This window comes from Manacus vitellinus, unplaced genomic scaffold (genome assembly GCF_001715985.3).
Source record: "Manacus vitellinus isolate BGI_N305 unplaced genomic scaffold, ASM171598v3 scaffold_0_pilon, whole genome shotgun sequence".
Taxonomy (NCBI): Eukaryota; Metazoa; Chordata; class Aves; order Passeriformes; family Pipridae; genus Manacus; species Manacus vitellinus.
This window is the reverse complement of record NW_021938789.1, coordinates 6,561,316-6,621,408: the sequence shown is the minus strand read 5'-3', so window position 1 is coordinate 6,621,408 and position 60,093 is coordinate 6,561,316. Positions and strand designations below refer to the sequence as shown.

Below are 60,093 nucleotides of genomic sequence, written 5' to 3'. Positions count from 1 at the left end.
TCCTGCCTGGCTTTGGCCTCGGCAAAGAGAGGCAGGCCGGGGGCGGGCTTTCGTTTCGCTGTGAGGGATGCAAGTTCCCAAAAACTAGGAGGGTTTTTTTTTAAAGCAGGAGGGGTGGAGAGTGTGTAACCCTCAGGTCTCTGCACAGCCCACTTCAGAAAGTCCGTATTTACACACCTACCTGTCTAACAGTGCCCAAGGAGATCATCGACCGAAATCACAAGTCCTTGGACACTCCTCTCCTGCACATGCAGCCAATCTCAGGCAATTGTCACAGCCTTAGACTACCCCAGGAGTTACATAAGGGACATTTTCTGTTGCTCTGAAATAATATATTGGAAGAAACTGTTCTGAGATTAATTACATGACAAAGCAAATTTGAAGCTTAGTGGATCAATCACAAGGCCTATTTACTGCTCATGTACAACATGCTTATGCTGTTTGAATACAAGCCGAGCCACACAGGACTGTTGTCTGTGTACCTGGTGGTCCTTGCACAATAAAAATCGCAAGCTACAAATCAGGAAAAGTGGGAGGTAAAGACAGAGGTCCCTGGGATTTCATCAGAAGTGAGTCCACATAACCATCTTTCTCATTAACAAGTACCCATGGACCCAGACCATGTGAAAAAGCAGTAATGTGAGATAGCTGAGCATTGAAAAAATGCATCAAAGGAAAACATCTTTCTTTTCTGCATTTGTTATAACGCAGAGGTACATGCTGTCTTGAATGCTCTGTGTGTGCATTTAACACTGTGGGTGTTGTTCACATGAGGGGAGTTAGGAAATCAGTAAAAATTTCACTTATTATTGGTTATTAACACACTGATTTTAATCATGACTGACATTTCTGAGAATATATTGCCCAAGATTCCACAGCTCACTTAATAAACCATAATTCCACATTAACACATTAATATCATATGGAGGTTTCACTGGTGTGTGAAAAAATAAGTCTAGCTTGTAGGATATTGCATTGTTACTTCCTTAAAGTCTTTTCTTGTATGTGGGCAAATATTGATTTTTTTTTTTTTTGTTCCTGATGGTAACATTGAGATTTATTGATCATTTTGGAAAAAAAAAGAAAGTCAATTTGTTCCTCCACAGTACACCAAACCCTGACAGTTAGTGAAATATGCAGGTGGCACATGGACTGTGATGTGTGACCTGCCTGTCTTCACAAATATTGGAAAAATTATTTATTTTATGAGTTACTTCTTTGCAATCAAGAGATTACTTTCAACCTCCAGAATAAAAACCTCTGATGGTCCTACAGTAGGTCCCATATGTTGCACATAGTACATGTGTCTGCTAAATAAAGAGTATTTGTTATTTAACACCCATAAAGCTAAGAAAGATGGACTCTGTTTACACTTGGGATCTATTTAGATAACATTGTTCAGGTTTCTAAAGCTGCTCAAGTTTTTCTGAATAAAAAAGAATAAAGCTATTTTTGCAGTATTAAGTTAGGACAGTCATCTTAATGCTGATACAGAGACCACAAGACTCGGAGAGCATGTCAAATCAATGCTTAAGAAAACAGCATTAAACTTTCTAGTTACAAGGAAGCATAAAATCGTACCAGTGTCTTTCTTTACTTTTAAACGGTTGTGTTGTTTTGTTTTGTTTGGCATTTTTGTCTGGTTTTTTTTTCATACTTTAGCCCTTAGTTTATTAAAAACTAAGTATTCTAAGACAGCGGATACATACTGTCCTTAAGTTTAGTAAAATTGCAGTTTTAGGTACTATGGAAGCAGACCCAGTTACAACCTGATACCCTGTCACCCTGTGAGTTTACCTAAAAAAAAGTATGCAACTTTGGAGGAATACATTGCTTTGGAATATTCTCTTGCAGACAGTGCATCCCATCCTGTCTTGACCTTGCTTGATGAAAAGAGAACTGAACCTGATTGAAAGTGCACCCTCTTCCTAAAGGACCTTTATTCCAAATAGCCTAGATGAGAGAGAGCAAAAAAGATAGAGATATGCTTGCTTCACACAACAAAAGATCTCACATACTGGCTTGGCTTTAGTTGTATCTGGAGCTCTTCTTGCAACAGTGTGAACATCACGAGCTAGAACAGGACTTGCCCGGTGCGGGAGCTCAGAGAATATGCAATGTACATTTTGCATCTGTTTTTGCTATTCTGCATTTTGCAACAATCAGCAGACAAAAAAAGCCATGAACAGTTCAAAGGGAGTGAGTGTGACAGAGACAAAAGTTTTCTTTCTCCCAGAAGAGTGACTTGAGCAGGCAAGTCACTGAGTCTCCCTCTCTCCTCTGCGTGACTGGTGTATCTCTGCCAGCAGTGTTGCCCTCCCCCACAAAACCCTGTCCCATGGATTGGTGATTTGGACTGTCTCCTGGCATGTAGGAACTGTGGATACAAAACACTACAAGCTGGGGAAGGCTCTGGTTACCCACTTTTTGAGCAGTGATCCAGTTTATAGTATTCTGCTAATTCATGTTCATTCCATGAAATCAGCTGAAGTTGAATGGCAGCTCATGCACCAAGTGGAGCAAGACCCAGGTGTTGCAGTTTTCTTACTCTGTTAGAAGACCAGCTGACCCCTTTCTCAAAACTGAGAATTCATGGGTTGCTATCCATGGATACAGTTATATTTACAGCTGTCTCTCAGAAGTTCTTGTCACCATTTTAAAATAATAAAATAATAAAATTATGAAGTTTTTAATTTAAAATATGCATACATTTAATATACAAAATTGTACAAATTGTACATTTGACTAACATAGAAAAATACATCTTGTTAACAAGATAAAATGTCAACGTATCTTACATAATTTAAGTGAGAGTTACAAATCTGTGATAATCATCAAGTAGACTTTGTGACTTCATTACAATTCTGTATTGTCCCTACTTACAATTAAAATGAATACATATGTACAGTTGATATTAATGACAAAAGTCTTAGAGTGGAAAACTGCTGAAAAGTTACCCAGAAGATTTTAATGGAACAGTTAAAATATGAGTGGCCTCTCTCATACTATTGAAGCTTCTCACTTAGCTGAAATTAATTTGACACCCAGTTACAGAGTGGTCATGGGTCAGAGTTTAAACCTTTTTGCATTTATTTACAAATATCCCTCCCTCCCCAGCCTAGCTGGTACACCTGCTTAATAAGTATCACACCATAAACATCAGCCTTTTTGTGCATTCTTTGGTATCTCGTTATATGAATTTGTGGCCCTAAAAACTGATCTTCATGACTTCTGGTTACCATCCCTCTGTTGGCTTTGCAGAGTTAAATCGCTGTACAGCACTAGAGCTCAAAAGCCAAGAACTTCATACATTATTCATCCCAAATTACTCCTTAATACCTCAGGAGGTGGGGAAATATTTTTGTTTCAGTCAACAAATATGTGCAGTAAGTCTTCACTTCTTGATTTACACTGTTTTCTTTTCCAAGTTCCAAACAAAAGGTAGAAGTGTAATTTATAAATAAGCTATAAAAATCTGTTCCATGCTGGGCCTTGTCTCACATACTGCGAGCCATGTGATGATTTTCTTTAAACTATTTACATATTCTTTAATACTTCCTTGTCATCCCAGGGAGCAAAACAGAAGACCACCACCAGTCTGATTTTCGGGCCTTCATTTTTTTTAGTTGTTTTTTTTTTTTTTTTAGCAAATTGCTCTTATTTCCTAGAAGATAAAATTCACTCATGAGCTAAAAGCTTATTCAATTTTTCCTAAGAGCTGCTTAGAACCATCAGGGAGTACATGAATTGCCTCATGCAAGCTTTTTTGGCACAGGAGTTGTTTTCATCTGTTAGCTACATTTTCCCTCTTTTTCAAAAAGACCAAGGTTCAGAGAGTAGAAAAATGTAGTTGTTTGGCATTGGTTAGTGCACACTGCACAGTAACCTCTCACACTGGAATTTACATTTGAATATTCATATGCCCATAGCAAATAGTCTGTGTTACACAGAGAAACAACAGTGAACAGAGATTTATACCATAGATCCAAACAACTCCAAATCAAGGCAGGTCTCCACAACTACTAATCTCTCTTTTCTTCCCTTATGTGCATAAACAATGTTAAAGAGAGCATGATGCCCATGTGTCTATCACTTGTGAGAATTTATTAAGACAAGTAGAAGCAAGCATGAAATATTGGTCCCAGGGAAGCAAGTGGAAATTTGCCAGTCACTTCAGTGGTACAAGCATTTCATCTAGTATATTTAAACTTTCTCCATTTTTTTTTCTTTTTTTTTCTGGCTTTAACTGCAACTTACAACTTTCTTAGTATTCATGGATCTCAACAGTAGAATTTAAGTTAGCTACATTTTTAATTCACATCCTATATAAGAAACAATATGCTCTCTTTTCTAACATTTGTACAGGGGCAAAAAGTCCTGTCCATAATCCCATGGCTACTGATTTATAATGCAAATATATTTGGAGCCAAAGGCACAATATATTTTGAAGCAATTCTGCTAAAGCCAGAAAGAGGTTTGAACAAGTTTCTGTAATCCTAAGGTCTGTTCCCCCTCTGCCTCCTTAAGGCACTAAAGGATTTCCAAAGGATTAGTGGCAAACCCAGCATGCACATGTCCCTCCCTCCACCCCACAACAACAGTAAATTCAAATACTAAAAACCTTCATCTGCATGTGAGAAATACAGGCAGATTTATTAAATACAAATCAGACTTTCCACTATTCAAAAGGCCACAAGGACAAACATCAGCCATGCCTTAGCAGGAGGTTTATCCTAGGAACTCTGCTGTGTATATGAAATATTTCCCAGCAACTGTATTATTCTGAATGTAACATGATTATTATGCTGGAGGCAATCATTTTACTTTCAGCATTTGCCATCCACAGAGGTGTGAAGAACAGAATTTGGGATTTAAAGGTTGTGTAAGGAGCAACCTGTAAGCTATATTTTCAATATCCTCCAATGGTCTATACAGTACAGTATACGTAAATAAGTGAACTGCCAAAGAAATAATATTTTCCGTGTAACACTGCCCATTTTGTCTATTTAAGGTGACAGAAGAAGATCATATTTACTTACAAAGAACTTTGCAGCATCTTAATTTTGACTAAAGAATTTGGTCAAAGCAGTATTGTGCATATAAAGCCATCAGAACAAAGTGCCCAATTTTGCATTCTGTGAAAGTTTAACACAAAATGACAACACGTTTAAAGCATATCCTGGCACCTTTATCATAGATAGCATATTAAACAAGTTAACTTCTGCCTAGTGAAAGAAAGTCAGAATCTATAACAAGTAGACAACACTTTTCACTGTAAGGCAACTAGAAACTAATAGCTAGGCTCTCCATCTTAGCTAGCAATCTCACATTGAAAGTTTACTCCTCTCTTACAGTGATTTGAGGTAAAGTTGGGATTTTAATTCCCAACCCTCAGCCACATGAATTGCACCCACTAGTCTATCAACTTAATTAATAAACAGACTTTTCCAATATCAGTGAGACAATTTTCGTATTAGGAGGTGGTAGAATTTCAAGGACATGAATGTGGTACAAACCGCAAAGAATAAAGTGTGTTCTACATTCCTTATGCTAATTGTTCTAAAATGAAACCAAAAGGCAGAAAGCCTAAGATGTTACAAAATGGACAGCTTCTTCATCAACATTTATAATTTATGGTGGGAGATTATGCATAAATACTAGGAAAGAGGCATGATATTTTAGTTCAACACTTAATTCAGAAGGAAAAAGTAGGGTTTAATTGCTTGAGTGTTGTAAAAATGATGTATGTTTTCAGGTGGATAGTATGCAAATGGATAGAAACTTATACATATGTCATTGCTTTATTTTAGGAACTTGTGGTTAAGTTTCAAGTGTTACCATGACACCATGTTATCTTGTTACTAATCGTGATCTAGAAATGCACATTACATTAATCTGATTTGGGATTCCACGGTTTATTATTCTTCTGCTTCCTTTTGAAGTATATCTGTAATTGCTGGGCAACTAAGCATTGCGAAGACAGCACATCCTAGCAGTTAGCTCAACATTAAAAAAAATAAAAATGAAAATACAAGTCATAAAACAGTTATCAAAACTGAAAGTGCATCACAACATAAGAGGCAGTTTGAGAGCAGTACCCACGGCTGCTGCCGTTCAGGTCAGGACGAGTATTGCCGCTGACTTAACAGTGCTGTGTGCCTTTAGTTACAGAATGGATGGATGTACACATACAACCCCTGATCCACAAGTCTTGCGCCTGTATCCGCATCTCCCTGCCTTCAAAAATGATACTCGGAGATGAGCAGTAAGGGGTTATGGGTGAGTAATCTGTAATGTGCAGTGTGATTGCAAAATGTGTTTGCACCATGTGTGCTATTACCAGCCAGTGTGCACAAACACACCTATTTCAGGAAAAGCATGTATGCCCGCAAATGACTTTTCTGAAAGTTAAATTCAGTGTGGCCTATTCATGCGGTTGAAATACTCAGAGTATTAGGACACAGCACTCTGATGTTCCAAGTGCCTCTCAGCACACGTGAAGTACATTCCCAATTCCTACTTACCCTTGTAAAAATGCCATTCTGTCTCATTTGCTAAACAGTTTGTACCCTCAAGTATGTGCCCTCAGAAATACTAAACATCCCAACCCAGATCAAAGGCTCTTTCAGAAATTCTCAAAACCATACGAGGCTGAAGATACCTACATGCCCATGCAGGCAGACCCATGAACACAGAGATTGTGCTTAACTTGGTAATTGCTTTAAAATGCAAATGCTGAGATCCCAAGAAAGCAAAACGACACTCAGTCTCAAACCACACAGAGGGTTGGCCCACATGACCAGCTTCCACTACAGGAGGTGGCTAAAACGTCGCAGATGGTAATTTAGGGCAACTTCTCATTTTTTTCACATGACGTAGCAGCTGCAGTCACCACCAGGGCAAAGCACATTTCATCAGTCCTTGGGAGCTCTACTGCTTCTTCTGTGTGACTGATATGTTCTTTCCTGGACAAGAGGAGGGAGGGAAAAAGAAAAAAAATGAAGGGAAAAAAAGACAAAAGCATAAGATAAGTATCTGGATTTTCACAATTTAAGGATTTGTTTGTTATTCATTCAAGGTCAAAATGAAGCATTTGGGAAGCTCTGTGCCTAGGTGCTTCCATACAAACATATCATGTTGGCAGCACATTTTAGAAACTGAACTGTTCAAAACCTATTGAGACATTCTCCCATGATTTACTAAGATGAAAAGTACACGCCATACTTTTCCCTTTTGCTACTCCTTCTTGTACACAAGACAAACATGCATTTGTCAATATGGAAATAAACACTCCCTGCCATCTTCCCAACACTATTCCATAACTCCCTTGGCAGGGATCTACAAAAGTAGTCTCTTGGATAAAAATCAATCCAGGAATGAAAGCCATCATAAATCCAACCTTCCAAGTAAGTCCTATTTCTATGACTTTTCTCAGAGAAGTATATATCATTTGAATCCTTCCTCAGATACTAGGTTTCAAGGCCTGCAAAATATTGTCAGGCTGTCATTATTACTGTTAAATATCACCAGTGATGCACTGCATGCATACTTAACTCTGGCTGAAACTTGATGTCTACTGGAGAAACATACCTCTTAGTACATGAGGAGTGTGGAAAATGGTAATAACATACGGAATTTAGAAAACTTGTATTGTGTATCATCATGGCTGGGCTTCGCGAACAAAGATTTGGGAAGGCTCTATCCACATTTGTTACAGGCACGTTGGTGACTTATGAGGCCAATACGAGACAGACATGTCCGATTGCAAAAGGCACAGCAGAAAGACTCCTTAGATGGTATATTCTGCAAAACACGGTTCTTTCTGCGTTGCCTTTTCTCCTCGAGAGTGATCCTGCGTGTGTTCTCAAAGGAGACAGCAGCGTTATAGATGGTGTGTCTCCAGACCTCCTGATTGGAGGTCAGAGTAGACCAGTTATGTTGATCAATATGGCCAAGGCTGAGATGTTGTTTCAGGGAGTCCTTGTATCTTTTCTTTGGGGCTCCTCTCTTGCGGCAGCCGGTGGCAAGTTCACCATAGAGCAGGATCTTAGGGAGGTGGTGGTCCTTCATCCTGGAGACATGCCCTGCCCAACACAGCTGTGTTCTCATCAACATGGCCTCTATACTTGTGACTGCTGCTTGTTCTAGAACAGATGTATTGGTCACATAATCTGACCAGTGGATGTTTAAGATTGAACGGAGGCAGCGTTGATGGAAGCGTTCTAGGAGATGCAGGTGGTGGCAGTAAATGACCCATGATACAGATCTGTATAAGAGAATAGACAGCACTATGGCTCTGTAAACACTGATCTTTGTACTTTTCTTCAAGTGTTTATTACACCATACTCTTTTGTGGAGCTTTCCAAAGGCACTATATGCCTTTGCCAACCTGTTGTCTATCTCCCCGTCAATCTTACCATCCGAGGAGATGAGGCTGCCTAGGTAATTAAACTGCTGGACTGATTTGAGTTTTGATTGGCCAATGGTGATGTGAGGATGATGGGGGACTTCCTGAGGTGCAGGTTGATGGAGAACCTCTGTCTTCTTTAAGCTGACTTCCAGCCCAAAGAGCTCAGCAGCATCTGCAAAGCAGGATGCTAAACGCTGCAGAGCTGCTTCTGTGTGGGCGACAAGGGCGGCGTCATCAGCATAAAGCAGCTCCCGGACAAGATGGTTTAAGGTCTTGGTGTGGGCCTTCAGTCGCCTTAGATTGAATAGACTTCCATCAGTATGGTATCGAATGTAAAACTTGTATTGTAATTATTATTATAATAACCAACTGGTGGTAGTAATTAACTGTCATTACTAAAACATGTCCCATTCACCAACATGCTCCTCAAAACAGAAAAATTAAAAACTGCAAAAGAAGAGAAACTTTATGGCTTGTACTTTAGGATGGAAAGGTTTTTTCCAAGTACGAAGAAAAGAAATTAAAAGAAGTCCTGCAGAGTGGGGCAAGGTAATAAAGGGGAGGTCCTTATTTTTGGAGAAGCAGCTAGATGGGCTATTGTAGGACACAAAACCAGTGAGATATGCAAAAGTCAGTCACTGAGCAAAAAGAGTGCCAACTGGGCAGGAGCACATCAAGGAGTCCTAGTGATGAGAGGCATTTAGAGCCCTTACATATCTCCTAGTTCAAATCTCTGTCTTGGATTAGAAGGTGGAAAATGTTCAGACTTGCTTCTGAACAACACCAGAAGCTTTCTGCAACCTTCATAAGACATTATACATTATTTCTGCCTCTGCTGTAGGTGGATTCAAACAAAACTGGTTTTGCAATTTCTTTGCATTTCTTCTTTGCATTTTCTAATAAAGCTCCAGGATGTACTGCAAACAAAGAAAGTCCATGGCAGTTCACTCTTATCTCCGGGTAGAGAAAGGGAACGCTACTAGAGCCTCCATAGATCATCTTCTTTTTAATTAATGTCTTTGTAGTCCAAGTGCAATCAAAACAACAACCAACAGAACACACTTTCAACCTTTGCTATCCACATCTTCCAAGGATTTTTCAGGACATCAGATACTTCTGCATTCATAATTAATATTACAAAAAGAAATATGTAACAGCAGAGCTGGTTTTGTATTTTGGGATAGTCTGAAATACATTCCTGTCTTTCCTTCTAGTCATACATGAAGCCTGTTGTCTGTGATCCCATCACTGTACATAGGCACTGGAGAAGATCAGAAGGGTGAGTCTCTATGTCCTCCTAAAATGTAGCCTTATTTTGGAAGACAGAGAGGTTGGAATTTTAGTTCCTCAATTGCTTGCACAGAAGATACTCATTGTTGTCAGTTGTCTGTTTACTGACTTGTTCAAATGCCAGAATGTCCCTAAAGTATCAGGTGCAAAAACTAGTGTGGCCAGAATAATGGAAATCTGATTCAAATTGCATTAATTCGATGATCTTATGGTTTTTTGTGCACTTTATTGATCACGTCTTTTATTAATCACCAATTTAAATTTAAACTAAATTCTCTAATTTTCCAAAATTTAGGATAAAGAATATGTGCCAAACATGCACTGCTAGACTAAGAAACATTTACAAATGTAAAAGTCAAAATTTGCATAATATTTCCTTCAATTTTCATTATTTTTTTCTTGAAATGTTAGCTGCCAATTATGTTTCCCTTCTTGTTTCATCAGACTCTTTGCTTTCACATTCTTTTCATCCTCTTTGCCTGTCCTTGCTCCTTCCTGTGAGATGTTATTCATCCCTCCTTTTATTCTCCACCTGAAGTCTTTATGAAACCTTGTGCTCCTTGCAGTCTTATTTCCCTGACATATTTATCCTCCACCCTTTTCTTATTCTTTTTCTTCATAACACTTATCTATCTAAGCAGTATGGTAACATAAACATAAACCACTAGTGAATTGTTTTGTAATTACTCTGGTCAGAGGAAGACTGTGTTGTGAAATGCTTGAAGAAAATAAGAAAGATCTTCGTGATGTCACTTTACAAAAGAAAAATATCAACAAAACATTTCCAGGGCTTAAACACAAAGCTGCAGTTTCCAACCATGCAACTCAGTGATTAAAAACCAGCTGAGTCTTTATCAATAATGGACCTAAAAATTTCAACATGGGTATTTCTGATGCTCAGAAATTTGTTGTCCTATTCTTTGGTAGGGCTAAAGCACACGGTTGAGCAATGATGCAGAGGCTGGGCTTGTGCTCCTTCACATCACAAGCAAAATCAATTTCAGTCACCAGTACAAAGAACTGCTAATGTAGAAGGTCATTAAATAAAACTGACTTGTCTGTGACATTGGAGCCTTAAAGGAAACCTTGTACATAAAAGTGATGACTATGCACTGCTCTCTAAGCCAGGACCGAATCATTTCCAGCATAACAAAGATCAGTGATCCATATTCATGCACTCACTTGATGTTCTCCAATCTTTTACCACCCCTCTGAGCCACCAGCATTTATCTTTTCTAGCTGCTCCCAGTCCTTCACCTCTGTACTTGTTCATCCTGTGCTAAGTATCAGGAAACTGTAAGATCAGAGGAAAGAATCTCAGATCAACCTATTCAGAGCAGAGTCAGTTTCAATGTTAGAATTTACTTAGCCAAATCTTGAAAACCTTCTTGGAGAATGCACAGCCTCACTGGGCAGCCTCCCACTGCTCGGCTGTTCTCATGAGGTAAATACTTTTCCTATATCCAGTCTGAACTTCTCTTGTTTCCTCTTATGCCCACTGTGTCTCACCCTCTCACTGTGCCCCACTATGAGGAGCCTGGCTCCATCTTCTCTGTGATTCTGTGATTCTCAATTGCTTCCTTACAGACTCAGAAAGGCTGCTGCGAGGTCCCCCCAAAGCCGACTCTTCTCCAGGGTGAACCAGCATAGATGCCTTGGCCTCTCCTCACAGGGCAAGAGCTCTACTCCCTCAAGTATCTAAACTACCACTTTTAACGAAGCTCAGCTTGTTCAGAGATAGATGATACAAGGAATACAAAGTTAAAAATAGTACTGACTGCTCTGCATAAGCTCATCCACCTCAGTTCATTCTGGTGGAACAGAACTAGTGCTGACCATGCACCTCCTCCTAAAGACGGCTGTCCTGTTTGAATCCTTGACTCCAGTTAATTCCCTGTAGAGCAGGAGTCTGTGCCTACTGCTAGGGTCCATGGTCTTCATCCCTTGCAAAGTATAGGGTGGATGGAAGCCATGTTCCTTCCTTTAAGAACAGAAGTAAAAGCTTTTCAAAAATTTTCAGAGCATCCACCAAAGTTGGAAAGGAATGAGTCAATATAGAGACTTTTAAGACAAACAATACTGGGGCTGGAAGGACAAAAACTAAGAGCTGCAGGATGGTACACACATTCCCAGAATTTCTATGGCATCTTCAGAGAGTGCCTATGCTCATTTTTAGAATCATTTAGATTGGAAAAAACTTTTCAAGTCATTGAGTCCAACTGGAATGAATGAACACACAGGATCATTTGAAAGAAGATATGAAATATGATGATACCACTGTAAAAACATATTTAAATAATATATGAAATCTGGGATGAGTTTAGGTGGTGGACCATCATGCACTACCAACTGATCCAGTCTGACAGCAGAATAATATCAGTCGATGCCTACTGGAAACATTTCCTCAGTACGTAACGCAGCATTAAAGATCTGAAGTCACCAGTACACAGTGGCTGCTTAGCGTCTCAGCTCTAATGTGCAGGGCTAGAAACACCATATTTCCATTGGTTTCTGTCACTAGAGGTATTTAAAATAAAGAAATTGAAAAATTTCAGGGATGAATAAAATTTCTTTATATCCAGCAAAGAAATACATATTTTTGCTATTGTGAACAAATATTGAAAAAGATACTATACAACACCAGTTGTTGCTGTAAAATACAAAGGAAGTACTCTGCTGTGTCTCTGCCCTTATCAAGGGTAACAGATTATAATTTTTTTAGTACCACTGAATCACCACTGGTTTCTATCACTGTTCTAGAGCTACAGTAGCACAAATGAGTGAAAATGCCAGGCATGAGGGCTTGTGCTGTTCTTTCATAGTTTACAATGACATTACAGGTATTTTACTTGGTCTAACCTATATAATCATGAGTATCCAGTCATTTTATCATTTCTATTAATTACAAAAAATCAATGTGTCTGTGGCACACACACACTTTAATAGAAAATTATCTACCATAAATTGTTTAATGTGTGCTTTAAAGTGCCTTATTTTAAAATATAAACATCTTAATTTAGAAAACTTTTTATTACCTGGGAATAGAAAAACTGGCAAAAAAGCAAGTGATTACAAGAAAGGAAATGTTGCAAAGCTGAATTGTGCCACAATACACATGGGATCCCTCTGCTGTTTGGTAAAGAAGTGGTATATAACTGAGACCATACTGATCTTTGCAAAAACATTTGATTCCTGTGTTTAGGGAAAAAAAAAGAAAATCAAATAGTATTCAATGTAGTCTTCTCATTCACAAATTGCCACTTCTAAAATTCATTTCTATTTGATGGATTCACACTACAGCTCAAGAGGTGTGAATCTCATTAAACTCTGAATAAAAACCTATCGATCCCATTTATAACCAAAGGCCAACAGAGCTTGCCTATAACTCAGAGGAAAAGAATTGCATCCAAGGAAAAAAAAAAACAACCACCAACTAACCAACCACAAGAGCTGAAAGCCACAAATAAATTATATTCTTTTAGAATGTTAGAAAATGAAAGTATGTATTTTTACATTTTTGTCCTTCATACAGGTATTCAATACTAAACTGTGTTACATTTATGGATCTGTTTCAACATGATTTCAACTGGCTTTGTACCAGTTTCTTTCTTATAAAACTGATGGTGTAAGTAATGGTGTAACTCCGGAAAAATTAATTCACGAATGAGAAATGAGGCTTGTCTTACTCAAACTTTATACAAAACACATTATTTTCAGTAACAGTAGAATACGGTCAATGTACAACATACAAGCAGTGCTGCTATTTAATGTTACAAAGCTCTTCAGAAAAATGGCAGACACACACAGAGACACTCATTTTCACACTGCTTAGAAAAGAACAACTTAGGGTTGGGTAACCACAGTGAAGAGGAGTCGAAATGTGACTCTTATAAATGTGCATGGACAGTTGAACTTGCTGCCATGCTGAATATCATTCTGGAAGTTAATTTCTTCTGGTAATGGCCTATCAATGTATATACAATATATTTACTTTCAAAAATGTCTTCTAGAACAATATCCTTGCAATCCTTTGCAGCTCTGAGATGCAAATGCTTACAGAGGAATCCCGATGTCTAACCTCCTGCTCATCAAATATCCCACAACTTTGCAGACAGGCAGCAGTAACATACACACTTATGAGATCAGTTGCTAACCCAAAATCTTGAACAAGCAGCCAAAGCTAGCCAGCTTGCCAAGAGGCTTAGATGCTAATACGAGGCAGTTCAAGAATTTAAAACGACAAACTAGGAAACCTTGAAGACTGATCACAGATTGTTGGAACACACACACACACACAAAGGAAAAACCAGCTGGACTTTTTTTTTTTTTTTACGATAGAGTTCACCCAGTGCTAGTCCTAATTAAAGAGTGGCCCTATTCCAATTTAAAATAAGAAACAATTAAAACACCCTTGTATTCAAAGGATCTTCCACAAGACTCCATTTACTTTGACGATTTGATTTTCATGTAATGGCACTTCCTCTTTTATATACCCCAGAGCTTTTATTAGCCTTGAAAATCTAACAGCACTTATTAAATACAGGCTTGGTTTTTTTTTTTTTGTAGTAAATTATGCACATGAACTTAGTGTTATTTACATTTCTCCCATTAAGACAATCATAATGGATTTAAAGGCTAATGCAAATGAGTTAACATCATACTGTAGAGACAGTAACAGCATGACATGTCCAAATACAATGGCAGAGTGATACCTTCTATATAGCAGGCACATTGATTTTGAGAAACATCTCAAAACAATAATGCAATGCAGCTCAATGAAAAAGAAAATTCCAGAAGGATTATCTGGTCAAGTAAAAAATGGAGACAATCCCCATCATGTGCATGTTTCACTGAGGTGAGTTAAAGAAATTGCCGTTATCAAAAAATTACCAACAGTAAGAGATGGTAAAAACAACCCACAACAAATACTTCATATCTAGTGTCATTCCCTTAGTGCTTTAGCACCATAGTGCATCCAGTTACAACTGGGACATACAGTGTTTCTTCCAGTGCTGAATATGCAACAGACATAACCCCCCCCCAAAAAAGACCTCAAGCAATAGAAGCACACTCAACTTCATTATTTCCAAATCCTTTCCCTTATGGTTTCTCAGAGAAGCACCCTTAACATAGAAATCTTCATGATTAGATTCTACTGGTACTGTGTAATATCTTTTTCACAGAGCAGTTGTAGAGCACCCCTGGAACAGATACATTTGCAATTGGTAACAGCCGATTGCAAATCTTGTAAAAACATGCTTCACGCCAAGGTAGTAAGTACAACCACGAAAATCCAAAAGACCTGCTGGGATTGAAGAGCACAACTTGTGAGCAGGACAAAACAAGGCCCCTGGAAGTAGAGGCCATTTGAGCCCTTCAGTTTCTGGAGCATGCTGTCTCTTTACTAGATGGCCTTCCCAGGCAGTCCTGTTCACATCTGCATGGATAACAGAAGCCCAGAAGACTGAGGGTTGTACTCATCTAGGGCATGACAACCTTTGGGCCAGAGGGGCTTTGTCCTGGGGACAGCAGTGATGCCTGCAAATGAAGACCTGCCCACTGTCCTTCAGGGATTTTAATGATCTGAAAAGCATTACAAATGTCCTACAGAAAACCATTCGTTTAAATTATTTGACTGGGGGAAAGTCACAGGCATTTTTTTTTTTTTTAAATCAAGGTCCTTAAGGATGGCTCACTTGATACGAGACAAAATTTTATGACTCACAGGAGACTGGAAAAATCAGCAGCAACGCTGCATATTTAGAGTTTAATGTTTAGTCATCAAAGACACTTTCAGAGTTATTGCCTCCTCCTTAGACACATTTTTTTTCTAATTGCTACAACAGAGCTGCAGCAGTAACAAAGAAAAATCTTCCCCTAAAATGCACAGTCATACAAGTAACTGATCAGCAGGTTTGCCTTGCTGCTGTCAGCCTAAGAAAACTGGGCAAGGGAATTCACATTTCAGCAAAGCATTTTTTATCCTACTACCTCTCCAACCTTGCAGGAAAAAATGATGCATCCACATCCAATGCAGATAAAGCAGCATCCCATGGCAAAAGCTTAGGAAGGTAGGAGGACACAAATATTTGAGCATTTCTGTTTTGCTTTGTTTTCCCTGCCTGATCTTTACAAAGTTCTGTTAAATGCCAGAATAACTGTTAGAGTAGGTCAGGTTTTATTTTTTTTAAAGTAGTAATCAAAGCAGTATCTTTACAAGTCTATGAGCAAATCATAGGCTTTCTGTTCCCAGATCAACCCACTGCAGATTTGTGTATCAGCCTGCACAGCCCTGTATGCAGAGACAGCGAATGGACAGCTGTGGTCGCAGGAGCACCAGGGTGATGGTACCTCTGAACACCCCACGGTGGAGCCAGGCAGACAGCTTGTCACCTGTAAAACCTCCAGACCAACAGTGAATCTTGCTCAGCCACAGCAACCTAAAGCCTGTAGAGCTTAATAACTGCAACACATTGTTACTGCAACATATTTTAATGAACCACCAACAGTTAAAACCTAAATGGTTTTACCACAAATCAAACTACTTGAAAATTATTTAATAAAAGAAAAAATTTGTTATTCCCATTGACATTTACAGAAGCAAAGCAAATTTCCCTGCTATAGTTTTACCCCTGTGATGGAGGATTCAGCATAAAGCATATGACCTACATAGCAGGAAGTCAAACTTTGTTATAATCCTGTCCCCCTGAGCACTGAAAAATTTGGAAATCAGACAAGATGAACACAGTGGCCCAGATTCTCTCTGTCATTTGGGCAATTTTGCATTGCATCATTAGTCCTAGTTCACCCTGCAGGGGCCACAGTCATGACAGTGAGCCGCAAGGCCCATTGTATTATCATCCTCCAACTCTCTGGATAGGGAAAGCAAGAGGATGTTCACCTTCTAGGGATCCAGAGCTGCTAAAATGTCACTCTGTAGCTGCAGATTATAAATACAAATTACAGCAACCTTTAGGCTGCTATAACAGATTGGTAATATCTGTATTGAATTTTAGTACATGCTTGGGACACACATGTGCCTGGACAACTCTCCTGTCCACCCCATTCGGACCAATATCTCTACTCAGATGCAGACCTCAGGGTCAATCATAAAGCAAGCATGGGAAAAAGCACAGGGAACCAACATGTATTTCATTTGCTTTTCCAGTACTATCATATTAGCCACTATGTCAGTCAAGAGCCGTCCTGGAATAACCGTGTCCTCCAATACCTTTAGGACAACTGGGATTTGTAGGCCACCTGACTCCAGGCAGACTAGCGCTGTGTGAAGAGCTGCAGGTGACCCACATCTCAACTACAAAGATACTGGGATAGTGTAAATATTTCTGTGTCCTCTCTTCTGCCTCATTGATCTTTGCACCCATGATATCTAAAGCAAAGAGATGCAGGACCTCCAGGATCAGGTACTGACCTGTTACAGTTTCTCTGTGGGGTTACTGAAAGTGGGTAGAAACATTTTTAATGGCACATTTGACTTTGATGACACTGCAGAAATCACGCCTCATTTCCTGCCAGGTCCTCTTCCCTGTTCTTCAGCTGTACTCCTGACAGGCTGACAGAGAGTGGGAGTTAAAAAGAAGTTTCTGCTCCAGGATTGTCTCAGAGATTGCAGAGCTCCTAAGCTGCTGGCTCCTCTACAGATCTCATTAGGCAGGATGCCAAGAAACTCAGAGCAGAGTATCCCTGCTCATAAACTCCAAGGCTGCCAACTCTCTGTTAGCCCACCAGGCAGAAAGAAAAGAAGCAAGAGTCTGGAAGCTCTGGAAATGTGCAACTCCTTGGCACCCTAAGCAGCCAGAGGATCCTGACAGGATTCCTCAAGCTGGGAACCCCGGAGCTTCTGATATCTCTAGTTCTAGATGTCATTAACTTTGGACTAGATGATCACTGTAGGCCCCTTCCAACTGAAAATATTCTATTTTATTCATTTTCATTTCAAATCAGAACAATATAAAGTTAAACAAACCTATCAAAATCCTCTGCAAATTGGTATGATCTTTTTTCATGCTGAATAATGAGCTGTTATGGCTGGTGTGGTCCCATTCCCTAATATACAGATTGTACCATTAGTCAGCAGACTGAGCTTGCATCACATTAATTGTCTTTTTACCCATCCTCTTTTTCCCAGGTATTCATGCTCTCCCAATTTAAATTTCAAAAACAAGCCCTTTAGGGAAGAATGTGTTTTGTGGGATTTTGTATCTTCATGTAAGCTAAATTGAACAGGATTTATTTTCTGAAACGGCTGTTACCACAAAGCTCTATATGCAGGTCAGCAGGCTTATGTAACAGTGATGCATCTGGCTTTCTGTCCCAAATAAGACAGAATATGCTGTGACTCCTATATAACCTTGTGTGCTGCTCATCAAAGGCTCATATCCATCTTTTTTTTCCTGTTAAAGGAGACCCACTGAAATCTCAGTCTTCACTTTTCCAAAGACCTGTAATTGTTCTCCGCCTGGTCCTTACAGTCAGACACAATAGATCCTTTTCATTAGGCTTTTTAGTAATTCACTAGTGCCCATTCATTCAAGTTAGGGGTTTTTTTTTCTTTTTTTTTGAAAGAAAATATTTTGAGTTAATTCATGTTAGTTGTATTCTACGAAAATGTTTTAAGCTCAGTTGTTAACTGAGTTGTTCCCTCCAGCACGTTTTCTTGCAGCTGCTTCTTGCTCTGCCTTTTCCTTAGACCTTGTCCATTTTGTCACACATTCACCAGTCACCACAGTGAAATGCTCATGGCCATAAGCAGGGATCATATGCGTCCACAGGGCACAGCACAGAGAAGACTATCCAGTCTTGGATGTTGTAAAAATCTTTTCTCTATTAAAACTAGGTCAAGGTATCTTGAAGGGAATGGTACACAAATCGACAGCAGGTGCCCAGCTCTCACACTGAAATGAAGTATCCATAGGTCCATGGCATGCACTTATCCATACTTAAGAACACCAGATTTGACCTACTACAGCAGGCACAATGATGTGTTTTATTCAGATGTCAAATACATGTAGTCATCTATGCAAATCCCAGTTCTAGATCAAGCACATAGCTCTAACTTGTAACTCTATCCTCCAGTTAGTGTGGAAATGAAATCACTGACTTTCTATAAATATGCAAATATGGTTAAATGCAAGGTGATGTACCAGGAACAAGGTGTGCAGCTCACACCTGCAGAATGGTAGACCATGTCTAGAACAGCAGCAAAGAAAGGTCAGAGGCTCTTCTAGCAGACAAGTCAGCGTGTCCAACAAGCACAAATCAGAAAGACTAAACAGGACCTGGCAGGTGAAGTAGCAGACTGATTGACAGACAAGCCTTTGACACCTCTCAGGGTACCAACGCCGAGTAGCATATGTGAAGGAGGATTTCCCTAGCATTACTCCCAAGTCTGAGACTTTTCAAAAGAAAAGTAGGTAGGCTGTACTGTAGGTAGACTGTAGGTATGGCTTTACATATTTTTTTGTGCATTTAATTCCATTTTTACTACTAAAAAAATATTGACACTAGGCCAGGGCAATAACTCAATACCAAGTTCACGAAAACCAGTGGTTTTATCCATAGAAGAGTAACTCCAAAACTTCCTGAATTCACATCTGTAATAACATTCAGAGCATGGCCTGTAAAGTTCATGCACAGAGCAGGCTCATCCCCTGAGCAATTTGATGCTCAGTTAATATATGCAGTGCTATACTAAGCCCAGTTAATCAAGACTATCTATTCTGAAAGCAGGAAAAAAACCCTCTGTATGTCTATCACACTCCATCAGCTTTCCCCACTCACTTTAAGCAATTAGTTTCAAAGACTTCCTGACTAAATTTACATAAAATGCATCCTTCCCTCATACACTTTGCTAAAGCATTAGACAATAATTTTATCAGGATTTCTTGGAGATCAACAGTGATAGAGAGGTATGAGAGATTACCCTATGCCTCCAGCACAGTCCCAGGAATTTTTGAGGACAGCAATTTCCTGGATCACCTCATCACCTTCAATCGACTTACATGCATATGGAGCAAGAATGCTATTTACTGTCAGAGATCTTCTGTGTCTGTCTGCAGAGAGATGTCTATGGATACAGATAGAACAGGCTGACAAGAAGAGAACAGCTATCAGTGGACATGTACTCTGCACTGGTGGGGCCTCACCTTGAATATTGTGTGCAGTTCTGGGCACTGCAATATAAGAAAGATATTAAGCTGTTAGACAGTGTCCAAAGGAGGCAACGAAGATGGTGAGGAGCCTTGAGGCAAAGCTGTGTGAGGAGCAGCTGAGGGCACTTGGTCTGTTCAGCCTGGAGAAGAGGAGATGGAAGGGAGACCTCATTGCAGTTACAACTTCCTTGTGAGGGGAAGAGGACGGGTAGACACTGATCTTTTCAGAGGAGTTTTAGGTTGGATATTAGAAAGAGGTTCTTCAGCCAGAGAGTGGTTGGGCACTGGAACAGGATCCCCAGGGAAGTGGTCACAGCACCAAACCTGACAGAGTTCAAGAAGCGTTTGAATGATACTCTTGGGCACATGATGTGACTCTTGGGGATTGTCCTGTGCAGGGCCAGAAACTGGACTCTGTGATCCTTGTGGGTCCCTTCCAACTCAGCATATTCTGTGATTCTGTGACATAAAGCTGCAGTTGAAAGATCAACAAGACTCATTGGAAAACCTCTGGAAGAAGAAACTTCAAATCATTTGCAAGGGGAGAAGCAGGTGAAATGATCTGTCTGGATAAGATTTGAAGTCCAGGCTTCTGATGGTCAAAATGTTTGGTTACTAGGGTTTTGGTTTTTAGTGAGGACTCCAGCTGGCATAACTTCATGAGCTAACTCAGTTATAGACTAATGACTTAAGCAACTGGTGATATATTTGTGGCTTTCAGTTAACGACTTGGGCTTGCAAAACCTCCTCACACAGATCTGTTCAAGAGTGTTGGAATGCGAACAGCATATTCAGAAGACTTATAAGATGAAGCCCAAAGTACGAGGACACAACAGTTGTGTTGGCAGCAAGCTACTGCAAACAGTTGCATAAGCTGAAGAGAAGCAAGAGCAATAGTTCCAAGCGTCTGCTTTTAGCATTATATTTACAGCTTCTCCCTGACTGTGCATATATTAAGCAGATTGCAAACTTGTAGTGAGTGGAGGGAACAATCTGGCTATTTATAAGGCAGTTAACCTTTAGGAATGACCTTTGTTTTAACATTAAACAGGTCTGCTTCACGTTCAGAGTACCAGCATTTTCATCATTTGGAAAAATCAGAAAATATCTCAAACCTGTGAAGATTGCCAGAAAGAAGATTTCATTCTTGCACTCTGAAAGATCTTGGCTGATATAGCCCGTATAAAGATGGAGTCAATGCAACAAAGCCCAGACAGTGGCAGAGAGAAGCAACTCCAGCGCACGTGGCAGGCTGAGGGAGACTCTTCATTGTGGAATATTTCCATTGACTTTCTTCTAATCAAAACAAACATGCCACACCTATCTTTGTTCAGAAGCTACTTGCCAGCATCAGCTATCAGCTGGCCTCCTCAGCCATATAATTTATCTAGTATTAAGCTGGAACCAAAGAAACAGAAACAACAGTGGTTGGCATGACACCATTTTCTGACCTAACTTCAGTGTTTTCTTGTTTCCCAGGCAACTCACAAAATCAATGTAAGAAAATCCCTGTCATGATTTGAAAAAAAAGATTTTATTTTTAGATTTGGTAAATCCATCCATTAAGAAAAGGAAATGAAATCAAATGAAATTGAGAGCTGCAGTAACGCTGCCATAGGATAAACACAATGTTGTCATTGACTACATCTGTGGAAACAATTAACCGAAAGAACAAGACACTGCTGTTTACAGAAGTCCAGGGCCGATTTACTCAGGTTATTTCTATCTTAGCAAGTGATTTCATAAAAATATTTCAAATATACTGTGATACCATATCCTTATTATGTCTACTTTAACTTGATTGGATGATTTTAAATTGATTTTCTAACAGAGGACCATAGAAGCCAGAACCTGCCTTCCATTTGCCTTCAAAGACACAAAAACAGTGAATCAGCCTTTGGTTTGCTCAAGGGTTATGATGGTCCCAAATTGCATACTAATATCATGAATTATTCAAAATCACAGCAGGTAACAACAAACATTCTGTTAGGTGTAACGAAACAACTTAAACATGAAAAAACATACAAGAAGTATAATTAACTACTGGAAAAGTAGAGTTCAACTAAATAGCAATTCCACTGTTGCTTATGCACTTCATTGGTGGATGGTTCATGCCACTAACTTCAGCAGTGCAGAACTGCTCTAGCCCCAGAAGACACAAAGCTTCAAAGGTTCACTCTTGCTGCATGGGAAAAAAACCCAGGAGGTTTGCAAGACGACTCACTACAACCATTCCCACTTCAGCAAACAGAACAGAAAAGTCTCCACCTACTTTAAGTTTCCTTGTTCTCACTGGGAATATTTGGAGAGTAATTTGAGGCAGGCCATACTCCTCTCCCTCCAGCACATTTGTCCAGTAAAATCTTGCCCCAACTGACTAGGATTCACTACATTATACACTTTTAGCATCAGTAATTCCAGCCCCATTTTCTAAATGTGAAAAATGAGGGCTCAAGTTTAAGAAACATGCCCTCTGCCATTCAGCAAAGTACAAGGGATATTTCATGGGACTAATTAGTACCTCTTCTACACTGCTGTCTGACTCAGTGTAATGTAAGGTAAGTTGTAATGACATATCTAGAAAAAAAAATCAATTCCAATTCAGGAACATAGAAGTGAGGCTTAAAATTTTCATGCTCTGAATTGTTCACATGGCAATTGTACAAAGTGAGATTTTTCAGAAAAGAATGCAAAGGGAAAAATCACACATTTCCAGAAAACTAGTGAAGATCAGTCATTCAGCAAAGTACAGATCCTCTGCAACCTCTATCTAATAAACTGTACAAAACAATATCATTTAGGCCATCTAGGAAGAAGTCATGACACGTTTCCTCAGAAAAGTGTTTCACTGCTTATGAGGAGAAAATTCAAACTAAAAAAGAGGAAAAATTAAAATATAAATAGCTGCTGCAGTGCTCTTTAACTGTTACAGATGACCTTATCTTTTGACTGAAGGCCTCATGTTGGAGATAATGCATCTAACATATTACCAGCTATACCTCATTCATTTTCAATTTGCATTTCGTATCTCCCCAGGTAATCATTATTTAGCGATACAGAAAAGACAATTCAAATCTTCCTTACACCCAGAAGTCATTTAATTCTAAGTGATGTGCATTAGGGGATGCTGGCAAGCTCACAGGCCAAACTAGACCTTCACTAATGGTATGAATGAATTTTTAAATAAAATGGTTCGTTCACCCTTTATTCCTTTCCACCCTTCCTCACTCCATTACAAATAGAGCTTTATGTGATGCCTTTTGAAGATTCAGCAGCAGCCCTGGGATGAACCAGTCCAACTGGTGTGCTCCTCTGATGGAAAGCAGCTCCACAGACCACAGCTTCTTCCATGTCTCACATCTGTGCACAGGCAGTGAAAAGGAAGAGAATGACTTGGCTTTCTCTCCACTCAACCCCCAAGCCAGCATTTAACTTGCAGGATCAGACATCAGGTTCAAAGGTCAGTTGTCTAAGCCACTTTTAGCCAAAAAACTAGAAGGAGATTGTCACAGCCCGGTATACAGACATTTTGTATCCCATACCTTTGCTTGAACATACCAAGCTGTTGGGACTATGTGGCGGATTATCCTGCAAATTCCATAGGCTTGAGCCTGAGAAAGGGCACCAAGTCCATAAGGAATGACATCAGGCAACTCACCTCACTAACATTCTTCATGGAGGCATTATACGTTCTGTCTTCACTTCGAAATATGTAAACCACCGTCTTTTGTGGAAGCTTCCTCCATCATTGCCCAAAGGATATAAGCACAGAGTTGGACATTCAGTAACCCATCTGATTTTTGTGCCCAGCTGTCTGGGGAATAGGGACCATTCCTATCTGCCTATCCTTGAAGCCCAGACCTTGAAATGTGCTCAGCAATGCTTTGTTCCTGGCTACATTTTCATAAGACTAATAAACACAAAAACCTCCCTCATCTCTGACAGGAAGAAGAACAATGAGGATACTTGTCTGATCCTGCAAATCCTTGGTTACACAAGCAACAAGCAACATGGATAAGAGCTTTTCAGGAGCAGAATCTATTTTATCAGCAGAGATTGATGCACTATACACGGTATGAGTGTACACTGGTGTGTACGCCAGTGGGAACCACTGGGAGAATTTTTATTTCAATGAGTCCAATGTTATTTAGTCTGCTGAAGTAATGAACATCTTGAGAAGTGCTCTTCCTCTCTCCCACATTTGACAACACTGAAGATTCTGAATTGAAACAAATAATAATGTGAGCAAATTACAAATACCCAACCATTCCCTGTGTCCCACCAACAAGGGAGAAACACTTCTTTCAAGTTCTCTCCTATCTAATTACATCACAAAATTAGAACAGAATATTCCAGTTTACTAAATTACTTCTATCAAGGATTCAAATCACCAACTCCTATCTCATGAGCTGTGTGAAACAACACAACAACCAGTTAAAGCAATAGCCATCTCTAGTCTGCGACCTGGAGGAGGGAGTGGGTACAAGTTTGTGTCTAAAGTTGTACGCTACATCTTCTACCCCTTTCCCTTTCTCCAGAGGAGAGCTCATTTCACAGCCAAACTTTTTAGTTGGTTCTTGAGCACAAACAAAACCACCTCTGTGCTGGGAAGGAGGCAAGGAAAGCAATATGAGTGGAATTGCTGATGCAGAATCTTTCTTTCCCTTGTTCCCCCTGCAGAAAGCTGCCAGGACAGCAGCAGCCCCTTGGCGGGAGCAGGCTGACAGTCTCAACAAAGCAAGTCGCAAAACTGATCTGGCTTTTCAGGGCCAGACAAAAAGGAAAAGTTCGGGACCCTTCTAAAGCAATAAGAGGTTTCCTTTGTAGGACTGAAGGCTGAATGAAGGCTCACAGGAGACTACAACTTTAACTCTTTATTTATTTCACTGATTTAGACTCAAGTGGTATTTCACAGGCTTGGCCAGCAACTTCAATTGGTAGCACAGATGAGCTGTGGCTACAGAAGTATTTTGAGGTTTGGCTTCCAATGGAAATGGAGTTTTCATTGTTACTCCATGATGCCTACACTCACTACTGCCTGTCTTTTACCTGCATTCCTTCATTACTTTTGAACACAGTGGCCATATTTAACTAAAACCAACTTAGAGGAAAAGCCTCAAACTTCCTAAAAGAATTTCCTACAAGAAGGAAGTGCTGATAAAAGGAAACAACTCCCACGGCAAGCCTCCTCACTATAAAAAACCTGACCCAAGTTAGGATTTTTCCCCTTGCAGAGTTCATGTGGGTCCTCTACAGATCAAAATACTGCAAAGCTTCAGCTGGGCCTCAAGCCCCTGGAATAACTATCAGAAATATTCAACTCACAGGCAGATCTGATTCAGAACTTTTTTGCTTCTTCTCACTTCCAGCTTGTCATTCCTTTATCATCAAGACAGATCCCCATGGCAGACCAGCATTAGCATTCAATTATGCCTGGTACCACTCTATAATCTGATAATTTCTACTGTAAGACAAAGTGCCTATCCCCACTAGCACTGGGCTGTGTGCTTCAACAAGTGCATTCAACAACATGGACTCACCCCAGCTTCACAGAAACCACCTTTTCTTGGTTTTCAAAATATCCAAATAATGTATGCATCCCAGAGAGCAGGTTTACACACAGGACCCATACCAGAGTGTGATGGAAGACTGCAACAAATGAACATCATATGTGCCACAATGCATGGGTTTTCCCAGTGAATTGCATGTCTCTAATTACTAACCTGTTCCGCAGGAAATCGGCTTCGAGTGCCAGCCTTTCTCATACATCCCAATTCAAGGGCCTAATCCACACAGGACCAAGTGTTCATTCAATGAATCTAGGCATTACATTAATCAGGGTGCTGGTTGCAAGCACCCCTCAATTATTTTATTTATCTAGATAGCCAGATCCTTCATTGTCTTTGCATTGGTAATGCAAGGTTACTATAGCAACATCTGTGACCTGCATGATCAAGATAGCAGAGAAGAGATGATGGCTGGATTAATGTATTTAGAGCCTTGAACAGGAAACTTTAAAGATTAAAGATTAATACTCTATGAAATTCATATGTACTTTACTCATGTTGTTATATTTATCCCACTTCCTCTTCGTTTCCAAATGCTAAACTAGAGTATGTGGTACAATATATTAAGACAACACCATTTAAACTTGCTGTTTATTTTCTGTTTTCAGTTTAGCACACAATTAAACTACTACATTAAGTCCAAAAACTAATGTTCATTTTACACTATGGTTGACCAATTTATTAGCATCCTGTAGAAGCTAAAGTTCTTAACCAGATTTGCAGATTATTTAGATTTCCACAATATTTAAAATAAACAAATTCAGAACAAGTTAGCCAGTTTACACAATACTAAGCGCAGAGACCTCTTCAATTTGCTTTTTATTTTCCTGTACTTAACAGGTTCTTTTTAAGAGTCATTAACTACCATTCAACTAGAGATTTGCTTGCCAACAGTCTACCACAAGTTCATAACAGATCCACATAAGTTTAAATGTTTCCTTGACTGCTCTTCAGCTGACAAGAGAATATATTGCTCCTGAATCCAAGGCTGGATGGAAGTTGCTCGCACAACCAGGATGGTGACACGAAGGAGTTGGATGTGGAGGGAGGTACTGGGGAACTGAGGTAATTTTTTTTCTTTTGCTGGATGGTTATTGAAATACAGGCTCATCCACTGCAAAAATGTCAGGCAGCAAGCATAGTTTTAGTCTGTGCTTCCTCCACTACTACTGCACAAAGTGCCTGAGTGTGCACACATGATCATATATCAGAAAGGCATGGGTAGTTCTATTCAGCTTTTAACTGCTTCAGGTCCAGGACAGGGAAGAAATTCTCATTCTAAGTAATCAAGGAAAAGAGACAAAACAGTGGGCCTTCAAGTGAGATTTAGGTAGCATATAAGTCATATGGTGACCTTCCACACCGACACAAAATATTGCTGCCATGAGACAGTAAATAAATGTTCATTGTTCTCTCTCAGGCAAGTTCCTTCTTTATTTTTATACATGTCATGCTAATATAATTCTTCTTGGAGCCAACTTCTTCTCCCAAAGGCAGCAGGATTACTTTTCTATTTTCAGGAAGGAGAGGAATTGAGCTTCAAAATAGAGTGCCTCAAAGCCAAACACTGTATAAAAACCCCAGTAGTGTCAGTGGAAGAACTGATGGGGATGAACTAAATCCACTGTAAGAGTATTCCATCACTTGACACAAAATGCAGAGGCTGTTTTGCCCTTGGAGTCTCATAAAGCAGACAGCTTAAGGGATTCTTGGACTGAACAGCACTATCAGATGGTCAGTTGGGGTTGTTACTTTTTGTTTTGTTTTGTTGTTGCTCTGTTGGTTTTTTATCTTTGATTTCTTAGTGTTTGTGATTTAGCTAAAAAAGAGCTTTCGTATCTTCTGCATTTGGCCTTTTCTTCCTCATTGTTCCTACTGCAATCTGTGGACAGTATAGGAAGGATAGGCCCCACAAGCCCAGTGAAAAATTTTATTTTTTTAGTCCACACCCATTTTCCAACAAAAACACTTATGTCAAAGATACCCAGTTGAGAGTGTGGAGGGAAGAAGCTGATTAAATTGGGTCCATCCACCTGCTTTGCTAGTATTGATAGAGTTCTTAATTCCAATCAACTTGCATAATTGACAGTAACCCAAAAATTATTGCACAATATATCTAACTTCACATTTTTAACTTTTAGACTTATTTCCCTTTGATATTTTAAGGCTTTTGGCTAAGATTTTTAAAACTCGCCTTCCCTAGCCTCCCAGCTATAATTAAATGGCCTGCTTTTTTAAAAGTGCTGAGTATGTCACACCGTCACAGGGGCCTGAATGGTACTTAGTGTTTCTTGGTTGCAGCCTCACACGTCACAAGTTAATCTTCAGAAAGTCTTAGACTGCATTTCTTGCAACACTCATATCAACCACCAAGGAAAAATCTTCCTATGCTCCCAGCATAACAGAAAGATGAGAAGAGGTTTTTTTAGCCCATCATCATTGCACTCCCTTGTGCCTTTGAAAATGAACATTACACCTCTGCAGCTAATATGATCATACAACAGTTCTTCTCACCTCTTTGCACCCTCCTGTGTTCTAAGCCTTTTATTTTAATTGACTTAAGAAAAAGACAGCACACTGGCTAGCAATTAAAATCTATCAACATCATTTCTGCAACCTTCCTTCAAATCCTAGCCCCTCTCTCCCATCTTTCAGAAAAGGGTCAAATAACCTCTAAAAACAAGGCAAAGACAAGGAAAAATATACATAGATGTATCAAAGGGATGTCTAAAACTTCTGTAATTTATTTTTGTGTTGAAAGTTTCACTCACTTTTGTTGATAAACCTAGACTAAAATATCTTATCTAAAATATCTGTCTAAAAAGATGTCTAGCAAAAGCCCCTAATGGTGCAAAGACTGGATTTTTTTTCCATTCTACCAGGATTTGCATCAAAAATTAGCAATGCTGACACCATCTGCATTTTAAGGGTGACTTTGTAGGTCACTCTTGAGTCTAACCTGGGGTCTAAAGCACAAGAAAATTGGGTTCAGCTCCTTTCTCCTCCCCAGACTTCTTGGGAAATATTGGGGAAGTCACTCAGCCTCTCTGTCTCCTTGTAAAAACAATAATGTAACAAATACTCCAATGTTTAAATGCCTGCCTGACCCCTCAGTTTATCTCTAATGTTAGTGAAGTGTCTTTTGATATTGAAGTTCATGAAATTTCATTTTATACTTAAACATACACTTTAGCAGTTTTTCTGATAAGGCATTGCAGTGTAGTGTATTCCCATCTCTATGGTGATACTAAAAATACTTGAAGCTATATAATAATGCATATTTTAAGCTCATGAACTAAGTCAGTATTTTGTTTCTTAAATCCCAGGCAATCCCGTTCTGCCTTTGTTAAAGAATCCATGTGGTACTTGTCTGTTTGTGTCCAAATTGAAGCCATTAATCTCTCCTGTTTGTCATCTCCAGATTAAAGTGGTTTTGCTACCAGAGACAGTGTAGTGTGCTCCTGATGCTGAAACAAAGCTCTCTCTCAGGAGCCACTACTTATGTACAAAGGACAAAACTTGAATGTTTTATGAAGAGCATCACAAGGAAGAAGGAAATTGTGTATTCATTCAAGCTTTGATCCTGCCTTACTGAACTGTATTTTACTATTGACTTTAACAGGAGCTATTTTATTGCTACTAAAAGCAGACAAGTAAGTATTTAATATACCATTAACAGCAAGTTAACTTTTTGGTTCCAAGTTACAACAGCTTTTTCAAGATTGTATGATCATGAGAACAAAGACCATAGTTTGCAACTGTCTGAAAAGTATCTAATTACAAAATTTTTTTGGTTTTCTTTTTTTTAGCAAATATCTGCTTTTAAAGTCATATCCTATTTTTGTGAAACATATTTAGGAGAAAGGAAATATACATTTTTTAGACAATTTTAAAATCTTTTGGTAGAGAGCACTGAGTACACCTTTATTGTCATAGAGCCTGACCTCCTGAGATGTTCGAAGTTATCTTTAGTGATTTACAAAAACAGCTAAAACACAGTTAAAATGTAAAATTCTGATCTGATGGACTGAAAGCCATCACCAGCTGGAGAGCATTTTTCAGTTTAGACTCACTTGGAACAAATTAATTTTGCCAACTGCACTATTTTATCTATAGTGCAACAAAGAGAGAATGAACAGGAGATGAATTTCAAAAGTGCAAACTAAACAGTCAGGCCAACAAATTCAATCTGAGTGCAATTTAGGGATTTGCACCAATTAGACAACTGTCTCTGTAAATTTGTAAATTTAGCACTGCAGACATTACTTCTCATGTTACTCCTTCAGGAAATCAGTGAGGCCTAATCTGGGAAGAAGGGAATCACTAGCATATTGTGCCCTCTATAAATGGTGCTACATAAATTAATATACAACTTAAGGAGAAAAATTCACCAAAGAAAGTTACATTTCCATCTAAAAATAACACATCTACTATGGTTGAAAGCAAAAGTTACATTGTACAGTTAATGTAAATATATATTTATTAGCTAAAGCTTGAATAAAATTTTTTCCATCTCTTGCTGAGTGTAAAGCTCAAGAAAGCTGACAGACCATCCCAAGAGCCCAAGAGAAGTGGTACTTCATTACTTATGTCCTTCTCTTATTGCTCACTCTGCAACTTACCCCAGACGAGCTCTAAACAAAAGGGGAAAAGAGGATCAAAAGCATGACTTTGAGTGTCCATCTGGGAACACAGCACACAGAACCCTAGTTCTTCACCTCTGGAAAATCCCTCCACAACACTTCTTAATACCGGATCAATTCATCCCTGTTACAATGTGAGTCAAACACTTCTTATAAAAACCAGGAAATAAAAAAGTATTGTCTACCAGCACTCACAGAATTTTTGACTTTACCCAAGATGACTAGTTTCCTTCATCATTAGCTGTCTATTCTATTCACTAAAGTCTTGTATGATAATTGCCAAGACAGTTTTCCATTTTATCTGACATAGTTCAAATGACATCTATGTTAAAAAAGGGCCTTAAACTATATTAAAGATTTTTTAAAAATATTAAATCTTCATCCGTTGAATATAATCGAATATAATCAGAGACTAAAGATTTTGTGTGAAAAATTTCAACTTAAGCTTTACAAGTGTTATTTAAAAATAAACCAGCAAACATGCAGAATCTGCTGTATGGCAATAAACACACAAGAATCCCTGCTTTGTCATTTAGATGAGTAAAATTATTTTGCCTTGACTAGCACACAGCATAAACAAGGAAGACATCCCTTTCTTATTAGCCTGGATCACGATTATTTTCTTTTATTTTTTCACATTTGTCGTCAAGACTAATGCCTCCTGAAATTGCATGAAATCAATGGTTTCCCCTTTTGATTTCAAAGGTAAAAACAAAAAAATCAAAAATTAAACAAGATTCTGTTTCAAATGAGTAAATTTGTGCTGTGTTTGTAATCCAGCAGGCTGACTGATTGTATTTTTGTGCCAATATACAGCACAGCCTGTGCCCTTCCCATGACACATACTGGGCAGGGACACTTTATGTGGGAGGCATGTCCTGGAGTAAAAAATCAGAGGATCTCCTTTCTGAAGACAGAGCAATAGCAAAAAGGGAACACTACCAAGCACGTTAATGCCTGAACATTTGTCATTCTGATCTAGGTAACAAATCCACCTTCAGATCTAAGTACCTATGTTACAATATCATATATATTATTTTAAGATGCAGGGACCTGCCACAGCTCCCTGATGAAGGCTTAGCCTGTTGGCATGTCAAAAGCACTACAAAGCACTTCAAAAACTGAACCAGTAAAAGCATTTAAACAACTATCATTACTTACTGATGTCAGCCTGTGTATACAGGCACACGTAATGGCAGGCATTTATTATTTCCATTTGTGTTCTAGGATGTGTCTAACACAGAACTGCCCAGGTTAGGGGGAAATCTCTGCATAGCCAGTGCTGTGTAATGGTTCTTCCAGACAAACCCAAAGTCAAACTCAGATGTCACACCAAGCATTCTTGGTAAGGAAATATGGTCTTCTCACTCTTTTTCTTCATTCACTACAGGAACCTGACTTTTAAAGACATTTGAATTAGCATAGAAAGACCTGACTAAAATCCCTTTACCAGAGACCCTTATTCACAGGCCAGCATTTTTCTCACCTCTTACTTTCTTCAGAAAGAGAAATCATAACTTTCTTAACCAAGCTTCCAAACTTTGAACTCCATGTATTTCTAACCCATAAGTCTTTACATATCAGTTTTATTGAATCCTCAAAGCAAAATTTGCCATATCTGAGTACTCTTCCATTTTGCCCTTACTAACAATTTTTTCATGTTACAGTGAATAAAATCAGGTCCTAATCAGGTGATCTGAGGTCGCTCTTTATCTTCCCATTACCGTAATCTCCTTATCAATCTGTATGAAATCCAAATATCTCAGTGTTAACCAGGGCAGGAGGTTCAATTCTTAAAACCGAAACCAAACTCCGTTGGCTCTCACTTTCCTTAAGAAAACCAACTCCAACCCCATCTGCTGTTGCTTGGAACTTGCCTTTAATGAGGCACTGAAACTGTGTTCACTCAGACACATGATATCTGGTCAGGAATCACTAACAGATGCTTGAGTTAAAAAAAAAAAGTAGCACTAAAGTACTTTGTGCATTTATGCTGAATAACCTTAATATACTACTGACCCTTGAGAGGTCCTTTGGCGTAAAAGTGTCTCCTTATTAGAAAATATCTGTATTTAAATTAAACATGATTTTGCAAAAAAGACAATAACATGGACTTGGACAGAGATGTTCTGGGGATAAACACTGGCATTAACTTTCCCATGAAGAACACAAGTGCTACCTTACAAGAGGTCAGTGCTTTTTAGAGCAAGATTGAGCTTCAAATCGCGTGGCTTCCCTCCTGGAACTGCACTGGACACTTGTGTTCTCAGAAAGCAAGCCAGGAACACCAGCAGGCTGAACACTGATTTGAAACTGACACAGAGAGACTGAATTTTCTGAGAGAGTCTGGACAGAGATGAAATATTAAAGGCAAAATAAGTGAGTTTCCTACAGTCTTTTCAGCAATACTACTCACTAAGCAACATTTTCTGATACAATACTACACCAAGCTAATAAATGAGTACTGGATTCTTTGCCCTGAAAAGTTTTATTTGATTGCAGCAGCAAAGATTGCAGTACTTTGTATGCTATGTAGCATGTATATGTAATTCCTTACCATCTTAGGCCCTGTGCTCTTCAACATCTTCATAAATGACTTGGATGCAGGACTGGAAGGGATACAAAGCAAGTTTGCAGACAACACAAAACTGGGAGGAGCTGTTGACTCCCTTGAAGGTAGGGGCCCCCTGCAGAGAGACCTCGACAGAGTAGAGAACTGGGCAATCACCAACCATAGAATGTTCAACAAGGGAAAGTGTTGGATTCTGCACCTGGGATGGGACGACCCTGGATGTACATACAGATTGGGAATGAGATGCTGGAAAGCAGTGCCAGGAAAGGAACTGGTCAATGGCAAGTTGAACATAAGTTGGCAGTGCCCTGGCAGCCAGGAGGGCCAACCATGTCCTGGGGGCATCAGGCAAAGCATCGCCAGCCGGTCGAGGGAGGGGATTGTCCTGCTCTGCTCTGCACTGGTGGGACCTCACCTTGAATATTGTGGCAGTTTTGGGTGCTACAATATAAGAAAGATATTAAGCCATTATAGAGTGTGCAAAGGAGAGCTATAAGGATGGTGAGGGGCCTTGAGGGGAAGCCATATGAGGAGCAGCTGAGGGCACTTGGTCTGTTCAGCCTGGAGAAGAGGAGACTGAGGGGAGACCTCACTGCAGTTACAACTTCCTTGTGAGGGGAAGAGGAGGGGCAGGCACTGATCTGTTCTTCTCTGTGGTGACCAGTGACAGGACCCAAGGGAATGGCCTGAAGTTGTGTCAGGGGAGGTTTAGGTTGGATATCAGAAAGAGGAATGCTGGGCACTGGAACAGGCTCCCCAAGGAAGTGGTCACAGCATCAAGTCTGGCAGAGTTCAAGAAATATTTGGATGATACTCCTGGGCACAGTGTGACTCTTGGGGGTGATCCAGTGCTGGACTTGATGATCCTTGAGGGTCCCTTCCAACTCAGCATATTCTGTGATTCTGTGTGATTCTGCGATTCTGTAATATAGGTTATATGAAATGAGATAAAGAGGAGAAATATAATTGAGTTTTCTTTTTATCTATAACACTTAGGTTACAGAGGAGTGTCAGACCACTTGTGCGTAATACAGTTCTTCTTAAATCCTTACCATTTAAAGACTTTAGTATCTCCTTCAGAAATTCCTAAAACATATTTTTGGCAAATTACTTCATGGTTTTACTGCACTAGATTTTGGCATCTGGACTCCTGCTACAAAGAGGTCACTAAAAGTCATTAAGTTGTTTACAAATTAAATCAGTTCTTCCATGCTAAAAATTATTATGTCTTCAGGTCTGTGATCTCAATCTTTCAGGGAACTGAAAGTGTTAATCACATTGAAAAAAAAAGTTCTCTCTTTCCTGTGGGAGAGAACACTATAATATCCTGGACTTTAACAATTACCCTTGACATAAAAATGCTTGTATTTAACAGCCCTTGAGAGAATCCTACCCCCTTCACAGGACCTGCAAAGCAGCAATTAGTATCTGCGAGAATTTCACATGGCATAGAAAAGAAATTATCGTGTCTGTTGTAATTTTTAATGGCAGTTCCTATTTCAGTGTTGTGGAGACACCCCCAAAGCAGAGACCAAATGGAGAGGACAGCAAAGGGACAAGATAAAATAATCTGTCACATGGCTATATGGTTTATGGCATTTAAATATTTTTTTCTCATACTCCTATCACCCACACATACAGTCAACAGAGAAAGGAACAAGTATCTGCAGTGGAAATTATGCTACTGAATTTCCAAGGACAGATGTAGGGCATTGACATGAGAAAAAAAGGGTCAAATAGCATTTTTAGTTCACAAATTGAATCATAAAATGCAAGATGATTAACATACCTGCGAAAAAGGACATATAGGCAAAGCAGCATGAATGATGACTTCATGGAATTTGTTTTGAATAATATTAGGGTTAACTCTAGTTCAGAGAAATAAACATAATCTCAGTGTACTTAGAGTAATAACTGCAAATGATGCTCTTAAAGAGCTGCCATAACAGACTCAGAAGCCGCCTCAGCATTTAGAGCCAACAAAGCATGGATAAGGCTAAGCAGGAGTAATGCTACCAAGAGCAAACTGACCTAGTCTCATCCCAACGCTTATCACGAATAACTTGATGTCTGCTAGGGGCTCACTGGGGGAAGAACCACAAATCCCAGCAGAAGCTAATGTGTGTCTGAGAAAGTATGTCACATGTGTGCTGGTAACCAGCCTTGGTGTGCCAGTAGAGGCCTTGGACATCCAATCAGCTAAGAGAAACTGATGAGCCAAAAAAGAATTTCAGGAAAAAGGACAGGAAAATATATGTGTGATACCAAGTACTAATAACTTGTTTCACACTTTTTTCCAGAACGCAGAGCTTGATGTTTATTTTCTTACATCACTTCTAAAAAGTGAAGAAAGCATGAGAGCAGTAGAGGTGTTCAGGGAGCAGCTCACCCATCTCTATCAAATTATGCAGGTCAGTGGTTGGTCCACATTAAATATTGATAGAATAAATAATGTCTTTCAACAAAGACTTGGGTTACGTTAGCACTTGCTGAACTCATGGCAGACTTACACAATTCCTCATCTGGGTATAACCACGGCAGAAAACGAAAGTAGGTAATAAGTTGATATGAAAAGCACATGTTTATATTATTTAATACAGGACAGATAATTGCCTTTGGTGGTCATGAAGTCTAATGTGGTTATTAAAGAGTAAAGTATGTTTCATAGCATCTACTTTATCAGTGATAAAGTATGATTTGATTAGATGGACTCAAGGGCAAGTAAATCTTCTGTCAGACTTGGAGACAAGCAACATAAAAGCCTCTCAGGCCCTGGCACAGCCAGTATTCAAATGATATTCAAATGGGTGACTAGAAATTGTCCTATTAAAGCTTTCTAATATATGGTTTCAAGTTTATCCTCTGGTTCACAATCACCGATTACTGCAGAAAGGCAACAAAAGACAGCAGTATATATGTAAAAATTGAAAGCCCAGGCTAAGTATATTAGGTCAAAACCTGCAGTCATTAGTCTTCTTCCCCTCCTCCCCCCATGCATATTTAGATAACTGACTTGCTTAAGCATCTTTAAATAATTAAACATCCTTAGCATTCCAGCAACTCTCAGGCTGTTTTCAAACAAAAGATACATTTCCAGGCTTTCACAGGAAGCTAATAGCTTGGTCTGGCTGGGCCTGTGCTACAGAAAGCCATAGGAATTCCTCTGACTTGACCCAGTGTTCATTGCATAAATGAAGTGGCACATATTCATGCCAGCTCCTCTCTGACTAGGGCTGTGCAGATACCCAAATTATCTTTTAAGTCAGTGTCTACATCTTCAGTCTATTCAGTTAATTTGGATTATTTGGACTCAATTTCAGCTTTTTACGGCAAAGTGCAACTTAATCCTCAGGAAGCAATGGATTTCAAGAGGACTGCTTAGTTGATGCTGAGCAAGGGCAACAGTCATGAAACTGCAGTTTCTGCTTGCAAAAAATTCTCCTGAGTACCACCTACAGTATAAATGCTGACCAAAAGAACCAGACACAAACCTACGGCAATTATAAGCAATAATAATTCTTCAACTATTATCTTAGTATGATGAAACACAATTTAAACAGCCTAAAGAGCTGCTCCCAAATGTGCATGTCTATACAGACATCTTAAACCACAAGTTACAGAAGTTATTGTATTTTAGAAATTGTTCTTAGTAAAGAAAATGGTACTACTATTGTCTTTAACAAGGCAGGACCAAGGCCTTGATAAGAAGATGGAAACAACATTCCTCTGAAAATTCATAAGTCATTTCAGATAACATATGCATAAATCCAAATGACAGGATGACTAGAAGTGATGTTATACTCATGGGGACTATGTTTAGAGAACTGGAAAGGGCAGCAAAGACATATATTTAAAATTAATTATGCATAAGAATTGCAAAGAGTAAATAGTACAAAGAAGATAGTGTCCTAAATCTATATATTGATAATAGAATGTAAGAACTTCCTCCAGCCCAGCCGGTTGTTAGGAGCTATGAGAAATAGTTAACAGCATTGCAGGCCTTTGGAGGATGTGAAGGGGCCTAATGGCACAGACAGAGGAAACATTGGATTTACTGTGAAAGTGAGAAAACCCTCAGATCTGTGGTAGGGGAAGATGGACCAGACTCTCATAAAGAATCCAATAGTATGTTTCCTCTGTTCATAGTAATACAAGCATTCAGGCAACCAAAGGATCAAAGTACAGACTATGAACTCTCATTTTTGTAGAGAAATATAACTTTCAAGCCTACACAAGCTTTCAATAGCTATATCAATGTAAATTATCGTGTCTGTTAATGAATATAGGATTGCTGCATCTCCCAGATAATCAGTGTGGCACCTTAAGCAAGCATTAAAACTATTTAGAAACATAGAATTGTTTAGGTTGAAAACCTTTAAGATCATCAAGTTCAACCATTAACACAGCACTGCCAAGTCCACCAGTGAACCATATTTCTGAGTGCCACATCTACGCATCTTTTAAATACCTTCATACTCCACCACTTCTCTGCACAGGTTGTCCTAGCACCTGACAACCCCTTCAGTGAAAAAGTTTTTCCTAAAATCCAACCTAAGCCTCCCCTGGCACAACTTTGAGGCCATTTCCTCTTGCCCTGTCACTCTCCTGGGAGGAGACACCAACTCCCACCTCTCTACAACCTCCTTTCAGGTAGTTGCGGAGTGTGATAAGGTTTCTCTCCCCTGATCTTCTTTTCTCCAGACTAGTTAATGCCAATAAATCGATCTCCCATTAAAATTACATGTCAGCTTTTAATACATTTATTTGTATTGGGTAAAAATGTGTCAATTCTTCCTTCTTGACATAAGAGGATCTGGTGCTTAGTGCACTGGCTTTGGATTTAGAACAGACTTCGATATTTTTATTTGCTACAGACTGTGCATGACCTTGGACTTAAATCTCTCTGTACCTCAGTAAAAGATAAAGCTGCTGTATTTTAAAGGTATGGTGAAGGGAACTAGACTTAAGACTGTGTGGATCTCAAATATGATCAAAGCAAACATTACACAGCTCACAGAGGCAGATAAGTAGTTGATACATATTGGATGACTCAGCAACAGTGCACAACCTGAGTCCTGGCCAAATCCAAGTAATTGACCAGAATCAATGAGAGCGAGAAATCTAGCCTCCAAGGGGGAATTGGAAATATAAATAAACATGGTATTTCAGCTAAAAAATAATAATTACATTAAGCCCAATTTTTAAAAGCTGATTTTAAAACTATTCTGATGACATAAATTTCTATTTAGTTTGCTGCTTAATTTTTTTTTTATTATTGTTTTGTTTTTTGGTAAGGCAACAAAAGAGATTATATGTCAGTGACCATTGTGGAAAAAATGGCAGATGTGGGTTTGTCACCAGAAATGGTTCTATTGATTTTATTGAGTCTTTCAAGATCAATGGGCTGTATTTGAAATTTAACACTCCTAAAAATTAGCATAGATGGTTTTGTCTATCTAAATTAAACTCTACAAAAATAAAAGCATAAAAATTAAATTGAACTTAATGTCTTTTGAGATAAAACATTAAATGTTCCTTTTTATTGAACTTACCTTGTATTCTACATTGAAAGTCATATTGCAACATCTTAATTCATCATCATCTCTCTGAATCAAACATCAGGCTGCCTCTTCTCACTGTTAAATAATGGAGACTGATCCAACTGGCAAAGTCATCCCTGGAGAGAAAACAAAAATCAACGACAAGAATACTATTTTCATTTGCGTTTTTAATCACTGACATAGCATAAAATTAGGCACTGGAGGTTTCATCTTTTTAGTGACGAAAGTCAATTTTAGTGTCCTCAGTTCAGCACAACATTTTATCTGACTCTGTACTGTTAAGTCAATTGTTACCCCCTGGCCAATATAGCATTCAAGTTACAATGCAATTTCAGCACATGCTTTAAATGCTTTGGTTCAACAGGGACACAGATTTCCAGTATCAGCCCTTCCTTATCAACACTGTGATTTTCCCTATTAATTCTATGTTTTGGAGATTATTAAAACATTACTCATGTAATGAGTAATCTGCAGCATTAGCTAGACACTCTAATAAACTTTCATTAAAATATTGCATCACATGTGGTAGTAAAATTACATTAATAATCTCTCATTTAACAGACAAAATAGTGAATGAAAATAAGCAGGTGTAATAGAATAGGATGGAATGAAAAAGAAAATAGCTGAAACAAATAGCTGCTAAATTCACAAGGTAGGAGTTTGAGAAACACAACACTTCAACCAGAAAAGTGTGACTGTCTTTCTTAATATTCAGCAGTGGAATGAGTGGGCATTTGGGGTAGAAATGTGACCTAAAGACATAAAGGCTTTGGCTTTACAAGTCTTATCAGAACAGGTAGCAACTGAAAAAGGAAGAGGAAGCCTTGAGATACATACACAGTGTTAAAGGGTTGACAAGAGGAGACTCTCATTCTACTTTTCTTCCTTACTTTGCCCTGGCCTGTAGTAACCTGAGACAATAATTTGTGAAACTGAGGATTTCCAGGGTGTTGTACAGAGGAGACAAAACATGATAAATGTCAAGTATATCAAATGGAAGTACTTACCTGGAATAGTTAAAAAAAAAAAAAAAGGTGTTTATTTCCTAACTTAGTTATATCTCCAAAAGTGTTGTTTGTGCTCTGGAATTGACCCGGGGAGCACTTTCTCTTAATTAAAAAGTGAGAAAAAAGTAGTAAGTGACCATTTACAACAAAGTCTGCAATTTTGGAGGAGAGAGTTTTTAGAACTTTTCAAAAATGTTTATATATGACATGAAATGGCTTTGGAAATTTGAGTCCAAAAGTGAAGAATGAACAAAGATGCTGTTTGTCAGGCAGATTGTTGTGCAAACTTTACTTTCTACAGTGAAGACTGATTCTTGGGTAAGAGTACACCTAATAGAGAGGGAAACCAGGAATGACAAGAGCCAGGGTGCAATGATTCATAACAGGTTTGTTAAAAACTGGTTCTTAATGTGTAATTAAGTGGTGGGAGTCCTTTCCATGATATACTGCAAAGAGAAAAAGTTTATATGGGTTCGAGAGAGACTTGACAACTTAATAGAAGGAAAGTCCATCAAGGTTCACTGAATGAATAGAAACCAACTCTGCTACATGAAAAGTCTTTGAGCAGCAAGTGACGAAAGCCCTGAGGAGGATCAGTTTGCCCTCTTCTCTTCCCCCAGGTGTCTACCTCCAGCTGCTGGCTCATTTTTTTATTAATCTCCCTTTCTGTCAACAGGCATATTTCTATCCTATCCACAAACAAGTTTCCGTTCTCTAAGCATTAGAAACAACAGAACAATTGGACTATTTGACTTCACTAGTTGTGTTCTAGTATATGCCCGCAAAATACACGAGAAGGTAACCTTGCAAGTAAGAATAAAGTCAATTTTTAGGAAATTATGCCTTAAATGACATTCAGCAATTTGAATGCTGTAACTTAATGGCTCAAAGGATGTCCAGGCCACAGTGTCAGCATGTGTGCGGGTACCACAACTTGCACAAGCCCTGTCCTGCCATGACTCAGCAGCAGCAAAGCCCTTTTTAGCAGCAGTACCACTGCTGTTTCATAATTAAAGGATCTGAAAAAGGTACAAAATAAATTCTTAATGCTGCTGCCTACTTTAATAACTCATTAAGGGCATAGATATTAGCCAGATCCAACTGTCACACATCATCAGGATTGAAAAAGCCATGATCTGTCTGGGTAAAATCTTAGAGAGCACAAAGAGAGTTGTAAGGGCTCTGGCAAAGGAAGAAAGCTTCAACTGGCTGTTTAATTTGTGTTTGCTAACCAGATAGTACTTCTATCTCATCTAAAGATACTTTCAGAAGAAGAAAAAAGAAAATCCACTACTGCAATCTTAAGTGACTCAGTAGTAACAAACATCACCTCTCTCCATGGGAAACAAAGTGTTATATTTGTCAAAGCTAATCTTACGAAAAGACTGTGAGCTGAAAACATGTTGTCATGGGCTTTCCTTAACAGCCAGGTGACTAAACAAAATGAGTGGGAATTCCTGCCTAGACAGCATCTGTTTCTTCATTTTGACCCATTCCCTCTCCGCTCCCTGATAATGAAGCCTTCAGCACCTGGGCTCCATGCAGCTGGGCACAGGAGCTTTCCCATCTGAGTCAACCCAGCAGAAGATTTCTAATTCTGGCTGTGTGCTGTGGAGGGACAAAGACATCCACAGTGAGACCGAATTTCAAGTGAAAAATGTTTGCATTAACTATCTCAGCCATGAATTCTTAAAACTCTGGGGAACAGGACACTTCCTCCTTTTTTTTTCCCATTCTGAAGAATAGCCTAATGCATCATATGACATTTGCTTTTCTCCCTTTATAATTACTACATGAGCAACATACACATAAGGCAATCCAGAATTAGAGTTCATCCTGAATATTATTTCAGGTACCTTGCTGAAAATGTTCCATGCAAAACACCAGCTTGGAGAAAGACAAGCAATTACAGTAGTTATATTATTTGTTTCTGATATAGGCCGTTTAGCAGTATAAAAAGCCTTCCATCACTGATGGAAGCTGTTTATATCTTCACCACTAATTGTAATGTTTCTGATTTTAACCATGCTCTACTGAAGAATTAAATGTGTGCTAAAAATTAAGTATATATATGTTCTATAAAACATAATCATCAGAACTGAGAAACAAAGAATCAAGTTCAAATTGTTGGCCTGCCTGACACACATTTGCTTGTTTTCCTTTTAGTCCTTCTGTCTCAACACAACTTCATCACTTTTTCCACAGTCTCTGTTTCTGCTTCTGGACAGATTGTTGTTTCCATCATTTCTTCTCTTAAATCTTTTTCCTCTCCCTCCTCTCCTCCTTTAAAGCAAGTAGGAAAGGAACACCTTTAGCCAACTCAGCCTGCTAGCCTTAAATCCTTCATAATTTCCCTGTGGTTTGTGGACTTTGTGAATAATGAGATCCCCTGCCACCAGAAACCGGATCAACTCTCTTTTTCATCACCTCCTGTCACCATGACAGTTAGGAGCACTCCTGAAGAAGACAGATAGCCAACCCAATGTGGAATCCTCTTTTTCCAGCTAAATCTTTTGTTTCCAACAACAAGAAATCTCAGAGCTTCTCAGAAAAGAGATCCATTTCATCATACCAGGAAAATCTTGTGTTTAAGACACCAGCATGTGAGGTGTGGTGGGACCTCTCTTCCCATGTAGGAGGAACAACAGATGCAGGCTGCAAAAGAGGCAAGTGCCTTCCTACCAGCTGTCTGTGACATGGCTCTGTTCACTGGTGCAGATTGTTAAAGGTCAGAATAAGGAAAAAAGCCCACTATTTTCTGGAAGTTAGGAACTGTGCTTGTCTTTTGGATTGCACATCCCAAACACGAGAGTTATGGCCTGGACCCAATTCAAACCCACCATGTAACAAAGTCAGAGCTTGCTCTCTCTCAGATTACTTGTGTCCAGTCTGAGCACTACCAAAAAGTAGACAGGGCAATGGAAAAAACAAAAAAGCATTGAAATCCAAAAGTCATAACTCACCGATGAAATAAGTGATTGCCAAGGCACTGAAAAACCTCTGAGGACCAGACCCTAACTGAACTTTTACAGAATCAGGGTAAGCCTCTGTTGAAATTGGAGTGTAATATCCTTCAATGACTTCTTTAGCTTACAAGTACTTGCAACCTAGAGGTCTCAATTTACAGCTGTTTGATAAATATGAAAATTAATAACAATTCCAGGTGCAAAATGCTAAGGAGCAATTGCTGCTAAAATCATAGCTCTGGTGATGAATCAGTGCATTTGGAAGCTATCCATGCTTTTATGGATCTGATTAGGGGCGACAACTTCTGCTGTAGTGCAAATGATTTATCAGTGGCAGCAACAAAAGGCTGTTTGAACTCTGAACTGTTCTGTGGATGAATTTCCAATTGAGCTATCTGGACACACCTACCAAAGCAAACCAAGAAAGAGAGAATAAGCAGTGTCTATGGCCTACTAGTAAGAAGATGAAGGAGGTGCGGCCCTAAACCACCAGACACAGAGTCATATTCATTTCCTAATTTTTGCCCCTTTCCTTGGCTCCAGGCATTCGCACAATGTTCCAGTTTTACAGGACTACAGCACATGGGTTTGCCAAAGGAAAAGAAATTCCAAGCTTGCCTTTTCATAAAGAAAATAGGGTTATCCTCTTAAAGTACATCTGCTGCTTCCTACTTTTATGTGCAGGCATATTAGGAAGAGGGTTTTGTACTTTTCCAAAGGTTTGAGACACAAGCATTTCCAAAAAAAAAGTTACGAAGAGAACAGAATCAGTTTCCAAATAGAAATATTGCAGGACAAAGCACCGATGCCTGTGTGTTTGTTGCACTTGGGTAGCTTCTGATATTTTGAGCAAGAGGAACTCCTGCTGGAACAACTCTGCTCAGCGAGGGGAGCAAAGCGTAGATCCCCCCTGCCCACCCAGGGTGCCAGAGCAAAGCAGATCTGATGTTTTCCCGCTGATACACAAGTTTTTTCAAAAGCTCATTAAAAATGCTACAAATGCACAAGATCCAGTAGACTCTGGGCAAACCCACAGCATTAACCAGTGTCACCTCATTGTACTAAGAAAACAGTTTCTCTGTGGTAAAATGATTTTTTTACTGTTTAGAATGCTCCACTGTTCTAGAGGGGGAATCTTGAGGTAGAACTCGCTTAATTTATGACAGAGGTTTCATGACTTGGATTCCATGATAGCAGGGAGCCACATGTGCAGACCTGTATTCCTCCAGCATGGTCAGGCCCAGAGGAACAATGATTATTCTGGTCTTATTACAGCTAACTTTCTTTCTGCTCTGAAAAGCAAGGTTTCTTTTGGTTTAGTAAATTAACTAGTACTTATCTATACAGAAAAGTGAAGGTCTTTCTTCTCTTTTAAGGATTTATGGAAAAAACAAGAAAAGAGAATATCCAACCCACATCTCAACCCACCCAGGAATTAAGATTTCTTATAGGATCTGAAAAAAAAAAAAAAGATGAACAACATGTTTGTAAATGTAATAATGTGTGCCCATATGGAAGGAAAGGCTAAACTGCCCTTTTCTATGAAAGAAACTCAACAGATTGCCTAGAAATAGGCAGCTCCCGTTCCCTTTACTGAGGGAAGCAAATGCTATCCAGATGGAAATTATCAAATGGATCAAACAGATACATTTTATTCCCAAATGATCTTTGTTCTACTTATTACTCATTATACTAGGAAAACTTTTTTTCCTATAGCCCACATGCAGTAAAGAGAACGCTACTTATCGTACACTCGTTCAAAATATTCTGTGTTGAAGGTTTCCCCTGATGAGATATCGATCTTGACACACAAAAAGGGTGAGAAGAAAAGCATCCATCCTAATGGGAACATTCATTTACGATCTCTGGAATCTGTTAATTCCCATTAAGCCCACATGTGACTGTCCTTGAAGCGCAGCAGTCAGATCTGCAGCCGCTTCCTGATGCCCGGGGAGATGAAATGCTTCTTCAACAGTCCTGTCGCTTGCCAGCTTTTACAAAGGTGAAAGTTTCCAGGTCCCAGGGTTCTTCAGTGTTACCAGAACCCTGAGGTTCTTCAACTACTTTTATTTATACTGTCCAATGGGTAAATACTTCAATTGAAAATTTGCACCGAATAAAACCAAGATTTTAAAAATCGCGAAGAATTCCTCAACTTTGGCCCCAAGTGATTATATATGGTATGTATAATCAAATTCAATAATATAGGGGACATTTTCAAAGACACAAGAGAAGTTAATTACCACCTAAAAGAAAGGCAGTGAAATCTGGATTCCTAAAACCTTCTTGTGACTTTGAAAAATCACCATAACATTTAATTGGTAAAAATTATATTTTTTTAAGCATATCCTCCTATAAACTTCTGAATATGTGTAATTATCCTATTCTCTTATATACGCTCTGGCTATTACTCTTATTATAATAGGATCTTCTTTTAGCCTGAAAACCTACAGCAGCACGGGTACAGTCTTTTATGAGGACATAAAGTGGTTAACAGCTGTGGCTGACTGACAGGATTAGATCACGAGCATCTAATCTAACTGGGCCATGTAACACTACCTTTTATTTCACATTAATCATTGAATGCAAGTTCAACTATGTCAGAGGTCTATCAAGTGGGCCTATAAATGAGGTAATAAATTAGAAGTTGATTTTTAATGGTGTGGTCACTTACAGATAACACTGGGTTCAGCTGCAGCAACTCAAATATACCAAGGATCCCATGGCTCCATGAACTGAAGGCAGCAGTGCAGCTTCCAGGGCCTGAAGTCCGTGTGACTGATGTTTTATTTTCTTTGAGTGTCAATGGATGGGTGTCAGCCCTGTGATGGTTGAGGATGTCATGATTTTGCTGCCAAGGGAAAACACACCGGGTGCACTGACTGTGGGAGCAGTGCAAACTTTCTGCCAAGGGACAGAAGGGAGGGGAAACCCCCATGCAAAGGGGTCCCTATATAAAGCACACAGATGGAAATGCAGTTCCTTCCGCTGACAATCAAGGAGGACTTTGACAAGCTGATTCAGACATTCTGTACAACACTGTGACTTGGTAATTAGTCCCAAAACAATCATTGTGGGGCAGGAAGGAGGCCCCTGATATTAAGCTTCCAGAGTATGCAGCTGAGAGATGCAAAATAATGTATTGCTACAACCTCTGTTCAACTGAGAGCTCTAAAGTAGTAATTCATAATAGGTTTTATATCATGACATTTCAAATAAGCCTTACAGAAGACAACCTCTTCCGAGGGAAAAGCTAGGCTAGAAAATAAAATATGAATGTTTTTACATTCCAAAAGGGTCAGATTTATCCACACAGAAGTTATTAGTTCTAACAATACTGCCAAGGCAATTGTCTTATTCATATCCTATATATTTACAAAAAGCCTAATTTACAAGGTACCCTTGTACTACAGAAAAGAGTATGTTTATTTCAAAATAGAAATGAAGTGTTTGTTTTCATTCTAGAATTTAGAATTTTTTTTCCAAGGACTCCTATTAAACTGAGGCAGAGCCTTCTTCTCAAAATAGTTTATTAAACTGAAAGATGTGTCTTGACAATCACATTATTCTTTCCCCAGCATACAGTTTGCCAGTGCAAAGAGCAGCACTCATTCTTAGCAGACATTTCATCTTCTAGAGATTTGGAGTCTGAGCAATTGCTTTTAATTTAGGAGCAGCAGAAACCACTTCCCTCCTTTACACTCTGTAAAGCTCCCAGAGAAGCATATCAATAAGGAATTGTTTTAATATCACCTTACTTAGGACACAGAAATGAAGAAGAAGAACACAAAAGAGGTCAGAAGCCTTCTAAAGGAAACACATGTGCTTAGATGATTTCCCAGGAGAATGGCAGTGCTGCAGCTACTAATCCACTGAAGAGAACTCTCCACAGCTCAGGCTGAATTCATGTGTTTGAATACACTAATTTTAAGCTGTTTCCCTCTCTTCTGCATTGTCCTCTTTTTTACATTACTCAAGAGGAAGGATGCACAGGTAAAGAGGAGTGCATAGTTCACAAACAAAGAACAGTGAATCTGGCTTATTTTTATTCAAAAGCATAAGAGTATTAGCACTACACCTGGCATATGCTCAATGCCTCACTCCATGAATGCTGCCTCTCATCTCCTGGGGCCTTGGGAGAACCTGTCAGGTCAATAAGGCTTCAGATCTACATGCATGTTTAATTTCCTGTTTAATATATTTATAAACTGGTACCTAAACATTTTACAGTGAATCCAGAGTTTGTGACTATAAATTAAGACAAAACTATATAGTTAATCCAGGGTATAAGTACAAGGGAAAAGTCCTCAGGGAGAAAATTCAAAAAAGAGTTAGAACAACACAAAAGAGAGGTTTCCAAGTGTTAATGTCCATTTCTCTTTTAGAAAGAGTAGTCTGGTGTTCAGAACAGTCACCTAGGACACAGGAGGAAGATTTCAAGTCTTTTTCCTGCCAGGCACTACCAGGTCACCACAACCAAGTCCCACATGACCTTAGTCACTTTACTACTAAAGTTCCTTGGGTGGGAATCATCTCTTTTTCCTGCAGTGTAGACTTGACAGGTAGTTCCACTCCACTTATAGTCAGTGAATTGAAAAGGCACTTTGCCTATTTTAGACCTACATTATGATGAGGTGAATCCTGTCATGTCATGTCACCAGAGAAGAACCAGGAAATGTTGAGTCAATTGTATGTCCACATGTGAAAGTCAGTGCAAATCACAGTCTCAGAGAGTCGTCTACAAGGGGGACAACAGGAATGTGCTGTTCTGGGAAAGATGCAGGTGTCAGATAGAACAGAATCACAGAATCACAATACTCTGAGTTGGAAAGGACCCACTAGCATCATAAAAGTCCAACTCTTGGCCCTGCACAGGACAGCTACAAGAATCACACCATGTACCTGAGAGCATTGTCCAAATGCTTCTTGAATTCTGTCAGGCTTGGTGCTGTGACCATTTCCCTGGGGATCCTGTTCCAGTGCCCAACCACTCTATGGGTGAAGAACCTCTTTCTAATATCCATCCTCCTCTGACAAAGCCTCAGGCCATTCCCTTGTGTCCTGTCATTGGTCATCAATAGATCATCAAGAGATCAGTGCCTGTCCCTCCTCTTCCCCTCACGAGGAAGTTATGGACTACAATGAGGTCTCCCCTCAGTCTCCTCCAGGCTGAACAGACCAAGTGACCTCAGCCTCTCCTCATAAGGCTTCCCTTCAAGGCCCCTCACCATCTTTGTAGCCCTCCTTTCAATGCTAGTAGCTTTGTATCTTTCTTATGTTGTCGTGCCCAAAACGGCACATGGGACATCACCTGCTCTTGCTTTCACTGGGCATACACCTTCCTTTTTTGCCATATCTCCAAAGGAAGATTCCTCTTCAGCCAAGCTGGCCTTCTTCCTCATCTGCTTGACTTCCAACATTTTGGAATTGCCTGCCCCTATGCCCTTAGGAGGTGGTGCTTAAAAAATGACCAGAACTGATCGACCCAAGCACCTTCAAAAGCATTTTCCCAGGGGACTTTACTCACTAGAGCCCTGAGCAGCCCAAAGTCTGGTCTCCTCATGTCCAGGGTTGAAGTTTTAGTGGCACTTTTCCTCCTGTCAACAGAGATTTTAAACTCAATTACTTCATGGTTGCTGTGGGCAAGAGAGCCACCAATCTCTACTTCATTCATGAGACCCTCTTTGTTAACAAGAAGAAAATCAAGGAGGGCATTTTTCCTAGTCATCACTCTTAGTACCTGTACCATGAAGTTGTCATCCAGGTGTTTCAGGAATTTCCTGGACCTGTTAGTGCCAGCTGTGTGATGCTACCAGTTAATTTCTGGCAAGTTGAAGTTCCCCGTAAGGACAAGAGCAGTTGATTCCGTGTTTATTCAAAGAATAATTCTTTGGCATCATTGTCCTGGCTATGCAGTCTATAGTGGACTCCCATGATGACATCCACATTATTTGTTAACAAGCAGTGGTTTTTTTCTGGCTCTCCTGAGTATCATCACACAAGGTACTTTCTGTTCTGAACCCAATTCAGTCCATGTAACACACCAGGATTCTTGCCCATATCAGTTGCAGCTTCATTTCTTAGGTTTCAAAAGGCTGAAGAGATCACTGCCTCCAACACCCTCTCCAACACTCACTCAGGGCCAGCCACCTGCCACCCACCACTAATTCCCCAGAATTAGTGCAGAGCTCCTTCTGTGGTCATTTACTCTTTAGTAGGTTCATTTTGACAGAAATGGTTTCTGGAATTTATCACTCGAGCAGCCACACCGACAGGTTTGAGGAGACAGCAATTTCTGTTCATGAATAGGAGGCAATGGAGGCATATGAGCCATGAGAGGTAAATTAGGGGATGAAAGCCTCTGCAGCTATCACAAAAAAATAAATGATCAAGATCTCTACCTCCCAGCTCAGACTTAGGAATTGTCCTCCATGAAACCATGGATTAATTTAGTGTTAATAACACTGTGTGCTCTTAATGAAAGCTCTTTGGTTGGACCTTAGTTTCTCTAGACTTATACTCACCAGCTGTAAGATACAGACAGTATACCTCTGCCTTACAAAATGATGTGGTATCCAGATCATATAAAAAATGTATGTACATTTGTTATTTCTTTCTGGCAAGCTTTTGTACCTCAAACTGCCTGTCTGCTCATCCACAGTCATTTGCAAAAAGTCCACTACCCACAACAGGTCTCTAATTAACTGTTAATTCAGAAGCCACCTCATATTGGTGATCATATCCAGCACAGAAAAGGCACATAAAATTGTAAGGGTGGCAGGGATGAGCAGAGTCCAGTCCCTCACTATCAATAGAGAAGCTACATTTTGGAGTGCGGTTTCTCCCACAAATCAGCTCCTTTGAGTGACAAGAACAACCTTTTGTCCCCAAGCAAAGCTCTGTGTGCAAACAGTGACAAACTATCAGTACCCTCCAGCTAGGCAGCCGTACCCCCAGATTTTAAAGCCCATTTGCCAGAAGAGACTGTCTGCAGCCAGCTGGGAATGGAGATGTGGCTGCTGAGAGACAGAGTCCCCAGCCCACAGATGGGAAAGCAGAGAGGCAGCACTAAGCAGATGGTGGGGGCAAGGGACAGCCACATCCTCCCTTCTAGCTGCAGCTTTTACTAAGGATGAGAAAGAACTGCTCATGATTTTCAGCCTCGGAGCTGCACTACAAAAATCAGCAATGTGCTCCAGGTGCTTCCCACTCAAAGGAGGCTTTGCCAGCCAGCCATATGAGGAGAAGCCATGGCAATTCAAAGCTTCCAAATTGTCCAAACAACACAAGTACAACCCCAATGAACTTCCAGGAATCCTTTACTGAAATTCTCCTTTTTCGATATTCTCACACCATAATAAAAAATGCAGTGACTAGGCAGAACGGGTAACATCTTAATTTTCTGAGTAATCATTGAATAAATATTCCCAGTAACCTACCGAAAAAAAAAAAAAAGAACTCTCTCCCCCATACTTAGATATTTGACCTGGTTCACTAATGGCTTGAACATAAAGACAGTCTCAGTGCCTGGGAAGCCAGGCTCACAGCTGCTCTGGATCACCAGGCTGAAACCGAGCTGCTGTTGCACCCTGCTGAACCTCACCCACCATCTGTAACAGGATCCTCTAGCTCTTTTTTTTCTATTTCTTTTTTCTCTCTTCTTTTTAAGAGCTGCTTACTTCACAAGTCATAGCTTTTTCTCTCAAGAACTTGCCACACTACATTAAGATTTCCAAAAGCAGACAGTTTACATTACATGAAATACGACAGTGGCTACAGTTCAAGAGATCTTTAACAAGGGTGCAAGTCAGTCTGCTTCCACTGTGGGAGCCTGACACTTTCTCTAGTGGTGTCTAACTCCCACCCAGTAAAGGTTCAATGTTTTATGCATATAAAAGCAAGACAAAGTTGTACTAACAATGTTTTATAGAACCACTGATGGTTTTTCTTCCCATCTTTCAGCAGCAAGAAACAACAGGGAGCTACACTGCTACAGAGCAAGGATCTCCCAGTGGCCTGGTCTCACTGCCATCTACACTTGAACTGACAAGTGGAGCATGCAAATACACCAGTGGAATCCAGGGTATTTGGGAAAGGGAAGACAGATTCATACAAACCTGGATTTTAACCTGCAGTGGAGTCAAGGTAAAACCACAATTTTCACTATATAGTCTTAGTTTCCTCTTAATTTAAGGTTTAAATTTAAAAAAAATCAATCTATTCTCATATTCCTACTTCTATTTGCAAATTCCAAGAGAGACAGGAAAAAAGAAAGGAAAAAAATAAAGATCTGCAGAAAATCACTTATCCCTGTTATTTTATACTGTATTTATTCATGCAAAACTGCATGTAACTAAACATATATAGAGAGATTATATATGCACAGAAGTACTTCATACAGATTTATATGTAACTGAACATATTATTCTGTGGTTCACCATTATCCTGACTAATAGCATCAGAGCCATAGAATAGGGAAAGATTGCATTCCTAGCTAAATGTAATAAGCCAATGTTTCTGAAATACTCCATTTTCTCTCCTAGCCTTTCTTGTTCTCTTTATTTCCAAGAAAAAGCTACTGTGAGAAGGATGGACCTAAGTCAACGCTGCAAGCTGCCTGCCCTGATGAGAATACAGTTGTGCAAACAGATGTATGAGTTTTTTGGTTTAATCAAGCTCTAAGAGAAAGGCCTGCACTACAGGAATCTTTCATACATTATCTGGTTTTAATTAGGGGCTTTAATATCCATCAGCTTAAGGGCTCAATGAAAAGGCTGTTACTAAGAAGGTATTAGATAATACTTTTACAAATTAGAATTACTACTCAAAAAAAATATAAACAGGGATCATTAGGGAGTAGAGAAAATTTAATCATAGGCAACTTGGTTTTGTTCTGACTCATACCAATACCAGCCCTGAGCTGAATGACCACAGACTGAGTATAATCCCCAAATTTCCTACATGCATAAAAGCTTTTCATAGAACAAGACAAGCAACAGATAGAGAGTGGAAGGCTTCAGGAGCAACCCTTCTGCATCTTCTACAAATGTTTAATATCCAGTAGAACCTAGAGTTGACACTGGCATCATTTATTTGAAAAGAGAATGAGTTTTGTCATCTTTCCAGTGCCTTCCAGGCCTTCTCCAGAATATCAGTTCTTAAGGGGAATGCTGACCTTGTTCTTTCCACTGATTCTGATCAAAGCATGTCTGTTCTAGACATTCCTAAAATGTAACTGGCAACTGACTTCACCTTTTGGCCTTGCATAGTGAATTCTTTCTAGTTAAGTGAGACTGCATGCACAGGTGAGTGTAGACAAAAACAGGGCAATTTATTATTTTTTTCAAATATTATGAATGCTATTTTCCTGAAAAATAAGAGGAGTAGAAGGAGTAGTCTAATACAAGAATTGCATTGACTAAAGAGAACTCTTTTAAAATATGCATGATCTGTCATTGTAGGTGTTCTGTTTCTTTGCATATGAACTTAAAAACTGTATTACATTCCCTGTTTATGACCTCTCCTACCAATAAAGAGCAAAACAGATAAGGCACAACTGCAGGAGAATTATTAGTTTTCTTTGATTACAGAAATCTGCTTATTCAGCATTGGAAGAAAGTGATGTATTTTTTTTTCACCTGTCATAAAAAGAATTGCTATTCTGTCCAGTGGCTTTTCTCCCTCATATCTGGTACACAATTCTACAGTGCATTTGTAGTCATAGGAACACCACAAGTTCCCTTTTTATCTTTCACATAGCCTTTAGAAAGTGCTAGGCACCATTTCAGGTTAATGCCTCCATGTAATTCTATTTTTTAAGTAAAACTTCTGTTAAAACTAGAGAGAAAAGAGATAACCTCCCTGCTAAAAAGGGACATTTTGACTTCAGTATTAGGGAGTTCAAGTCTAGAAAAAAAGAGCTGGGCAAATATTGTCTGAATATGTTAACACTCATTTGCTGCTAACTATTGATCCTAGAAAACAGCTTTCTGTGCTGTTTCAAACAATTTCTTTGGAAGTGGAAGAGTTTGTCTGAATGAGAAGCAGGCTCAGTGAGCATCTGTCAGTAGGAAACATGCTGTCATCCAGCTTCCTTCCAAATATCCTCATCATCCAGTCAAGTACAGATAATGCCATTTGACTCATGCAGGTCCATGGATGACAAACAGCAGATCACAGGTGATTCAAGACAAGTCAACTGTTCAGATGTGCTCTGTAAGCACATTGCTACTGATAACCCTTCATTTCAAAAAAAACCCAAACCAAATAATTTACAGAATAAAGGGTAAAATTAATTATTCTAATGAGTCAGTCAGCAAATTCAGACTCCCAAAGGACCTCAGCCTGGCAGGACACCAATATAGGAACCATCTGGTCCACCACTGTACATTTGGGGTCAGATTTCTATAAATGACCATGTTTAAAGAATTTGAAGTGCCTTGTTTGATGGTGCAATGCATCATCTAATCTTCTTGTAGATCAATTAGTGCATAATTATCTGGCATAATCTGACTATCACTTCTCATTTGTCCATTCAGTAGCGGGAAAAATGGAGTAGGACAGAAGTTCAAGAGGGAAAACCTTTAGCTGACCCACCTTTTCCAATGGTGTTGCATGCAGAGCTCCAAACTGATTGCTGCTAATTTATTAGCATTCCTCCACTGTAGTGTCTAAACAATCACATTTTTACTTAAGAGAAATGAAGAGCAGCTGAAACAGCTGGCCAATTGATAATCATGGCATCTGCACATCTTTAAACAATGCTTTGTACTAGGAAGAAATGAAGTAGGATGTCTTAAAAAATTAAAAACACAAGGGGCTACAGGAAATCTGTGACTTGTGAAGCAAAGCTATGAAGTGCCAGCACAGAATCCATTTGCTGGATGAATTGCCTGAGTCTGTTTTGCACTATAGTGCTTCAGTGCAGGTAATATCCTTGCAAATGTCTGTTCCTCCATCTACGCCTCTGTGTGTCTGTGGCCCTTGTTCAGGAAATTATTAATTCCAGCAGGGGGAAGAATGGGGCCAAATAACCTAATTAGCTTAAAATGAAGCCTTACGATTTAAAATAAATCACACTTATCTTTGATAGAAAGGGATTAGATTGAAAAAGGCTTAATTTCATGGATAGTTACTATAGTCCCAAACAGTAGTAGATAGCTACGCTAGGATAACAAAGGCTTATTATCATATTATCATAGGATATTATTATTAATGTCCTTATTATTAGCACACTTCATGCATTATGACCTCAGACTGAACTACCAGGCCCTGTATCTACTGACAGTAAGATAAAGCTCCAAAAAGCTCTCCGAAGGGCTAATTCTTAAAGCACCATTTTATCAACATAAAAGTCACACATTCAGTGTTTACAGGTGCTTTTGCACATCAGAATGTCTTTACATTTGACCAAGCAGCTGATGGCTGGATAGCAGCTATATCTGCCTTTAGAATTTCTGGCCTGGTATTAGGAAGAAAAGAAAGGTACATGAAAGCAAAAGCCCATATTTTGGAATCTCACTGGTGTCTTCTCTGCTTAGATAGCACTCAAAAACATTGCTTCCAGAGACTATTTCCCTTGGCATCTGGTGTATGTTTTCTAAAGATATGTTGGATGAAGAGCAATTCAGTTAGTGCTGGAAGCAACTGCACCACTACCTAACTGAGCAATTGAAGGCGGGTTTCCACAATAAAGTGTGAGTGTGTACATTAATATTTCATCAAAACCAGTCATTTTATTTCTGGCTTCCGAAAAGCAGCATCAAACAAATGTAGTAACATAATGTGAACCAACTGGGGTAATCAATGGATGCAGAGGAAAAGCACAGGAACTGTGCCATGTATTACTGTGCATTAATGCCCTTTAATATAAGTGATGAAAAACAAAGAAAACTGGGAGATATGAATAATGAAGGTTTTCCAAAAGAATTAAATCTGGAGGGATCACAATACAAATAAGTATTTTGAGGAATTTACAACCATGCTGAGTTAAACTTCCTGGAGTCAACCAGCATTAGTGCACACATCCACCTGCACAGACACACTATTCCCTCCTCCTTTCCCTAGCCAGGATCCATCAAAGGTTCATGCATCCCATGCCACAAGTGTTTCTGAACCAGGCTACGAGGAAGCTCTGTCCTGGCTCTGCCAGGGTAGGTGGCCTGGCACCCCATCACTTCTCCCTGTGGTGGGTGTAGGGGTCTGGCAGCACAGGGTGCAGTCTGAATCATCCAGCCCTTGAACTCAGATGTTACTGTACCCATGATGCCCACTCAGTTGCATAGAGAAAGTCGTTGCGGACTTGTCCAGTAAGTTAAGCTTCAATTTGTTACTTAAAAGTAACAGTTGAAGGATACTATTTTACAGATTCTACCACCTAGAGTAAATGGGTATACATTGGGTATCCTGCTGTAGTTCAGTCGATTAAAAAAAAAAAAAAAGATTCAATTTTAAAAAGTATCCCAAGACTAAAGAAACACAGCAAAATGACCCTCCAATTTCTGTAAAATTAGTTTTTAGGAAGTCCACGATGCTACATTCCCTGAAGTTCCAGAGGAAACAGTCACACAAGGCAGATGTTCTCTCAGAACCTGCCACAGCACACTGAAGAAATGAGTCATACATATAAGTGAAAGTGATTTAACAGGTTGCTTCACAGCCTCACTTAAAAGAAAAGCAAAAGAAAATGGGGAGGCAGGCCAGCTAATTAAAAAATCCATAGGTTTCAATGATCTCAAATGTTCTAAAAACATTTTGATCATAAAAGTATTACAGCTCTTCTTCATGTAAATTTTTCAGTCATCTCTAACTAGTTGCTAGGCCATGCTAAGTAGTAGGTATCTTTGTTTTAAAAAATTATTAGTACTTTTGTAGCAATGGGAAAAATCATATTGCTTAGATGGTTTACCTTGTTTTATTTCTGCAGGTTTTATTCTTTCCCGTGCAGCTGACTCCTACCCACAGGATTTCGACCTTTATTACTTGCTGACAACACGTCTGACAAATAGCTTTTTGCTGTGGTAGCTGAGGTTGAGCCATCTGTTTTTTCTCTAGAGAGCCATGCCTTATTCATAATGGCATTTTTCTGTTTTGTTCCCTGGGGAGTAGCACCTGCATGCTGATTTCCTATTTGACCCCAAAACACATCATCACGTTTCTACAACTGATCCCTCCCCTTCGTGGCCCAGAAGCCACTATGCTACAGAGGCACCAGTGCATCCTTCATCCTCGACAGCAGAGGCCAAGGGGCTTCCTTATGGATCGTGGGCAAGTTGCGATCAGCCTGTGGATTTGAGTTGGAGGAGACAACTGAAGGTATCTGAGGAGGAAAGAAGAAGAGAAACCATAACCTTGGATGTCACGGTGTGTTTCTGTATGTCACGGGGAAACAGGCCACTCTGCACTGCGGCTGATTTCAGCCACAGCTTCCCATGTGAGTCTACGTGAAGCCCATGTCCTGCTTTCATTGGGATTTAATTACAGCTCATGTGATTTATATAAAAAAGTAATCTTTGAGCTCACAAAGGTCAGGTCAATCAAAGAGCTACTTGCATTCTCCCCTCCATAATGGTTTTCTTTTATGGCAATATTTTATTTGGTCCTTTTTATGTGTGACTGTGAGAGAGAAAAGGAGCAGGAAATTCTATTTGAATTGTTACTGGACTAAGTAACATATTATCAGAATTCTGAGTCACCATCTCATTGTATAATAAATTTCTTAACTAAAAGGACATTTCAGTATCTTCCATGTTTTTTTCATTAATGCCAAAAGCAGAAACAATGAGTTTGTTTTATCACACTTATTTTAATCCAAGATTATAAATAAAATTCAGTAGAGTAATATTTGTAACTACTCTACCTAACTGGTTCCAGTAATTGCATATTTGGGTTTTTTTTCCATACAAATATGGAGAGGTTATGTTGTCTCAGAGAGGGTGAAATCTCTTGCGTGTTTAGTTTAGCAGCAGACTGTCACAAATGCAATTGCAATTGATCAGCTCTGTTCTTAACAGGATTCCTGCGGTTAATGGAAATTACTATAAAGAGCTTCAGGGCAGAGGAATAATTGGATCACTAAAAAAAAAAAAAAAAGAAAAACTTTGCAGGGAAAAAAGGTAGGACAAGATGATCAACATAACAACTTTTTTTTTTTTTTAAAACATCCAACAATTTTTGAAGATCATTTTACCAGAGAGTATACCATGATAAAAGCAAAACCTTTTAATTATTTTTACAAGCCCCAAGCCACATATAAACAATGGGGAAGAAAATACATAACAAAAAACTTTAAACATTTATTATTGTCAGATTGTTTAAACTAAAATCAAATGTGCATCAATCAAAGGGATCATTCACATATCTGTATCTTCTGCCAAGAATAACAGATTTCACTAAACTAAAAACAGTGAGAAAATTTTTACTGACCCGGTAAGTTTTGCAATGGTTTTGTCTCAGTTCTCGATGCAGGGCTATGATCCTCTCCGGGCTTGTTAATTTGATAGGAGAACCAGCATACAGGTTTGAAGTGATGTGAGAGCTGTGGGTGCTATCTGCCTCTTGCTGAGAGTTTGCAGGTATTGACCCAGTCATCCCATTCACTTTGGCAGCTGTCTCGCGATCCTCTGGCTGTCCATTAGCCTGTGAAATGTCTGTGGAAGAAGGCAGTATCTGCAAGAGAAACTACAATTTTAAGAAATTAAGAAATTCAAGCTAGATGAAGTTTTACAATGCTGTTTACCTTGGATTTAGTGCAAGCCGTTTGGATGAATTCATTAAAAGAAATATTCACAGAAATTAGCTGTAAATAAATTACATTTAGCAAAATAAGAAAAAAAGATAATATACCAATTAGTTTAAATGTGAAGCATTCCTGCATTGTTTAAAAAAGAATCCTGCATTTGTCCACTCATCCTCAAAACAAACAAAACAAACAAAAACATCTTGAAGTTTTAACTGCAGCCAAAAATTTGCCTTGGGATATTAAAAGAAAAAACCTAGATAAAATTAGACAAAAATTACTAATTTTAAAAATTGTCTCATGTTAGGTGTCCTCTTGAAGAATCTCAAAATTTTTAACATGATTCTTCTACACACATATTCTCTCAGTCCACACTACACAAGTAATTCAGGTTTGTCTACCTATGAACGCCCAAGAAAGTTAACCTGGACTTCAAAAGTGTGTTAGTTCAACTCCATGAACTCTTATGCAGACTCTCCTAGTCTGCATAAACATAGTATTAATGTACTTGATCTTATTTCCCCTCCACATCAATTTTAACACCACAACAAACTATCCTTTTCAAATATCTTCACTGATCTGAAGTCAAATTTAGAGAGAAGTGGTGGTTTAATTATGCACCTTTTCATAACAGTTGCAAGCAGGAATAGAAAATGTCCCTGAATAGAAATGACTACCATAGGGCAGTAGCATTTTATCATCCAAATACAAATCTATGATAGCTACAGGATCACAGTTACATTTTTTTTCTTGCAATTACACATAAAAACAAATTTCAAATTGTTAACAACAGGTTCAGCCTTTGGGTTTTTGAAGACTTTTTATTTATTTCTAAAATTAGTATACCTGGTTATGCATTATTACCTCATTGCCTCTTAAAAAAGTTCCAGAAATGCAAATACTATAAATATTGCAGGTCAGGAAGAGTTACTTAATATCAAATACATTTTACTTAATATTAGTTTCGCTCTGTGCATCTTTAATGAGCTATAGCTATAGCACTTTGTCCATTAAAAAAACATAAATCAAGGAACTCTGAAATGCCATAGAGGTGTAAGATTGCTCTTAAATGACCCCTCAAAGAGAGGGGTCATTTACTGACAAGCTTCTGCATCTAAATATAGTTCCGTTACAACATGAAGAAGAATGCACAGCGTGTAAGTTGTTGCCACTGCCCAGAGAAGAAGTCTCACTGTCTTTCAGGGGTGATCACTGTGGGGCGTCCCCAGGATACACCACATAAGGAAAGGTGAGTGGTAAACACAAGCAATGAACACTAACACTGCCTTTGATCCCATTTCACCTCCTGTTCTTGGCTTCCCATAATGAGAGGAGGGAACAAATGCTGGTAAATTGTGGTCATTGGTCTCCTTAGTGAACCCAACACAAGCACATTTGGCCAGCTGAGACACTGCCCAGGAGCAGCTGCCACCTGGATCATTTACTTCAAACTGAACAAGAGGCCAAGGAACAAGACAGGGACATCCAGGAATTGAAAGACCACTTATATTGGCCAACTTTGGGCACGTGGTTTCGATTGCTGCTCTTCCGTAAAAGACTTACTTTTCCTATGCTGATTACAGAGAGAGTCTGTGACACTATATGGATACTGCATTTATTTAGGTAATGTGGCATGAATACCCAAACATATCCTAGCATCACAGGCATAGATCAGGTGGAAAGTGAAAGCTATACATTTACATGTTCCCCTATAAACACAGAAGCCCAAGGCAGCTCCAGAAGTCCTTGGTTTCTAACCAAGGTTACGAGTGCAGTATCTCTCCCCAGCACTAACAAAAAGTGCTGGCTGGCTGAAAGCGATGCAGGGGTCATAAAGGGCAGCCCTGAAATGTTTTGAGGCATGAAGAGATTGGATCTAAAATTATTTGATGAGAATTTCCTCACTACAGGAAGCACAGTTAGAGGCATCCATGGTGATAGATGAGAGCCAGCAGGAGCAGAACAAGTTCTAGTTCAGTGACCCATGCAAAGGCAAATCACTGTCCTCCCCATAGACAGGAGAGCTGGTAAAGCTACCAGAAAAAAACACAGCACCAAATCAAAGCTGTGACACTGGAACATGTCATTTCTAGAAAAATAATCTCCTTGCAGGGTCATTCCTTTCCTTCAACTGTTTTACCCACAAACTCTTTTGCCTCTTGGAATTAGCAAATTCTTCTGCAGCTAAAGTAGTGAAACTCAACAGAAAGGTGGGTTAATGCAAACCCTGGTGAGTGAAGATGCTACTACAATGTGGTCTGTGCTATATTTGCAATTTGGTATGATTCTCTCAAAAAGGCTCATCTTTGGTGTTCCATAAGACTCTGTGAGACACTAAAGATCATATTTTCTATAGCAGTATGGATGCAGCTGAGCAAAAATTCTGCATTTTGTCTCAATACCCAGACATTAATTTCTTTGTCTTTTTTTAGGTTTGTTTTCTTTTGCTATTTTTAATTATTTTTACAATATTGATTACAATATTGATGTTTTTTGATTTCCTCTCAGTTTTCCACAAACTAACCTACCTAGAAAGAAATGAAAATATTGTGATATTCCACCAAATTAAAAAGAGTGTAAACTTGCATAATGTGAAGTTCTAGAAAGGATTGCCATTAAAACCAAAAAACATCACTGTCCCCTAACATTAAAAAAAAAGACAGTGATGTCAGAGACAAGAATAAAATGTTTTAATTCATCTGGATATTTTTCATTTTAAATTTTATCTTAATCTAAATTCTAGCATTTATCAAAAAATAAAGGGAAGTTAGTTTTTTAAAGCTTTTCTTTTTTAATCATGGCTATTACTTTACTGGCATTTACTGTTCTAGACAACCGCATGCTGTTGCCCATGAATTACCATGTAAAAACCACTGCAAAAAAATATCTGCAATAAAAAAAATCTGCTGTATTATGTATGCAGTCAGGAAACAGATCTAAATCTTTGTCAACTAAACCCAATTTTACTTTAAAATGGCACTAATCTTGAGTATGGACCATCTCCTCAGCCACCACAAATTCTTGAGATATCCTCTGTGCACACAGCCATTTACATGATTATTGAACAGCTTATCAGTTATTTCACTGGAAAGGCCAGACTGCCATTAACTGGCTTTAATCTGTATTTCATGTCCTTTAGTATTTTCAAACATTTTCAAAAAACATGTT

The 60,093-nt window shown here is 39.1% G+C and overlaps 1 long non-coding RNA gene across 1 annotated transcript; it reads right to left on the bottom strand.

Moving 5' to 3' along the window:
• Positions 1 to 5,762: 5,762 nt before the first annotated feature.
• Positions 5,763 to 56,857, bottom strand: LOC108640449. The gene is made up of 4 exons (XR_001921191.2): positions 56,613 to 56,857; positions 55,096 to 55,506; positions 38,207 to 38,331; positions 5,763 to 6,965 (listed from the first exon to the last, which is right to left on the bottom strand). It is a non-coding gene; the product is annotated as an uncharacterized LOC108640449 (long non-coding RNA).
• Between the last annotated feature and the right edge of the window lie 3,236 nt (positions 56,858 to 60,093).